The 72,089-nt window shown below is 44.5% G+C and overlaps 1 protein-coding gene across 1 annotated transcript; it reads right to left on the bottom strand.

Moving 5' to 3' along the window:
- Nucleotides 1-24,413: 24,413 nt before the first annotated feature.
- Nucleotides 24,414-47,199, bottom strand: OLFM4 (olfactomedin 4). The gene is made up of 5 exons (XM_066380810.1): nt 46,860-47,199; nt 41,458-41,610; nt 34,651-34,863; nt 33,537-33,696; nt 24,414-26,274 (listed from the first exon to the last, which is right to left on the bottom strand). Exons 1-5 carry the CDS (start codon nt 47,145-47,147, stop codon nt 25,472-25,474), a joined length of 1,617 nt encoding a protein of 538 aa, XP_066236907.1. The 5' UTR covers nt 47,148-47,199; the 3' UTR covers nt 24,414-25,471.
- Nucleotides 47,200-72,089: the final 24,890 nt, after the last annotated feature.

Genomic DNA, 72,089 nt, shown 5'->3' on the forward strand with positions numbered 1-72,089 from the left:
AAGGAGGGGGGGTGGAGAAGCAAATGGGCGCTTCTCCTATGTGCCCTGGCCGGGAATCGAACCGGGGTCCCCCGCACACCAGGCCAATGCTCTACCGCTGAGCCAACCGGCCAGGACCCAGTTTGTTATTATTTAGTCCCCATTTTACAGTGAAGAAAACTAAGACACAGAGATACTAAGAAATTTACCAGGGTCACACAGCTAATAAGTAGAAAAACTGGGCTTTGAACCAAGGCATTTTGATTCCACAACCCATGTTTTGAACCTTTAAACTAGTCTACCATTTAATAAATCCCCTCATTTCTTAGGGAACAGTAGAGCAGAATGAGTGTTAAGTTTGGGCCCTTATAACTGCCTTTTGATCCTGCCTGCACACTTCTTGTGTCTATTTGTAGACACAGTGGGTCCCAGGCACCCAGAAGATGGGAAGAATGAAGGACACCCAGGATTTTGATTGAACAGACATTCGGCTCAAAAAGATTTGGAAACCCCTGGGGGTGAAGCAATCGCATAGGTGTCAGGTTCCTTAATTGCTAAGCCCTCCTCACGGTGACTTACACAGCCCTGTACTCCCTGGAGAGGAAAGACAGGAGGAAGTAGACCAGAACACATGCTGGAATCTGCCTGCCAGTCCCGGCTCAGTGACTGTCAACTGTCGTTGCCTCGAGCAGGGAGCGCGCTCTTAAGGGATACAGACACATTACGAAGGACCATGACTTTATCTTTTGTCCATGTAGGCAAGCCTAAGAAATGTTTAAGGCTACATAGAAACAGATGAATCTGTGACAGCCCGCCAGCTTGCACACAGTATAGGAAATCCATTGTGTTTCTTGCCTTTCAAATTCCTTAATTCAGTTACACAGTGTCTGCTTGTGATCCTTATACTACATATTTCTCACCTGCTTGTCTGAGCCTTGTCTAAACACACAACTGTGTGTGTGTGTGTGTGTGTGTGTGTGTGTGTGTGTGTGTGTGTGTGTGCGTGCACATACACACATGTGCATGTAGAGGACTTCAGCCAGGGCAGCTCCAGGCACCCTGTTGGATGCTGTTGGGTGATATACCCTGGGTACATTTCTCAGCAGGGTTTCAGTAGATCAGAGAACAAATGTTCTGTTCCCACTTTGCATCCTGACTCATAACATAAATCATATTCACACAACCTCACATTCCCAGGCTCCAGAGAGGCCACACAGCAGTGGTCAGTGTAAGCTGGAGCCAGACTGCTTGGACTCAGATACCAGTTCTGTCACTCACAAGCTTTGGGTCTACAAAAGAATTCGTAACCCAACCTCTCTGTCCTGGTTTTATCATCTAAAGAATGGGAGTAACCATAGTGCCTGTTGGCAGAATTATTGTTCTGGCATAAAGTACTTAGAACAGCGCCTGGCACATGGCAAGAGTTCAATAAGCATTAGCTATGTACGGCTATAGAAGTGCCTACCAGCCCCTCTGGCCCTGCTATGTCAGCCCAGTCCTAATTCCACTCAGGCTCCAGTAAGAATTCCCGGCTGCTATTGCTACAGAATGCAGATGGCCATAGTTAAGCAGAAAGATTAGCAGTCATCCTTGTTGGAGACAATCAGAAGTTACATGGTTTCTGGGGGAGGCTGACAGTTCATTAGGCTTTCTTCCTGGCACAACTGAAAATGCTGCCTGAAGCATTTGTGATCAGAACAAATATTCTTCACTCATTCACCACATATTTATTGAGTGTATTTTAAAATTAATAGCCAACTATGTATAAGCACTCCCTGAATCAATGCTGTGTTAAGACATGTGCTTTCCACTCATTCACAACAACGCTGTAAGGGAGGTACTGTTACTCTTTCCATTTTGCATATGAGGCTCAGAGAGGTAAGGTAACTTGCCACAGGTCACACAGTAAATGGCAGAGCTAAAATCCCACCAGAGCCAAAGCCCAGCTTTTGACCCTCTGCTGCTTCTCTCGTGTTTGTAAACCCACTCAGACAGGCAGAGTGGCCCATACTTTATCTATCCCCTTTTCTCTTATTTGTGAAATGGGAGAAGCATCACTACTTAGCCACACAGAACCCAGGTTTCAGTTTAAACTTTGCAAACCAAACCCCTCTGATCTCTCTGCCACCACGTTCAGACAGATGGTGTGAAGGTACATTTCCTTGTTTGCAAGTTATACAGATATAATTGTGATTAAACAAAAATTGTTTTGGGTGTGCCTGTCCCAGCCATTTAAAAAAAAATCTGGGTAGGTATTTTGGGCTTCTTCAAGCAAAGAGAAACTATAGAATCCCTTTTTTAAAGAAATGAAGCCCTTTGTTCATTATAATTAGCAAGGAGTAGTTTTATCAACTGAACAATAACAATAGCCTCAAAGTACAGATAATGTAATTATAGAGTATTCATAAGGTCTCTAAAAGTATTCATAGTGACGTCAGTCAAATCATGTCTACTTCTACCCCACCCGCCCACCACACAGTGCCACACCACACACACACACATGCACACGGGCACACACGCGCTTGCACATACACACAGAAAGAAAGGACACCTTGCTCCATGATTTAGTTACACAGACTCATTCAAACTCTGTGAAAGTCACACAGCTAACACCCCGTGCAGTACTTTGAAAATTTTTATTAATAAAAATTCGTAGAGCAAATCATGTGGTTAAGAGTATGATTAAGAGTATTGTTAACACAGAGGTCCAGACAGGAGGCCCAGAGCCTTAACAGAGGCCCTTAACACAATGTCGTTCAAGCCCTAAGTCTCCTATGGAGTCAACAGTCTGACAGACGTTGCAGGCACCTCAGTTCAAGGAGGCCCCAGCTGGCGGGGAAACTGATCCCTTTCCTACCTTGAAGAGCACAGGGCATCCCAGCCCTGTCCTGCCTGCCCAGATGCCCAGCTTCCCCGAGGCGGGATTTTCTGGCTTCTCCCTGGGCTGCAGCCCCTGCCCTTATTCAGCCCTCCTGGGTCCCACACTCCTCAGGTGGCTCCAATAGGAACGCAACTCCAAGACCCTCGGGAGGAGGAGCTTGGTGGGGCAAGAAGCATGCGCACTAGGAACTGAGACATCCGGGTTTGGGAGCATGGCCCTGCCTTTGGCTGGGTTGGAGATTTAGGACCAGTTTCTGGACCTCTCTGAACCTCAGCTATAATTCAGCTCACCTGTGGAGGGGAAACCCACATGTGAGGAGAGAGGCCTGGGCCCTGAGGTGAGCCGTGGGTCTCAGGGCACTTTCCATTGCCAGTCCCACTGTGCTCGCCGGCCTGGACTTTGTGCACCAGCCTAGGCGTGTAGCCTCCACCTCTTGACAAATCAGAGACCCAACTACATTTTTTGGATGATTACACCAATGGCTAAGGGATCAAAAAATATAATTCAACAAAAAAATAACAAGTAATTAGATCATATTTACACATGTAGTTTATCCAACTTTAGTACATGACCCCTATGAGAGGCCTCCCTGCCTGCCTGTCCTGTGCCTCCATGTGTTGGAGGTCACATTTAGCCCCACCGACCTAAAAGGTTGGTGACTTTCTGCACCAGAGATGGCCAGTTCATCGCCTACAGGCTGCAGGTTTTCCCTAGCCTGCCTCTAGCAGACATCACCAGTCCACTTCTGGCAGACATCACCACCTGCCTCTGGCAGACATCACCAATCAACCTAGCACTCTCCCTCACTGAGAGTGGAGTTGGACTCAGTACTCTAGGTACCAACTACCAGTCAGTCCAAGTTAAACCTGCTATGCAAAGTCCATATCAAAGAGTCCAGAATCTCAAGGAAGCTAGAGAATTCCTTTTCCTGCCCGACTAAGGCCCACCTTCTAAGTTTTGGTTTCTTGTCGGAAGACCACCTTGTCTCCAAGGGCATGAGCCACCAGGAATGACTTGCCATATTTCCCCACGTATAAGATGCATCTTTAATTTTCGAAAAATTTGGAGTCTAAAAACTGGGTGCGTCTTATACAGTGGTTGTAGTTTTTTTTTACTTGCATTTCCTTCTTTTTTGCGCTGTTTTTACGCTCATTGTTGAAGACAGTGATTCATCATCAGACATCAGATGAGGACAAGCTAATGGATGGGAGTTTTGACAGTGATGAGGAGTTGTATGAATTTTATGATGAATAAAACTTGAGTTCAATAACTTTATGTAATACATTTTTTTTTCAAATTTCGGGCCCCAAATTTAAGGTGTGTCTTATACATGGGGAAATATGGTACATCAGAGGAGCCCACACCTGCCCGCAGAGAGAGGCACCCTTCTCAGCACTCACTCAAAACCACACATTCATCTGAGTCAACAGGAGAAGAGTCTTTGCAGAAGTCTCCTCTTGTCCAGAATCCAAACACCAGATGCCACAGTATTGGCTGAAGATGGACATCTTCATCACGTCATCATTAGTCACTCTGTGATTATCCTCACCGGGGACAGAGAAAAGTGCAACCCACTTGCTGGTTAAAAAGATTATTTTGCACCCCATATTATAACTCCTCAGGTATAATGTGACACAAAGGACAAGTGGCCAGTTCCATTTGGTTTTAGAGCAGAGACCACTCTCGAGCCGGGCTCTGATGGCAGGTGAGAGTAGTGCAGGGAGCCTGTGCAAAGGCACCATTGTCATGTCCAGAGGACAGCAAGTGGTCTAAGGGCTGGTTATACAGAGTACAGAGGAGCACAGGTGGAAAATGACGTTGGACAGGGAGCCTTGAGCATAGAGCATGGAACTTCCACATCAAGCTAAGGAGTTTAAATGTGACCCTGAAGGCGTAGGTCTGAAGCAGAAGCATGACCCAACTATGTGTTTTAGAAAGATTATTCCGACAGCAGCCTGTGGGGTGGATTAAGAGGAAAGCACAGCAGAATCAGGGGCTCGGGAGAGCACACTGTGGTAGTAATCCAGCCCTGAAGTCACAGAGAGAATCAGAGGAGAGGCCTGGGCATTGGGAGAGCTATTAAGTCCCTGAAGTCTAAGAGAGTTGAAAGTTGGGTGATGGGTTGATACCATTTTCCTAAAAAGGGCACACAGGAGGAAGAGTGGGTTTAGGAAGAAATACACCCAGTTCCTTTAGGAACACGTGAGTCCTCTCCTGAAGAAGTGTAGGCCGTGTGGGCAGCGTTCTGGTTCTCACGTGGATGGAGGAGTGCGACTCTTTGGCCAAGTCGCTGTGTTATCCACGCTCATCTCCCCTGAGGCAGGAGGAGAACATGTCGTGATTGCTTTTTTCCTTACGGGGGTGTAGCAAGGTTTTGCTTAACTATTTCCAGAGCTGTGCCGCATCCAGATGGAAGGAGCTTTGTCAGTGAGGAGGAGCAGGAGGAGACCAAGCACAAAGAAATGCTTCAGAGGTGCCTGAAGGGTGGGGGACAGGCTTGCAGGGGGCTCGTTCAGGCTCCATAATGAGATTTCAAGATCCAGAGATGAAACACAGAAGATACAGGCAGCAGAAGACATGGATTCATTCTCTCTCCATTTGGATGAACATTTGAATTTTTTTTTTCCAGATGTAAATGCCAGAATTAAAAACCCATGCTTCTCTCGCTAGTAGCGGTCAGCAAACTCATTAGTCAACAGAGCCAAATATCAACAGTACAACGATTGAAATTTCTTTTGAGAGCCAAATTTTTTAAACTTAAACTATATAGGTAGGTACATTATTATTATAACCTGTGCGCTCACATGTGGTATTTTGTGGAAGAGCCACACTCAAGGGGCCAAAGAGCCATGGTTTCCGGACCACTGCAGGGGACAGGCACATGAAGGCAGTCGAGACCCAGGGGTCTCCTAAAGAGACAGCTGTCTCCCTACTCATCAGTTTACCATGGGGACCACTCCCTTCAGAGGGGCACAGGCTAAGACCAGTCAGGTTTCAGGCATGGACGCAGCCCCTTACCAGCCCAGGGAGCAATGGGTCCCTCCACCTTGCATTGCAGGCGGATGGCACACCAGACACCAGAGCCTAGAGGCCTGGAGAAAATAAAAGGAAGTTTGCTTCATACTAGGCACCAGATGGCTCCCTTTCATGTAAGATATAAAGTGTCCACAGCGTCCTTTCTTCTCGGCTCGCCCGCGAGGCAGGCCCTCAGACTGCACCTGCCTCTTCCAGCCGCTCCTCCCCAGGGCCTCTGTGAAAATAGGTCAGACTTTGTGAGTTCTGGAAAAACAACTTCTACAGCTTGCAAGTTCCTGGAAGAAATGGCATCTTCTAGAGCCTTGGCCGGTTGGCTCAGCGGTAGAGCATCGGCCTGGCGTGCAGGGGACCCGGGTTCGATTCCCAGCCAGGGCACATAGGAGAAGCGCCCATTTGCTTCTCCACCCCCCCCCCTTCCTCTCTGTCTCTCTCTTCCCCTCCCGCAGCCAAGGCTCCATTGGAGCAAAGATGGCCCGGGCACTGGGGATGGCTCCTTGGCCTCTGCCCCAGGCGCTAGAGTGGCTCTGGTCGCGGCAGAGCGACGCCCCGGAGGGGCAGAGCATCTGTTGCCCCTGGTGGGCATGCCGGGTGGATCCCGGTCGGGCACATGCGGGAGTCTGTCTGACTGTCTCTCCCCGTTTCCAGCTTCAGAAAAAATACAAATGGCACCTTCTTCTTTCTGCCTGCATGACGTGGCTCCTTCACATGCACCCTTTCCCTCCACTCCCCTCGCTCACTCTGGTCTAGCACATGAGACTTACCCATCCTTCCAGGCCCTGACAAGTTACAGTCCCCCAGAACCTTCCTGGAGTCCCTGGTAGAAGCGTCTCTCTCTCTTTCTTCTCCTCTTACCCTTTATTTGCTCTAACCCCAAGTTAGGTCTGCTTGCATTACAGCAGCTAAAGTTCTAAGCTTCTCTCACACTCTTGATGTTCAACCCTTGCAGAGCGGAGCTGTGCTGGGCTCAGCCTACAGCGTCCCGGGCCTGCCACATTGAAACTATTCAATCAACGTTTGTGTTGAATTCATTAGAACAGGTGAATAAAAGCTGCAAGTCTTAGAGCTGTTGTGAGGAGAGGCAGGTGTTCCCAAAATGAGCCTGTTTCTGCTAGAGTTGCCTGGATTTCACAACCTGGCATTATTGCAGGGGGGTTGGGGATGTCTGGCAGGAGCCATAGTTATAGGTCTGGAAGCATCCACAGGCCAGGCCTACTGGCATTTGGGAGGGGCAGCTTCATGTCCCTGGGAAGAGTCCTGGCTCAGACAGTGAGTTGAATCCTGGCTCCCTCTACCAATTCTGAGTCCTGGAATAAAACGAAAGTCTATTCTCCTCTTCCAATCCTCAATTTCTTCACCGGTAAAGTAATGATAGTCATTCTTACCTTTGCAGATAATTATAGGAAGATAATTGTGGGTACATAGTGCCTGGCACCAGATAGGTGTGCAATAATTTCTCTGAATAATTCATTCATTGATGGAGAATATTAACTAAGAAAAGGCGCAGCCTGGAGGTGGTGTATCCACAGCTTGTAAACTAGAATGATTGTTTTGATGCAGGTTAGTGAAAATGTCCATGCTCCAGTGCATCTATAATCTGGGTTACCTGAATCTTGAGATCTGCCTGAATTCTGTCTTAGTAACTCTGGTATCCTCAGAGTTTGCCAAATGACTTTTCTGAACTTTGACTACACTGTCTCCAACCTGTGGTTTTCACTACCTCTATGGTTATCGTGACTAATAAACCACCAAGAGCCTGTTGAGTCCTTTATGAAATGCAAATATATTATGCAGGCCTGCACCCAGCCCTTACTATGGAATCCATGAATAAGCATTAGCTTTTATGATGATCTTTCTTCCCTCTAGACTCTAAGCAAAATTGAGTCAGGAACTGTGTGTGTTTGGCTTCTCACTCTATACTCAGATTCTTCTTAACACAGAATCTGACAGATAGAGGGGTCTCAATGACTATTTATTGAAGAAATTAACTAAGACATGTCTGGCATTTTTAAAGCTCTAAAGCATGGAAGCCATGATGATCTGTAATGTTTATTTCCTTCTACATAATTCAATGGCTTCTAGTTGAATGTGTAATTGCATTATATCATGAATAAAAATAAATCAACATTTTTATTTTCTTTCTCAATCTTGTTGTTATTTTTCTGCAATAATTGGAAATTGGGAGAAATTTTATGTTCCTTCTTTTTAATGTTGACCAACAAAGTAGTGAATTTGAATGCATGGTAATAAGGAGCATTGATGAATTTGATTTACAAGCTTAGACATATAACTTTATGCTGGGAATTTTGCAAATTTTCTTGACCACAGCCATGGATAGCCAGAGAACAATCTGAATACATGACCACTGTGAATTTCATCTAGACCAGGGGTCTCAAACTCAACTCAGCATGTGGGCCACAGAGCAAGATCACAGCCGTTTGGCGGGCCGCACTAGGTCTACAAAAGGCAACTGTTACGCAACACTTTTCTCACTGCAGTTGAAAACAAAAAAAAATCAGTACAACAAGCACAATCGTACATGCAGTTTACTCAGTGTCACAAAACGACCAGAAACTGTAGTTCGCATCACAACTGCTGTTAACTAAGCTAATATCTAGCTAGGATGCTAGAGAAATGAAAAATACAAGTAGGCCCCTAGGCTTACTTAATTTTATCCAAAATATTTTGAACTTCGTGGATTAGTCTGCGGGCCACACAAAATTGTTCGGTGGGCCGCATGCGGCCCGTGGGCCGTGAGTTTGAGACCCCTGATCTAGACCAAAGACCCACAGTTCTGACCCTGTCCAGATCTCTCCAGGAGTGGTAAGAGAGAAGCTTCGATTTTTCATATGCCAGGCCTTGTGCAAAGACTTTGCATTTGGGTAGAAGTCATTCATGCTGCCCACCAAATAAATATTTCTATTTCTTCTGGGCATACTTCCCTTTTCCTCAAAGTTAGGTTTTTTTAACCATGCGACTTGCTTTGAACAATGCACATGTCACTTCTGGGATAAAGTTTTAGGAGCCAGCATGCTATTTTGCACACTCACTTTCCCTCTGCCACAGCAATGTGATACATAATAAAACCTCTCTCAGCCTAGGACCAAGAGTGAAAATAACTTAGAACAGGGTTCCCAGTCAATTCACTTTGAGTGAGTAGCATTAGCAAGAAATAATGTCTTTGGAAGTTTCAGGCACAGAACTTTGGGAGGTCATTTGTTACTGCAGCATAACTTGAATTATCCTGACTAATATGGTATGTTCCATCATTTAATCTTCTTTTAAAAAGATCCTCAAGATTTTGATGGAAGACAATTCTTCATAGGTCTCATGCATTTCTGCATGTATTACAAGTGAAGCAATAGCAATTGAGAACAGAATATCTTCTCAAGACGCTAGCATACAGCCTGAAAAGGTAGAGATGATATCACCCTTCAGTGAAAAAGACAGGCATGCTTATTGTCCTTTATAAATTCAGGACCTTAAGCCTGTGGTTCTTCTCCTATAACAAAATTAGCTGTGTTTACTGTCATTCATCTGATCCATTGCAGGGGGAAATTGTAAAAATATGGTGATGTTCATGTTTTCCTGTTTCATCAATAATAAAGTCCATGTCTTCTCCCAGCATCTTTGAAACTGTGGTAGGCTAATAAGTAAGCTGGAAATAAGGTAAAATTTTAGACTTTCACAGTTCTTGACAGCAAGTATGAGCAACACCATTTTATACATAACAAAACTGAGCCTCAGAATAAGTTACCCAGAGTCATACTGCTAATAATTGAAAGATATCATTTCCCCTATTGCTTGCAAAAACAAAACAAAACAAAACAAAACAAATAACCCTTAACTTTAAATACCATTCATTCATCCCTGTATTACTGAATTCATTCATTTACTTATCCAATTACTATCTATTAAATAAGTACTTTATTTTGAGCATCAAGCTAAGATGCTGGTTTCTAGTGTTCTTTACAAGTTAGCATTGAATTATCCCAACATACCCAGTCTTGATGCTTACAGTAAGACATTTGAGATTGTCTTGATTTTGGTACATATTACATCAATTTTTAACTGCTTTTCCTTGAGCAAGCAGATAACCAGGAGAGTATAGCAAGGAGTCAGCTTTCTCATAATTTAATGTCAAGGGGACATTTGGACCATCAATGCAGTGATGAGTCTAGAAGCTCTGGAGAGCTTTAGAAGAAGCCCCAAGTATGTATATAGTCAAAGACCTTTGGGGACCTATACATTACGTGCTGCTCACCAGGAGCATTCATTCAGACCCATGCAAGAGCTTCTGTCGACTTCCCTGTCCTCGCTGAGACAGGATGAAGAGAAACCAGGGACCTAGCATAATTAAGCTGCACTAGACATATGCACTTCCCCTACTATAAAGCCTCCCAGTGTTAGATCCTAGAAAAAATGAGCCAGAAGCTGACATCCACCCCATCCTTACACCATCCTTTTCTAGTAGGGCATACTAAAAATGATTTCAACCAATAGATCTGGGTTCAGTTCTTGACTTCAACTTGAATCTACTACCTGAGTGATTTTTGGTATATTTTTAACTTCTCTGAGCTTCAGTTTTCTCATTCATAAAGTAGGATAACAATATCTAATTTAACAGATTTTTATGACAGTTAATAAGTGAGATCCATACGTAAAGCACAGTGTCTAGTACATAGTAGGCTTTCAATAAGTAGCAGCAGTTCTCATTACCATCACTATTTTTCTTTGACTGAGTAGAGATAACATCCCTTTAAACAAACAAACAAAAAAAAATAGAGACTAGGTATAGAGCCACTGGCTGGAAGTCAAAGGGGGAAGATAAAGCGTTATAATTGCCTCTCTTGGGAAAAGCAGTAAATCCAGCATCTGTGCGCTCCCACTGTGTGGCAGCGTGAGAGGGAGCTGTGTCAGAGAACTGCTGTCTCAGAACACGAGTGCCCACCGCACACAAAGCAGTCTGGGCTGATGTAAGGGGTGCAGCTGGAAGGCAAGCTCTGTCCTGCCTTCCAGGAGTTTATTATCTACAGTCATTGGGACAAAGATGAGAAAATACGAGATGGGTGATAAAGGCAGGTGATCTTTATGGTCTACCAAGAATGAGGCAAAGGGAAATTAGAAATCACTGTCTTAGGAGGGAAACTGAGGAAAGGAAAGTGGTGTGTTTTATGTTAATGGTGGGTGAGCTTTCATCCTGGTGAAGGGGCGTTAAGATAGGCTTCATATATGGGTATTTGGGATGGGCTCTGATGAAATTTCAAGAGATCCATGGAGGGAGAAAGAAGACAAATAAGGCAAAGGGGAATAATGACTGTGACAAGGACTGGGTCCCTTCCGGAAACAGCGAGTAACACAGTTTGGCTGAAAAGTGTTCTGGGTAACCAGAAACTAGATGGCCTTGAGAATGTGCAATCTGGTCATCAGTGAGGAGCGGCAGCCCCAAGACTATGTTTAAGGGACATTAATCTGGTCACCGTGTGTAGAGTGGGTTGCGGGAGGAAGAAGAGATTGGCAGCAGAGAGACCAATTAGGTGAGTATGCAGCACCTGAGGCAGGAAGAACTCAGGAGCCCTGACCTGGGGGGGCGGGGGGTGGGTGGTGAGAATAGAAAGGGTGGTTCCAGAGAAGCTAAAGATCCTGGATCTAATGAAGAGAAGCTTGAGATGTTTAACAACATCTAAGCCACGTAGCAAACATGTCCTGTGCTGAGCCCAGAGAGGTACTGACAAAGCACCCCTGTGATGTGGTTGCCACCACACACAGACTAGTGAAGATGTGCACCTGTGCACCTGGAGAGCACTGCAGAGCAAGAGCAAATTGCTCAAGGACTTGGGGGTAAGCAGAACTTTCTAGCAAATGAGGGGCATTCTTCATAAAGAAATACATTAAGGAAAAAACCCATGGTCTCAAATGTTCTGAAAACGTTTAAAGATGGTATGATGAAGGATGCCATTCCACTAATCAGAAGACTGAATTAGAAAAAAGAAGAAGAAAGTGGGAGATATCACACTTCCTGATATCAAGTTATACTACAAAGCCACTGTACTCAAAACAGCCTGGTACTGGCATAAGAACAGGCATATAGATCAATGGAACAGAACAGAGAACCCAGAAATAAACCCACATCTTTATGGACAATTGATATTTGACAAAGGAGGTAAGAGTACACAGTGGAGTGAAGACAATCTCTTTAACAAATGGTGTTGGGAAAACTGGACAGCTACCTGCAAAATAATGAAACTAGACCACCAACTTACACCATTCACAAAAATAAACTCAAAATGGATAGAGGACTTAAATGTAAATCATGAAACCATAAGCATCCTAGAAGAAAACATAGGCAGTAAGCTCACCGACATCTATTGCAGCAATATACTTGCTGATTTATCTCCACAGGCCAATGAAATAAAAGACAAGATAAACAAATGGGACTATATCAAACTAAAAAGCTTTTGCACAGCTAAAGACAATATGAACAGAATAAAAAAACAAACCACACAATGGGACAACATATTTGACAATACTTCTGATAAGGGGTTAATAACCAAAATTTATAAAGAACTTGTAAAACTCAACACCAGGAAGACAAACAATCCAATCAAAAAATGGGCACAAGAAATGAATAGACACTTCTCCAAAGAGGACATACAGAGGGCCAATAGACAGATGAAAAAATGTTCAACATTACAAATCATTAGAGAAATGCAAATTAAAACCACAATGAGATATCACCTCACACCAGGCAGAATGGTGCTCATCAACAAAACAACACACGATAGGTGCTGGCAAAGATGTGGAGAAAGGAGAACCCTCCTGCACTTCTGTTGGGAATGCAGACTGGTGCAGCCACTGTGCAAAACAGTATGGAGATTCCCCCCAAAATTAGAAATGGAACTGCCCTTTGACCCAGCCATCCCACTTATAGGAATATATCCCAAGAACACCATATCACTGACTCAAAAAAAATGCATCCCCATGTTTATGGCAGCATTGTTTACAATAGCAAAGATCTGAAAACAGCCCAAGTGTCCGTCAGTGGATGAGTGGATTAAAAAATTGGTACATATATACAATGGAATACTATGGGGTCATGAAAAAGAAGGAAATCTTACCTTTTGCAACAATATGGAGGGACCTAGAAACTATTATGTTGAGTGAAATAAGCCAGGCAGAGAAAGAAAAATATTATTGACCTCACTCATTTGAGGAATCCAATGAACAATGTGAACTGAGGAATGGAATTGAGACAGAGGAGGGATCAAAGGGACCAGAAAAAGAGGACAGAGAGAAAGGGGATGATAGGATGGGATAAAGCTGAAGGGAAGGAGGGAGGGAGCTGCAGGGAGGGGGGCAAGGAAGATGTATGGGGGATGCATTCAGGGTGACCCTAGAATCTATATAAACATAATTAATTAAATAAAAAAATAAAAAGAATATGCTGTGTGAAATAAAAAAGAAGAAGAAGAAGAAGATGAAGACTGAATTAGATAAGCTAAGGTCATGAGGGCAGCTCAGGTCTGGATAACTCTCCAACCAAGGGCACATGAGGCTTTCCTGGGAGGAGACTCTAAAGGACTCTAAAGGACATTTTAAATATTAGGGATATTTCCAAGGCAGCCCAGGAGTAGAAGGAGTAGACAATCTACTCTTGATTGAACGAGAATGTTAGTTAAGTATTTCTTCACTCTTTTCATAAAAATAAAAAACAGCCTATTGAGAAATGTTGATGCGTGCAGCTTTGGAGAATGAGCTTTACAAAGTAGAGCACTGCTTCTTTTTGCAAAACAAGTTGCCAGTTTTTTTGTTTGTTTTTAATTTGTTGATTTAGAAGAAGGGGAAGGAAGAGAGAGACAGTGAGGAAGAGAAACATCTATTTGTTGTTCCACTTACTTATGCATTTGTTGTTTGATTTTTGTGTGTGTCCTGCCCAGGGATCCAACCCACAACCTTGGCGTATCAGGATGACACTCTTACCAACTGAGCTACCCAGCCAAGGAAGGCTACTTGCTAGTTTGAATCAAGATTATGACATATATTTATAGTTTGACCCAATAATTTTGCCTCTAGAAATCTATCCTAAGAAAATTATGAAAAGTGCCAACAAAGATTTATATGCCATGATTTTGTAAAATAATAATAATAATTTTAAAAATAGAAAAACTAAAATACAACAGTTGGGAAATAGTTAAATAAATTATGGTATGTCTGTTTGTAGAATATTTTGTAGACATTAAAAATCATGTGTTTGAAGAAGAAGGGACGATGCTAATGAAAGAATGCTAAGTCAATAAAACCAGCCTACTAAAATATACATCTGCTTTGATGATGGTATGATGATTCCACATGGGAAGAGTAACAAACTCTGAAGAATGGAATTGAGGCAGCTCTCCTTCTCATAATTTTACAAACTTTCACGTTTTTCCATGATAAGTATTTATTAACAATAATAGTAATAACATTAATCAAAGACTTTATGTTCCAGATATGTTATTAGAAAATTAACATGTATATCAATCTACTTAATTCTCACAACAACTCTACAAAACAGCTGAGAAAACAGAGGTTTAGAGGCAGATTCTTTGCTCAAAATCATCCAAGACTTGAGGTCAGGCCCCTGCAGCTCCAACCTCTTCCGTGTTAACTCTCCACTGCACTCAGGGAATATATAGGTGTGTGTGATGTTTTCAATTCCAGAATATCTTTTTCCTTCTACATTTTACTTTGTAAGGGAGATTAGGGTATTTAGCAGAGAAAGGCATGACCTTCAGGGATTGGACTCTGGTTTTCTGCCAAGTGATTCACTTTTCATGCCATTGTCACCAAAACACTGATATTGGGACTTCTTTTCTGTGGAAGGAACATGGATTATAAAAGGTCAAACTACTTTTCGTTGTTAGGAATTAGCTGGTTAAGTAAATTATGTTAAGTACTTAACACTAGAACTAGTCATTAGAGTTTCCAAGTAGGGTAAGAACAAATAGGACTGTGTTTTTCACTCTGGAATAAAATGAAATGGGAAAATCTGCCCATTTCCACCCCTGGAAACCCTAAGTCTGTTTCATTGATAGGTGACGCAGTGACGCGGTAGCCCAGTCATACTCACCTGTATAAGGACCTCGGGCAAGTCACTTAATCTTCTCTGGGTCTCAATTTCCTTGTCTCTGGGACAAAGGAGTCAGTCTGACTGTTTTGATCCATTTCTTGCTGTCAATGCATCTATGACAAAATCTTACAAAGGGCAAACCCATTTCTGAAAAGCCTGGCGGACCAGCAGACATAGGAATTCAACATTTTGGGTGACCTTTCTTCTCTAGAAAGTGGAGCCTCTCTTCTTCTCCCCAGCCCGGCAGCCCCAACCGAGATCACAAGGCTTCATCAAAGCTTTTTGTGATGAAGCAGCCGAAGTGGGTGTGATGCTGAGTAGAAAACGCATCAGGGAGAGAGGAGAACTCGGGGCGCCCTCAGGACGGTCAGGTCTCGCTCCTATCCGTGCTTGCTCTTTGGAGCTGCCGAGAGAGCTGCGTTCTGATTCCTTTGTTGTTGTTGGTTTTGCCTTTTCCTTTTAAAGCACTATCTATGGGAATACGAGTTCATAATCCCAGGGATCCTGAGCTAATTTATAAAATGAGAAGAGGAAGCTATTTTCTGTGCATGTAGCACGGTTTCCCCCCTGACAACGCACACGCTGGGCTGGCGGCCCTGGCTCGCTCCTTCCCCACCGCAATTGATATTCTGCTCACAGCACAGAACACAGGAGAGTCAAGGCCGGGCACAGACGATGCACAACAGAAACGGGCCAAGAGCAGGCCATTTTCTGGAGGACAGATCTTGTTACTCTCTTGTTGTTTGGGGACAGCTGGAAACAGAAACAAGTGCAGGCCCTCAGCAGTGTCGTAGAGAGACAAACCCTTATTCTAAATCTTCACAGGATCTGCCTATAGAAACCTCACAGAGCCAAAACATCACCCCAGCTCTGACCCCTGGTATACCCAACACTCTCCCCGCTCCCTACCCAACTTCTTTCCTTCTTTCAGAGGCAGAAACAATAATTACACCTTTAGTAAGACAAAGGCCAGGCATATGCTGGCCCCTATCGTGTATATAAAGTGAGGGGAGGCGGGTCAGACCTGGGAGCTGCCAGTAAGAAATATAAAACCTAGAACTAAATAACAGTCAGAGGAGAGTACATTTTTCTCTCCTACCAGCTCCCTCTGCTCAGCTTAAAGGATATTAAAACTAGAGAGGGGGTAAGAATGAGGAAAAACTGGTGACTGCTATTCATGGACTTATTGGAAGGGTCATACCTGGAGCTCAGGTCTGGGAGATATTTTCTCCATTCGTCTTCACAACAACCGTAATTCATAGTTGTTGAGACTGAGACTCAGAAAGAGGAAGAAACTTGACCAAGGTAACACAGCTGGTAAATCATGGAGCTGGGAGGCTTTGAAACGAAGTTGGATTGCCCTCCAAACTAGAGCTGTTCCATCATGCCACATCAACAGCTCCATCTCTATGTTTACATGGTGGACACCTACTATACATAAATACTATGGATGGAAGAGTGTGCGTGTGTGCGCGCTCGCGCACTCAGTCCAGCAGAGCAAACCTCCTGAGCTCATCTTCAACCCATCTATTCTAGTTCCAAGACTCCTTTTCCCCAGTTAAGGCAGCCAGGTTGAGTTGCCAGCCTTTACTTCACTGATGGAGCTGGTAGTAGATGTGACTGTGACCTTGACTTCCCCCTGTGAGTCCCTCTGTCCCATGCTACTCCCACCACATAGCCACATCATTAGCATAACGTACCCTCCCCAAAACTTCCATCTAGCTCACTGGGTCATCAAGAGCCCAGCCCACCACACCAGCTTCCAAAATGCCGCCACAGCTTGGGTTCCAATCAGCGACTCAAGTGAGCACTAGGGGCCTGGGGAGGAACCAGGGACGTGTGTTCCACTGCAGTCTGCACTTTGTGCAACCTGATTCCTTCTAGGCGAGCCTTGGTTTTTTTCCCAATCAGCTTACGTTTTACCTTGTCACTGAGTCGCTGTGTAAAAGTAGAAGCATGTGTCTCCTTGATGTTCTCTCAAAACAAGAAAGAAAATGAAGATATTAAACTGGAGGGACAAAACACAAGACATTTTCCTATGAGGTGTCTACAAATAGGGTGACTATACAATCCCTAGTTCAAACTGGACCCTTCTGAGAGTGAAAGGGGTCACTATTAATAATGACACCAGGACAAGCATAACCCAGACTGGCCCAGACAAACAAGATGTGTAGGCTCAATGCGTCTCAGCCAAGAGGGTCCCTGTCACCACTCTGTGTGGGTCAGCATGTAGCATACTAAGAGGTAATGGGCCTGACCAGGCGGTGGTGCAGTGGATAGAGCATCGGACTGGGAAGCCAAAGACCCAGGTTCGAGACCCTGAGGTCACCAGCTTGAGCGCAGGCTCATCTGGTTTGAGCAAAGCTCACCAGCTTGGACCCAAGGTCGCTGGCTCGAGCAAGGGGTTACTCAGTCTGCTGAAGGCCCACGGTCAAGGCACATATGAGAAAGCAATCAATGAACAACTAAGGTGTTGCAACAAAAAACTGATGATTGATGCTTCTCATCTCTCTCTGTTCCTGTCTGTCCGTCCCTATCTATCCCTCTCTCTGACTCTCTCCTGTCTCTGTAAAAAAAAAAAAAAAAAAGAGGTAATGGTAGTGATGGTGGTTGTTTTAATACCTAAGAAGACAAGAATTAGAAAAGCAAGAGCTTTGCCAGGAAAGGCAGGTAAACAGGTCTTCCGGCCATTGTCTTCCCTCTTCCTGTCCTATAAACTATCAAGATGTCCCTCTTCTACCCTTAGCCACACCTTCCTCAAAATCTCTAAGCTCTCCATTATTCAAACTTCTCAGGCAAGATTTTAAAAACAATCATTCTGAATAAATTCTCTTGGCCAAAGATCTTTGCATTTAAACGATGAACAAACCCCTAAGGCAGAGGAGTGGCGCTCAGCAGCCGGCCTCGGGAGTACTGCAGAGGTGACAAGGCTGGCAGAAGCCAGCTCGGCTTTCCAGGCAGGTGAGGCTTCAGGAGGGATGACACTCCCCCCTCCTACACTCTGCCAGAAGTTTAAAGGGAGTAAGCTGGCACTTGAGAACATTGAATCGCTCAGATGAACGGGCTCTAGGTGTTGTCGATTCAGTGTTAATGAGAGCCAGACACTGGAAACACATGGCATGCAAGGCTGGCCTCCTCGACCACGCAGGAGAGGGCCCAGGTACATACCAGCTCTGAGAAGTATCGCCTCTAGGATGCCCCGCTGGTATGGGACCCACTTTAGAACCTCCTCTCCCCTGTTAATGAAATGAAGTTTCTCCCCCTGCAAGCCAAGCTCTGCCGCTGGCCTGGTCTGCAGCCAAAGAGGAGCGGAGAGGCACCAAGAGAGCTTTCAGGGCACTTCTGACTCGGGTGAACAGAATCCGGAGTCTACTAATGGGCACTAAATACCAGCTCCATTAGCTGCACAGCTGTAGAACTACCTACCAGATGTGTAACAACCATGTTTACTGGTCTGTTTGCAGCTGAGTATACCTTCTCTGGGCTCATGCCCCATTCGCTCAAATGGCTGTGTCCCCATCTGCTTCAATGAAAGAACTCCAGTACAGCCCTGGAACATGGTGTCCCACGTGTACCCACAGGATGCCCAGGACAGGATCAGGAGGGACAGCTGTGTAGAGGTCAAATGACTGCAATCATCTAATTTTTATTAAACACAACATTAAAAAAAAACAACAATCATTCTATTACCACCAGCATATTTTATCTTTCTCCTGGGAGAAGGAAAGCTCTCCAAATATTTTATTCAGCAGGAACTAGAACACTGTTATTTTAAACTTTCTTTCCCAAACTAATTCCCTGAGCTTATGCTGCCAGAATTCCTCCTCTCCGGAGCAGTTCTGCCTTCATTCAGTGACTTCTGAGATTTTGCTGGAAAATCTGTCATTGGGCTCCAGTAAGTAGCAGACGGTCTCAGTGGGGCCATGCAGTGCAGCCCTGCCCAGGATAGTTCTGAGAAAACCAACAAGCTGTGTGGAATCACTGGAGAGGAACCTCGTGCTACCACACAAACAGGGATTCCTCACTAGCAGATCAAAGCCTGTGGAAGGCCCTGTGGTGGGCTCCATCTGCACTATCTCCTCAAGAGTGCTGGATAAAACATCACCCCTCAAAGGCAGCCAGTCGGCCAGAAGACCGCCTAGGACTGCTGGGGGGAAATATCAGTGCGTATTTCAGGGATGATGAACAGAAGAAAAATGAGAAGCATGGCATTACCCTAAATTTGGAAGTTTCTGGATCATACCACAAATAGAAGAGATGCTATTCTTATCCTCAAAAAGGAATTGAGGAGCCCAAGCCTCTCCTAAGGCACTGGTGGATCCCTGAGATGGATTCACCACCAGGATACCATTCCAACATCTCTGCTGGAGCCTGGCAGATGACCTATAAAGTTGTAAAATCCAGCTCCTCTTCAAAAGTTCATTCAGAGTGGCCGCTGTTGGAGGAGAAATTCTCTCCCACTATGGTGGCGTTGGCAAAGCCACAGTGAGTATGGGCATGAAAACAGTGACGAATCACCGGAGGATGAAAGAGGTGCTAAAAGAAGCAGCTGTCAGACACAAGATGAAGCAGCAGTAACAGTGAAAGCCCTGGTCACCCCGTGGAGCAGGGAAGATTCAAACTACATTTTTTCAGCCTCCTGGATAGATACAGTTCTTGGCTTATTTTAGGTTCAGTCAACGAGCCTCACTTGATGACATAACCTCCAGGAGGTGAAAGGTTTTCCAGGTGTGCAAGTGGATAAGTGGGCACCAGCAAGGGTGAGTGTGGGCAGCAGGTGGACTCCATGTTCCAGTGTCTCCGTATCGGGTTGGTGAGCATGGGGATAATACCAGTGGTCATGGCAGATGTAGTTTCTGGATTTCTGGGTTGACAACAGTGGTGTGACTTCAAAGATAGTTATCAAATGGTAGCCTCTGATTGCCATTCCTCCAGCCTTGCCAGTATTTTGTGAGCAACTAATTCTCCATATTAAATTCTTTCTCCTTGCAATTCCTAGAGTGATGAGGCAGACTGGCTGGAATTCATTCAAAGGGAATAGCCCTTGGCATCAAGGTTCATGGTGGAGACAGATGGCTTCCCCCGTTTTCTTTACTCCTATGTTTCCCAGCCTCTTCTGCAGTTCGGTGTGACCCTATGTGACTGGATGGTGAGGAGAGTGTTGAACCCCTCCTTCAGATATGAGCTAAACAACCTCTGCCTGAGAGCCTCCCCGCTCCTCTTCCTCTGCTTGTCTGATGCAGACAAGTACAGTGACCTTGGGAGTTATGTGAGGCAATGGTGGGGCCACACAATCGGATAGAATGAGCATGGGTCCCTGAATCACTGGAAGAAGAGTCACCTTGGAAGAGAAGCCCTCTCTCATCATGGTGGCGCCAGAAAAAACCACAACTGGCATGTGAGGAATGATGAGGAAGATACTCTAAAAGCAACAACCAAGGACAAAATGGTGAAGGCAGTGGTCATAGAAATGAAGGGGAAACCCTGGTATTTACTAAGTCACGGTGACTGTGAGGTTTAGCTAATATGGCAGGTAGCAACACCCCAGTTGTAAAAGGTTGTCTGTTCCTGCACTGAACTCTGACTGATGACAGCCCCCATGGTGAAAGTCATAAGTCACTGGTAATACTGATAAAGCAAAATGGAGGCCACAACCAGAAAGAACACAAGAGCTGATAGACGCTAACTAAGAAAAGAGAAGACTGGAGAGCCTTGGGGGTCAGTACACATTCCCTGTGTGGAGGCTCAAAGACCAAATTCCTCCGATGTCTTATGAACCCTGGCCCCTATTTGCCATTCTATCCTCATCTCTCACATATACTGAACTCCAGAAATACCACTTAGAAGTCCCCAAACACACCAAAGGCCTTTTTTTTTTTTTTACTTCCAATATTCAGGTCTAGGAAACCATGCTCACAGGTTCCAAGTTGACTGGGGGTGGCATGCAAGGAGAAACCTGCCCTTTGGATAGATTAAAAGCCATCTGTCTGCACCATGGACTTTGATGCCAAGGGCTGTTCCCTTTGAATGAATTCCAGGAACAGATGCAGGTCTCAGAGACAAGTGGGCGCATCCTGAGGTACAGATGTGAGGCCTGGCTACTAAACTGACAACTCAAATAGCATCTCTCCTCCATGAGCCAGGCCAGCTGGTCTGTTCCACTGGCTGGGAGCGTGCCTGACAAATGTGCCTGCCTTTTATATTTTGATGTGTCACGATTCACTCTTTTGTTGTTCCGGAACATTCTAGAGCACAGGAGGCTAATTATTCTTAATGGTGTGACATCTGTTTGAGATGACTGGGGGCTCACTCCCAGAACCTTCCAACGTCATCCTGAAGATGGCCACATTGTCACCCTCTGTCCATCCATTCATTTCTCTTTCCGTGGCTCACGAATCAAGAAGAGAAGAGAAATAGTCTTATAGCTGTCAGTGCAAACGACCCTTACAAGATAAATATATATATTATAAAACAGAGTACAGAAGAAATACCCACACCTGTTCAGAGAAGAGCGATATTCCCTTGACCACAGCAGAGCGAGTAGGAGAATGTGCACATGTGTTTTGCTCCCCCCATGGGGCTGGATGAAAGCTGGCCTTAATTTAGGTTTCAGTGGCTCAAAAGAAAGGGAAAGTAGCCAGGGTTTCTGCTGCTTATGATGCACTGTCTCTTTGAGTCACAACATGAAAAACATAAGCTGTGAGGATTGATCGTAGCGTTGAAGACAGAGGGCGTTCCAGTCTTTGGAACCCTTTCATACCAGAATGGCACCTGCTTGAAGAGTCACTGGTTGCAATAAGTCTTAGAGGGAAGAAATGTCAACTCTGATCCCAATTAGTTTTGTATCTCGTCAGCCCAATGACTAGTCTGAACCTAAAGTTCAAAATAAGACACAGAGATAAGAACTCCTTGTTGAAAGCAGAGCATGCGTCAAAGACTGCACTAAACGCTTTATACTTAATATTATTTAATTCATCCAACAGGACTCTGAGTCAATGGTTTTCCCCCTTTGTACAGAAAATGACACTGAGTATCAGAAAAAGTAAAAGTAAAGTAAAGAACCTGCCCAGCATCATGTCACTTGTAAGCAGCTGAACCAAGAGTCAAATCCAGTTTGGCTTGACTCTAAATCAGGGGTCCCCAAACTTTTTACACAGGGGGCCAGTTCACTGTCCCTCAGACCGTTGGAGGCTGGACTATAAAAAAAAACTGTGAACAAATCCCTATGCACAATGCACATATCTTATTTTAAAGTGAAAAAACAAAACGGGAACAAATACAACATTTAAAATAAAGAACAAGTAAATTTAAATCAACAAACTGACCAGTATTTCAATGGGAACTATGGGCCTGCTTTTGGCTAATGAGATAGTCAGTGTGCTCCTCTCAATGACCACCAATGAAAGAGGTGCCCCTTCTGGAAGTGCGGTGGGGGCCAGATAAATGGCCTCAGGGGGCTGCATGCAGCCCGCAGGCCGTAGTTTGGGGACCCCTGCTCTAAATCCTCCAATCTTAACTTCTGTGCGTTGTTAATTAGTATCAGGACTCAGCTAAGTAGAGATGCTGGCGGCACTGGGGTAATGACTGGAGAACAAACGTTGAATAAAGCTGGTGGCAGGGAAACTTTCGAGGTTTGGAAAGTCCTGCTAGGTGAGTTTGATTGATACCCACAGCTAGACAACCCTAATCCCCTCATTCTCCACTCCCCCCACCTCAGTCCCCGCCAATTCCAGGCCACTAGGAAACACTTATAAAGGCAAACAGTTCACCACAGCTCTTCAAAATTTCCCCAACTGCCCCCAAATAACAAAACTACAGGAAACCCGAGAGCCACTGGTAATACTCCATCACCCTCTGGGGTAACTGGAGCCCACAATTCCTCTTATTCAAGAGAGAACTTGCAGAAGCCAGGTTCAAAGGCTTCGTGTTTGTGATCCATAGAGACAGAACACAGCTCAGTGGTTGCCAGGGGCTAGGAAATGAGGGTAGGTGTTGACTACAAAAGGGCACAAGAAAACTTTTTGAAAGACGATGAAAGTATTTTACATGCGACTTACAGTAGCCTTGACACAACTGTAAACATTTGTCAAAACTCATTTGATTATACATTGAAAATTAGCTGATTTAAATCTATGTACACAATTATTTTTTCCCAAAGGAAAGCTAGCTGATGAATCTTGAGCTAAAATTTTTTTGTGTAACTTTTTGCAGTAAACCCCGGAACCTGACTCTTTCAGTTGCTCAACCTTCCCAGCAAGGAGATTTCCCCACAGGGGGTCCCTCCCGGCTGGTCCACCACATCCAGTGGGAAAAAGGTTCTGAGGGGAATTGTCAGGCAAACACAGCGGTATAAGCGAGAAGCTGATTGCTAGAGTGACCTTGGCTCCCTGCCTCCTTTCCCAAATTTTCAGAGGTCAGACTGTGCATCCCGAAACATTCATCTAGAAAATCGCTTAGAGCCAGGTTAAATATAACATCACTGTTTTTAACTTATATCTCACATGACATACCTGTCTTTATCTTCATATCTTGTTGCAGTTTGAAGGCTATGCTTGTCTCTGTGCTCAGCTTTGAAAGACAGGAAAAAATCTTTCTAATTGTAGCAACCAGCTGCCTCCAAAAGCTTGGCATGGATTAAAAATTAGCATTTCAGTAAGACTAACTACAGCCGCCTCATCTATCTGTCCCTCCAGCTCTAGGTCACTGTCCCCTACACATTCTCTGTGGTAAAAATACTCTCTCTCCAGGGTGGACAGTCAGTCCCTTTGCTTTCTGTGCAAGACCTCCTGTTTGAGAAAGATCTGGAGGCTTCTGACCCATGATAATAGCTCATTTGGAAAAGGAACATAAGCCGTACAAATATAGTCTAATGTTGGAAATAATCAGATCAGTCATGCAAACTAATAAGTATATAAGGTCATATCCCCAAAGAAAATAGTGCAGTCTCATACACAAAAGCTGCCAGAAAGAATGGATTTTAAAGGGATGGAAAAGCCCAGTCTGACTTTGGACTCTTTTAGAAGCTATTAATGTTCTCTGCCGTTATGTATGTGGGCTCCTGGGCATTGTTGTTTGGAAGGTAGCCATTTTCTGTTCCTCACAGCAAGGTATGAGCTATCCCAGTAAGAGTTGTTTGGGGTTATTTTTCCTAATTTAAAAAAAAAGGAGTAAATTTTTAAAAAAGACAATTTTTTCAAAGCATATTTTAATCATTTATTAAAAGGGGAAGAATACAGCATTGAAGGAGCCACTTCCATAGACCAGAACTCATGAGCATTAAAGGCAAACAGACCAAGAACAGATGATAAAGCCCCCAAAAGCACAGACACACATAACCTGCAAGGTTTTCAAACTGCATTGATCTACGACGGACTTGCAGCAGGTTTTCTACATTTCTTTTACAAATATATATATATATATATATTTTTTTTTCCTTATAAGTTTCAGTCTTAAACACAGACAAAAATGGCATAAAACAATTGACAGGACTTCCCGCAAGCCGCGCCTGTGCCGCAAGGGCTTTGTGACATAACCGGAGATGTTGTCATTTGCTGCTATCTGATTTTCTCACAGTCTTAGAGTCATGTAAGTAAAAGCTCATAATAAGGGAAAAAAAGTAATTTTATCTAATATTTGTTCCATTAAAAAAATTAAAAGAAAGAAAATTTATTCATTTTTTATAAAAAGCAGGAGGTAAGAAGAAGGTGGGGGACTTGGTTGGTAACTCTGTTTCCAATCTTCCAAGCTGCCTTGGAATGAAGTAGTTAGGCAGGAGGGTTCTGCTGACTCGTCTATAGGTAGACTGGCGGGGGGGGGGGGGGGGGGGGGGGATAATCCAACGCCTCATCTGTAGATCCGTCTGGGCTTGATTAACAGTGTACAATTTAAGGTAGAAAAGGGCCTTTCTCCAGAAAACTCTGAGCATTTCATAGATAAAATATAAGCACACTAAATGTATGTATCTGTGACATACAAGATGCCATTTCAGGTGCTAGCAAGAAAAACAAAGAGATTTTTCTTCAAGGAGCTTCAGGTATTAATCTGCCCAATTTGGCCCCAGGGTTTTTTCAGGTCTGGAAGAATTAGGCTCCATGGAGAAGTCTGGTCAATGTGCCTTGCTACTACAAGGGACTTCCTGAAGCCATATGGAGTTCTCTGTAAGCTTCCTAATTTCCAGATGCACCTCACTGAAGGCTTTCTTAGATCCATAATGTCCCTTAGATGCCTGAGACTCTTACCATGGAAGGACCTTATTTCAGTAGAAAATGTATCCCAAGAGGCAGATGGCTTCCAAGAGAACGCATCAAATCAAGGCAAATATCTTAAGTCTCAAGTGTGATAGAACTAGGCTCCCAAATAGTACTAAGCAAACATACTCCTAATCTCCATGCAAATATCTAAATAAGTGGAAAATACCATTTATTTTCAAGTCACATTTTGTTTCTTTCTTACCCTAACATGTAAACAGGTTAGTGGGGCTTCTGCTCAAAGATCAGATCATAATTCACAAGGTAACCATCATTATAGACAAAAAGTTTCTGGTCAAAAGGGTGATAATTAATGCTCTGCACGGTTTCCTGCATCTTCTGCATTATAATGCTTAGTTTGCCCTCTTTCTTTGTGTTTGTGTCATAGTAGTAGAAAATCTCTTCTGTTCTGGTGTTCAAAGTACGGGTGGCATACAGAACCCCGCATACCATGAAGGCGTTAGAAACAGATGGTTTGTACTGCCTGGTTTGCCAAGTGTTTAGCACCGCAAGTGTGGTGTCATTGAGTTTACTGATTACCATGTTACCAGTGCTGGCTTCAGTTGAATAAATCACCCACAATCCATTCTCATCAATGGCCAAGTCAATATCTTGCCAACCCACATTAGCATATGAAAAGCGGTTATTATACACAGCAGCAGGGAGAGTTTGAGTCACAGCAACCGTGTTGGTAGTCAGGTTAACTTTAGCAATGTTACCAGTGTTATACCAGTTGACATACATGTTGTTATTGTAAACTACTGTACCACCACCTTGACCATACTTAAGCCGATACTCTCGGGCATTTATATACAATAGCAGATCATCCAGTGTGTTATAAAGTCTGTAATATTCCAAGACTCTCCCATCTGTATTTAAAGGTGCCACCCAATACAGCCCTTGGTCTGGATTCTGGGGAGAGTAATCCCGACCCCAGGCACCATATTTGTAGCCAAACCCTCTCCAGTTGAGCTGAACGATCGAGGGTCTGCTGATGTTCACCACACCACCATGAGCACAGCTTCCTAAATACAAATAAGAAAACAAAAAGTTATTCTTAGAGAAAATGAATGGCAAGAATTAAACAGTTTAATATCCTAAGAACTAAAAGAAACCATAAATATTTTTCTTGTAAAGGCTCAATGACAACAGTGGCTCTGAGGGGGAAAAGCCCAAACCTTCCCGCGGTTTCCGTTTCAGTGCAAGCCTGCTGTCAGCTCTGGAGAGAACCACCTTTTATTTCCATGGATTGGCTCTCAATCGAGAACTTGGGAAAATGAAACTGCCATGGTTAGAGGGTCTGCACAAAGGCAGAAAAGGGAGATTTGGTGAATTTAATATGTTTTCTTCTATCAGGAAGCATTTCACAAATAATATGTTATTTCATTTTTCTTGTAAAGAAATCAGAAAAACAAGTTCGTCCCAGAATCTTACCCTGTTTCCATAGAGGCAGAAGGTCCCACTCATCACTGTCAGGGAAAATTGTGATGAAGGAGAAAACTGCCCTGGGCAACTTGCCTTTCCCTTCACCCTTCTGGGACCCCACGTGCATATCCATACCAAGGTACCAGTGCTGCCAGCAGCTAATCTTATTAGTGGAAGTTTTAAATATGGTATTTTAAAGATATAGGAAGTTGGTCCTATAATGGTGGGATTTCAGCTTTAAGAAGCCACAGGAGTTATTTTAGGGCAAAATTGCCTGCTCTGTGCCCAAAGCATAGTCCATCACATAGATCACTTGGTGATGATCTTGCTGCAGTTATCAGGCACGTCTTGTTGTGCTTTACCTGTATGCTACTGCATCACAGAGTGGCAGGCTAGTACCTCATCAGTCCCACACACTGTTGTCACAATGTGTACAGTCAAGTTTGACCAGACCCACGGTTCCACTGAATCTGCATGCCCTGTCACACTTGGGTGAATGCGTCAAGCTGAGCAACTAGCCCTTCATGTAGCCTCTCCTCTAAAGTGCCCACGAACCCGAACCATTTATGAACTATCAAAGATAAAATTCCTTTGTATTTTTATAGTTATTCAGAGAATTGAACATACATTTTCTAGGATCTTAATAATACCCTTAAGAGACTTGAGATTTTGTTATTGGATAACAAAAAACAAACAAACAAAAAACCGAACAACTTCAAGTATATTTGAAGCCATTTTCCCTCATCTTGCTGCCTGGAGCAGAACGGGTAAGGGAAGCAGGGAACAGATCCTGAGGTGCTGGCTCTGGCTTTAAATGCTACCAGGTGAGCTATGCTTCTGGAGAATTGCCTGCGGTTAGCATTGTGGGGGACATGCGGGGTGCAAAATTATTTCCTCCGAGTCTCTGCTTCTGACTCATTCCCTTCATTGCTAAATGTCTCCCCTTCTCCCCACCTCATTCAAAGGACTGCTCAGAAGTGAAACCACTACTGGAAATTCTGCTTTTATTTTTCCAATCTGCTGGTGCTTTTGGGTCCCAGAATTAAATACGTGCTCCTTAAATGCTGTCATAAATCTGCAGTTGGTGGGAAAGCCAGCCAACCATACAACAGGTAGAGAAATGAAACCACTCTGCACCCAACCTCAAATAATTTTGCATACCATTAAGCAGAACACAACTGTGGGTTTATTTTAATAATGTATGCACCATTTCATAAATAAAAAAGCAACATGTGTTCAGTCAAGAGACTGCTCCTACTAAAGAAATAATAAATAAAATTATAAATTATTATTTCTTCTCCTAAAAGTGATCTCTCAGATGAATGCTTGTTTGCTTTTGTTTATGAAACAATGCATGAATTATTAAAATAAAGTTAGCGGTGTGTTCAGTTTCATGATAACAAAAACTGTTCAAGTTTCCACATGCTACAAACTGAATTTTCTAGTTAAAATATCTCCCCAAGAATTTATTTATTCAAGTACATTTCACTCTGAGGAAATGAAAGAAAGGCACTTTCTTTCTTGCAGGTTAGAAGACGTAAGAATTGTTCGCTTAATTGAATCTTGCCTCCCTGGCAAGAAAATATCCCAAGTCAATAGCAGCAAAATATTTAAAGAAAACTTATGATGCATATAACTAACTCAAGCATTATCATGGGGTTAAAGATAATAAACTACTCTGTCTGGATGTGGAAAGCCTTAGATATGAAGAAACCAAAATAATCTCTTTAAAATCAGTATGACTACTACTAGCACTAATAAAAGTAATGAGTCATCATTTCACATGTTGACCAGGACATTAAAATTATATCTGGTAAAAATACAAAAAACTGTGTGAACTTAAAACTCTCTCACATCTCAACCATTCCTAAGTACTCTCCTGTTTTGTTTTGTTGTTGTTCCTTTTTGTTTGTTTTGTTATCTTCACTTTATCCTCTATCTACTTTGGGCCATTTTTAGGTCGCTGGCTATGGTCAGAAAGAAGAGGATAGAGGGAAGAAAACTAAGCATCATTGCCAACACTACAGATGTGGCTATAGCACTGAAAAGCTATGGCGGACTTCCCTGTTCCGTGGCAGCAAATGGTCTTGGAAACAATGCTGACACTGACAGCCGGTACCCACTGCTCATCTAGCCCAGCCAGAGTCCCCATGCCCTCACCTACCCATCTACCCTAAGCGTCTCTCCACCTCCCTCATCTCACAGCCCTTCCCGATTCCTTTCTTCATTTCAAGAGTATGTTAAATATACTTTATTCCCTTCCTTAGCCATCCCATCCCAACGTTACCCTGCCACTGGCAAAACAACTCATTGCCCAGCCACAATCCAAGAATTGTGAAAAGACCAATGAATCGTTTTGAATTTTCCGGTGGAAGAGAACATTGCATAGAACTGAAAGCAAAATAATTTGGTATTAATCAGGTTTTTGAGTTGTTGGAACTTTCTGGTCACTGCAGGACTCACAGGTGTACCTCTCTCAATTAGAGCATCTATGGGAGGCAGCCTGGCACAATGAAAATATTACCAGGCAGATTCCAATTCAGTCTTCACTCCAATAATTGCTAGACTGTATCCTTCAGCCTCAGTTTCCTCACGTTAATAGAAAAATAATAATATCTGTTCTGCAAGACTATTAGGAAAAATATACAGAAGGTAGGTACATGTATCTCTATAAATGTAACTATCCTGGCATACCCACATCATGTTACCTCTGACGGTCTACAGGACTGTCTACCTTCCTGGATGGTAGTTTAGAGCAGTGGTCCCCAACCCATGGGCCATGGTCCAGTACCAGTCCGTGGGCCATTTGGTACTGGTCCACAGAGAAAGAATAAATAACTTACATTATTTCCATTTTATTTATATTTAAGTCTGAATGATGTTTTATTTTTAAAAAATGACCAGATTCCCTCTGTTACATCCATCTAAGACTCACCCAGGGGTTGTCAAACTTTTTATAAAAACTGCCCACTTTTTCAGTGCTGGTCAATCTGGTCCCTACCGTGCAACCAAACAGCGCCGCGATTGGCCCATCATGAAAGCTGGAACGCCCACTAGTGGGTGGTAGGGACCAGGTCTATCAGCACTGCAAAAGTGCACGGTTTTTATAAAAAGTTTGACGACCCCTGCTTGACGCTTGTCTCAGTCACGTGATACATTTATCCGTCCCATCCTAGAGGCCGGTCAGTGAAAATATTTTCTGACATTAAACCAGTCCATGGCCCAAAAAAGGTTGGGGACCACTGGTTTAGAGTACTTTTGCACCCATTCTGGTAATGTACTCAGAACAGGGCCAGCCATACAAGTGTTTGTGGAATAAAGGAATGAAAGACTAATCAAATCTCTCCCACCCGGCTTACCTACCCTGATTTATAAAATACCTGCCCTCTATCTTGCTATCTATCTGAATTGTTTAAGACCCTGGTATTTACTTCACAGAACATAATACAAGGAACCTTTAACACAATGGTACCTTTGATCGGCAATCTCTCCACCATGACATTCATTAGCTATTGCCATGGTATTCTGAAAATATCCTGGGAGGCCACATGATGAGACTTTAAATACTGTAACTTGCCTTTTTTAAAGCATCATGTTTAGCATTTTTCTGTAAAGCCAAAGATGACAAGCCTGCAGAAGAAATTTAATCTGAGATCTATCAATATGCTCTCTCTCCTAGGCAAGTAAACTCTGAGCCAAGGAGAATGTCTTGTGAGAATTAGGCAACTAAAATGGTAATCATTACAAAACAATTAAGACTAAATTGATTCTGAATGATTGAATATATGCTATCCAATACTCTGCTCTTCCTTAGGCTTGGGATTTTGGTAGGTCACCCCAAATCTTTCATACTTTAGTCAGTCACCTAGCATTTACCAAGTACCTACGCATGTCAGCACAGAGCCTAGCATTTCTGAGTGCAGTGGTCATCAAACCCTGAATATTCCATCACATTCTGCCTATGCAGTCATTTAGATTCAGGGGAAAAACAGAGAGAGACAGAGTCAGTTGTTTTCAGGGGAAAAGCTAATGAGCAAAAGGTCAATTATTTTAGATTAGAAAGTTCTATGAATTGAAGCATAAAAAAAGATGCCATTTGCAGCACAAACCATAATGTAAAGTGTACTTTCTTGAGCCCTCACTACATGCTCTGGTTCTAAGATCAAGCTGACCACAGGGATGGCAGACCACAGCTGCAAGGGAGGGGCCAGGAGAGTGAGAATTACTTCATAGCTGAGAGTCCTTTCAGGTCTGTGCAACTCTGCAGTCCAAAAAGCAGAGGCCAGATTTTCAAGTCCCAGAGCAGTGAGAAGCTTTAATTAAAGTCTCCACAGGCTCACAACTTGGTGGTGCCTGGGGATTTTTCAATTCTGCCTTATCAGCCAATCCAAACAGAAAGAGAGCGAGTGACAGAAATTGATTTAAAAAACATGACAAAAGAGTCCGTTTAATATAAACATCATAAATATAATATGAACAAAGCTGGAGGAGGGCCAAGTGGCTTGGCCAGGATCCAGGTGCAGCCAAGGTTGTAGGAAAGTGAGAAGAAATCTGGGTCTAATTTGCTTCAACAACACAGCTGGGCTGGGCTGGGCTGGCTGCTGAAGTCTGCTGACAAAAGTCTAAGTAAGTGAGAGGACCAAGGGGAGAGTTCTGGAGAAAAAAATTCTAACGGATGTAATCCAACAGACACACCTGTTTTCCTCCTTAGATACTAAGCAGTGTGCCTTCCCCGGTCCTTGAGTTATTGACACCTGGCACTCTTGTGTCCTCAGGAAAAGCAACCTCCTCCCCATCGAAGTCCCCTCCTCTGAGAAATGATGGGCCTGGGCTAGAGGACCTTGAATGTCCATTCCTACTCTAAAACGTCCTCATTGCAAGGGGTGCAGAGAAAACTGAGCCAGAAAAATCTATTCCATGAGGAAGTTTTGTTAAGGTTAAAAAAAGAAAGAAAGAAAAGAAAAGAAAAAGGAAGAAAGAAAATCTTGCTCAGGTATTATCAGAGGTTGACACTGCCTCGACACCTGCCCTCAGGGAGCCCTTGGTGGCCCAGCACAAGAGCCTTCATTTACAACTCTCAGTGACACCTCTGATCCCAGACCCAATTTAGCCTCACTCTTTCACAGAGGCCAGAGCGTGGCCGTTGTCCTCAACCTCCTCTGCGTGTCACACTATGACAGGTCCCCAACTGCAGAAGGTGGGGAAGAGTCCCCTGAACAGGACCGAGAGGCTATAACTAAGGCAAGATCTAATTAAAGCTTCAAAAGAAGCCAGCTACACTGACAAGGATCCCAAAACGCAAAGCCTGAAAGGAAACAGGTTGTGACAATAGGAATTAATGAAAATAACAAGAGCTGACCATCTGATGAAAAGATACAGCCCTCATTCAGGCTGAGATGCTCACCGCCGGTGACAATTGTTTCCCAGTGACAAAGTGTCCCCAAGGAACGAGGAACGGGGCTGAATGCTGCAGCCACACCACTGGCTTCAGCACACCTGCAGGGATGAGCCGTGGAGCACAAAGACCTGGCACTGCCTTTGTTTGCAGCGAGGTTTCCACTTCAATTATCCTTGTTAGTAATAATAACAACTGCCGGTGTATAAGTGCCAATCGCAGAACTCTGAGTCCCCCAAGCCTGTTTCATTAACCCTCACAGCAACCCTGCAAGGCGGGTGCTATTATTCTTCCCACTTTATAAGTGAGGAGATTAAGGATGTTTTCACTGTGGCCACATAGCCAGGAAGCTCAGGCTGTTGGAGTCCCAGAGCCATGTTCCTGACCCCTACACTCCACTGCCTTCATTCACACTCACGGGGTACTTAACGGAGCACACACCTCTGTGCTATAGGTGACCCCATGGTCATGTCATTGAGCGTGAGATGCCCGCCGTGCCCTCCAGGGACTCAGTCCCAGAAGGACAGCAGGAGACACCGACAAGTGCAGGCCATCCATAAAATCCTCACTGAATCCTGGGACCCACTGCACAGCAGGTGCTCAGACATGTAAGAAAAGCACAGAGGGAAAATAAAGAGGCAGAATGAGGGAGGGGGAGAGAGGAGGAGGAAAGGAAGATTCAAGCTTATCAGACAAATGAGCCAATCAGCCCTTCCAATCCTCAGCCGCAGAGGACACACAGGTTCCAGAGCCCCGCCCCCCCCCCCCCCCGCCGACCCCCAGAGCCCTCCCCCCCGCCGGCCCCCTGACAGCCACTCCATCACCAGAGGACATTAGTCCTGCTAGTAAATGCAAGGGGGATATGTGTAACGTGTGGCTTTGTTTTAAATCAACGCATTGTTCGTACTTTTTCTCTGTGAGCTCTAGGATGTGATGGTTTGTGAAGCTCCCGGGGAAGATTTAAAAGATGGAAGGGTGGCCTGACCAGGCAGTGGCACAGCAAATAGAGCACTGGCCTGGGACACAAAGGACTCAGGTTCAAAACTCTGAGGTGGCCAGCTTGAGCGTGGGGTCGCTGGTTTGAGTGTGGGATCATAGACATGACCTCGTGGTCGCTGGCTTGAGCCCAAGGTCGCTGGCTCTAGCAAGGAGTCATTCAGTCTGCTGTAGCCACACACACACCCTCCTACCCCCGTCATGGCACATATAAAAAAGCAATCAGTGAACAACTAAGGTGTCGCAACAAAGAATTGATGCTTTTCATCTCTCTCCCTTCCTGTCTGTCGCAATCTGTCCCTTTCTCTGTCTCTCTCTCTCTCTAAAAAAAAAAAAAAAAAAGATGGAAGAGTAAACTCCGAACTGCGAAAAGCCTGTCCTGGCTTCAGGGTTACAGTCCCAGACCCCTTCTCCACCCCGCTCGAGGCTCCTGGGGGCCTGGCTCAGGTGGTAGGAATATGGCCAGCTTACCTGGGGCAGGCGGAGGGGGCACAACAGGGACGTTTTGGTCCTTAGAGGCTTCACATTCCTTTAGCTTGTTCTTCAGAAGCGCGATTTCTCGGCGAATGCTGAGGACATTGTTTTTGTCTAGCGTCTCGAGCTTCTCTACCAGGAGTGTCATATTCCTTATCTAAGGAAATAAAAATTCAGAGTTACTTTATATTATTGTGCAATTTCTTTCATAAACATTCCAGGGCTGAATTTGTCACTTAGTGAAACACCACTGAAGAATATACCCGAGATTCTTCTGAATGGTTTCATTTGGAAGAATATATTTCATGGTTTAGCATGAATGCTTGTCAGATCCCAGGCAGATGTGTGTGACGAGAGGAAAATGGCAAGATTTTAATGGCTTTAATAAGCACAGGCTCAGTCTAAGCATCCATAAATGTTCGTTAAAGTTCATTTCTAATAACCTGCTCCTATAAACTCGTGTTTACTCCTGTTGTATCATAATTAAGTTTCTAATGAATGGTGAGGGGCAGAGAAAACTGAAATCCTAAAATATGTAACTAGAATTCTCAATTATAGCCCATGGCATGACTGTGCTAGTAAATTCTCATTGATATAAATTCGCCAACTATGGTCTTTAGCCATGGAATTTAAAAGGCTTCACTAAAACATATTCAGAAGGAACTCATTTGAAAAGGGTTGCCAGTGTGTAGAGAGAAATTCCAAGAAAGATCAAGGAGTATATGATCATTCAAAGGAGAAACAGACCTAGTAAATCCAAAATCAGGTATATGTGGTTTTCTAGCCCCATGAGGATAAATTCAGAACAGAGAAGACATTTGATCTACCTTGGCCACAGAGTTGTTTATATCATCTCCTTTCTAGAGATATTAATTAAAAGGCAGGACCTTGATCATTAGTTGATACCTGTTCTTCAGTCAATATATTCCCATTATGCTCCATTTATTATTCAAAGACCAGCATCCATCTACAGCAGAGCACCAAGATATGCCACGTAGTCATGAGAGAGTACAGAATTAGAAGTCAGAAGAGAGATTTGTATATTGTGCCCTTGCACTGATAACTGAAGACAGTGAGTATTAATACACTGACAAGTGAGTTCACCTCTTACCTCTACTTCCAGCTGGTCAACAATTACTGAGCTCCCAACAAAACTGTCCTTCATCTGGATGATCAGTTTCTCCATTTCCTTCACTTCTATCTTAATCAGTTCAAAGTCCAGTTCAGTGTAAGAAATGCTATTTTCTTCCATGATCTCTATTCGAACAGTTAGGTTTGAGAGTTTCTTTTCATAGATGGTGATTAATTGGGCATATTCCTTCACCTGAAAGGGAGTCAAAGAGCTCAAGTCAGTTCCCAGAGTAATATCATACAGTCTTCCTCCACTACTACGCCCTTGGGGCAATTGGATTGCTGTCAATCATTTTTTTTTTCAAGAAATGAATCAAAAATATATTTCATGACATATTTTTTAATATAGCCAAATACAAACTAAAAAGAACTTATTATTATCATTGAGGGGGTGGATTTTTCACTTGCATAGACTAAAAATAATTTTGCTTCAGAATCATCATTTGCAAGAACATTTTCATCTCTAACTTCATATTTGAAGATATTAGCTCACCAGATTAACTGGTTTGCCTTCCCCTCTCCCTTCAAAGCACATGCTCTAAGTCAAGGTTTCCCAATCTCAGCACTGTTGACATTTGGGGCTAAATCATTCTTTGTTGTGGGAGGTTTGCTTGTGTGTTATAGGATGTTTAGCAGCATCTGTGGCTTCCAGATGCCAAAAAGCACCTGCCTGTCCCCCAGGTATGACAACCAAAAATGTCCCAGAGGTTGCTAAATGTTCTCCGGGGGCAAAATTACCATCACCACCACCACCACCACCACGACCAACCTCCCTCCATTTACAACCGCTGCTGTATGTATCTTCTAAAAGGAGAAATGCACTGAGAATTCTTCCCTTGATCACCACCTGGAATGAGTTTTGAGCTCCTCTGCCTTTTACAAAACAGCAGAAAGAGCCAACTTACCACACAACATGTGAGTGTATGTGCGACTGCAAAGTGCACACTTCATTAAGTGCACCCACATTTATTCCAAGAACTGATTATGGCAATCAGACCTTTAAATTACATATTTGTTGCATATATTTGAATGTCTGATCATTAAGTTAAAATACTTCCAAAAATTCCCTTGGTGGTTTAGTGTATAATTGGAATCTCCAAATGGATATTTCAATAAACACAGTTGGTAGTTCTTTCTGTGTCTGATGATCTCTAAAAGAAGCGCCATGGCTTTTTTTGTTTGTAAGGACCTGCTCATTAAAGTTTGTTTGGTTTCTATTCTTTTTAAAATTGTGAATGTAAGTGTATACTTTTTCCCAAACTATGATAATGTCAAGTAGCTGAACCAGGGTGCCTGATGAATGTAGAGGCAGAGGTTGGCTTCTAATCCTTGTAATCCTAAAGGCAGCTCTACCTTCTGTCATTTCTGCCCTTCCACTTAACCCTGCTGTGCAAATTAGTGTGGACTCACAGGCCATAGACCTAAAGAGCTAGGGCTTCAGGCAAAGAGGATGTTAATGAAAGTTGAAAATGCAGCCCTTGGCACTGCTCATGTATCTCCTGGGGCAACTGATGCTCACTGCCATCTGATGTGCCATCACTGAGAAGACGGTGACACTTTGGCAGAGAAGGAGGTTAAAATATATATATATGTATATATATATATGTATATATATATGTATATGCATATATATGTATAAAACCTAACAAGCTCCCCTCAAAAGTATAAACAGATATAAGATAACCAGTTTCAATTTCTAAAATTAAAAAAAAAATGTCAGGCATAAAACCTTGTATATGATATAATAATAATAACAACAACAACAATAATAATAATGTGCCATTCCATTGCAGAAATGAAAGTTTGTCAAATGATTACTTGTGTTGGCATGTGGCCTTGCCAGCTAGCTCTTGGAACAAATGAAACGCCCTCTGTTTTTCTGGAACATTTTTGTGGCACATGGCAGCTGTTGTTCTCCAAAGATGAGTGATTCAACTGTCATCTCTGCAAAATAAAATGTGGCTCACACTGAAAACCAAGGCAGCACTCAGAGTCTGTTTCCTGTGAGAATGGGCGGGGTGCCTGCAATGGTTCAGCCAAGAAATGAAAGGTCTTTGAAGATCTGTTTGGAAAAAGCGCAGGTCCTTTCAGAGGACATGTAAAGGAAAGCTCACTGGTGTTTAGGAAAACTGGAATCATCCACGAAGGTATGGAAAGAAGGGGATAATTTGAGAATGAGCCAGAAAACCCCACAGTGTAAGCTTTACTAATGTAAGTAGATTGTTAGTATGGTATCAGGCTTATTGTAAAGACTCAAGATTATATATATATACACACACTATATATATATATATATATATATACACATACACACAGTGTGTCTGTAAAGTCATGGTGCACTTTTGACCAGTTGTAAAGACTCAAGATTATATATATACACACACACAAAATACATATATATATATATACAGTGTGTCTGTAAAGTCATGGTGCACTTTTGACCGGTCACAGGAAAGCAACAAAAAATGATAGAAATGTGAAATCTGCACCAAATAAAAGGAAAACCCTCCCAGTTTCTGTAGGATGATGTGGCAGCATGTGCGCAAGGGCAGATGATGACGTAACACCGTGTACACAGCAGAACAGCCCACAGCCATGCCAGTCGAGATGTGGACGGTACAGAGGAAAGTTCAGTGTGTTCTGTGGCTCGCTAAATTTGAATCCATGACCAAAGTGCAACGTGAATATCAGCATGTTTATAACGAAGCACCACCACATAGGAATAACATACTTGGTGGGATAAGCAGTTGAAGAAAATCGGCAGTTTGGTGGAGAAACCCCGTTCTGGAAGGCCATCAGTCAGTGACGAGTCTGTAGAGGCTATACGGGATAGCTACCTAAGGAGCCCTAAAAAATCTGTGCATGAGCCCACATCAAACTGCACTGAATAGGTATGAAACTGGGAGAGTTTTCCTTTTATTTGGTGCAGATTTCACATTTCTATCGTCTTTTGTCGCTTTCCTGTGACCGGTCAAAAGTGCACCATGACTTTACGGACACCCTGTGTGTGTGTGTGTGTGTGTGTGTGTGTGTGTGTGTAGTATTTTTATGAAGTAAGAAACTGGGAGGCAGAGAGACAGACTTCTGCATGTGCACACTGAGATCCACCTGGCATGCCCACCAGGGGGCGATGCTCTGCCCATCTGGGCGGTTGCTCCATTGCAACTGGAGCCCTTCTATTGTAGCACCTGAGGCAGAGGTCATGGGGCCATACTTAGCACCCGGGCCAACTCTGCTCCAAAAGAGCCTTGGCTGCAGGAGAAGAAGAGACAGACAGAAAAGAAAGGGGGAAGGGTGGAGAAGCAGATGGGCACCTCTCCTGTGTGCTGTGGCCAGATATCGAACCCGGGACCACCACACACCGGGCCAACACTCTACCACTGAGCCAACCGGCCAGGGCTCGAGATAATATATATTAAGCAGCTCTCATAACAGATACCTTATAAATTACAGCGATTATTAGAGAAACAGTAATTTCAGTTTGTTTTTTTCAATCTGACCTTTTAATTTATTATTTTTCACATTTCAATGCACAAAACATTGCTCAATCAGTGTTGTTTGTTTATGGGTTGGCTAAATGTCTCACAGGCTGCCTCAACCTTCTCATGCATGAGGATCTTTTAGCAAATGCTTGATATTAAATAACTTGCCCCAAAGACCTAACCTTCCAAAGAAATAAAATCCTGCGCTGCCTTTTGTGTCATTCCCTTCTTGAGTATAGTCATAAGAGAACATATCATACACAACAGGAAAGTATAAAATGCTTTCAGCATCTTAGACAGAGACATAAGTCTTTGTGTACTGGCAGATAAAGAATCAATGTAAGGCAGTGCAAACCGTTTTGTACGGGCCTGCCCAAATGGGCATTCACCCTGACCTCTAGATAAACAATGATTTCCAAGGCAATCTAGGGACAGCTATAATAATTTACCTGAAAATTCAAAAGCCTTCAGTTGAAGAGATAACTTTGTATTTGAATTCATTAGTGACCTGCTGCCTCTCTTATTAGGTCTGAGCTAGAGGATGGTAATAGTATGGCTGAGAGAAAAGAGATATGGGATTAATTCTGAAGACCCAAATTTCTATCCTGGTTTAACCAGCCCAAAGAGGACAGTTATGTCTCTTTACCTTTATGAACCTCAGTTTTTTCCATCTCTAAAATGGGAAGGAGAACCTGGGCCTATCTGCCTTGAGAGTAGAATAAAAATGGAAGCAATTAGAAAAGCACAAACGTAACATGTTACTATTGTAGTTGTTATCACCTGTCACATGGCTCTATTGTACAAATCTCAACAGGCAGGACTGTTCCTTCCTTAGGCTCAATTATAGTGTTGTTTTTAAGACTAACTACTGACGTTTTCAAAACTAAAAGTTTTCCCACCTACTCGGCACTTCCTCCCTGCCAATTATTATAAGCAAAGCAGATGCCACCTGCCCCCTCACAGAACTGGAATTAAATGTCCCACATCACAAACCTGGCAGGCTGCATGCTCTCCCCGGAGCAGCATGGGCTTTCACACTGTCCTTCACACTCCTGCCAGTGAGGAGACATGCAAATCAGTAGCTTGCACTATTTCAAAGCAAATGACTAACTGAGAAGATCTTTACCTAGAATTTTCCTGCGCTTGTTATGTTTTTATGCATAACTTCTTATCTGTACTTGATTATGCTGGAATAAGGCTATGAATATTAATGGTTGGAATTTATAATTTAGTGCTGTGCCTCTTCTGCTGATTAATTCAAGGACATTTTATTTCTTAAAAAGCTAGGTTCCTGGAATAGTCAAAGACATTTTCCTGGACATTCATTTAAATTTAGACTATTTATCTACCAATTTAGGTTGAAAGCAGGTGTCAGCCTCACCATAATTTTCATCTTAAAGGATAACTATGTGGGCTGTTTTGGTGGCTAACCTGAAATATCTCGGGAAAACTTATTTTGAATCTTGCAGGAAGGCCAGTGCTCCTTGTAAATTAAAGGAGTTGCATTTAATAATATATAATGCGACTATTGCTTAGCATGAACTTCACCTGTGCAGAAAATGGGACCCTTTCTCATTGATTGCTAACTTGGCTAAAAAGGCAGAAAGAGTCAGAACTGAAATGCCAAGTCCCATTGCCAGTTCAGAGAAAGGCAAGCCTTGCAAAAACTTCCCCCACCCAGAGAAAGCACTGGTCAGCGGCTTCCAGTCAAGGTCTTTACCAAGGGTGAGGAACCTATTAGTCTTCATTCAATTTCCCAGGGAAGCCTCCAGTTTTGATATAATGCCAGACACATCTAATATGATGTTCCTACTGAGACCACAGACGATAACCACAAGAGAGAGTGATAGGGAGAGAAAAAAAAGAAAGATAATGGGAAAGAGGAAATCAGAGGGAGAGAAAGAAAAAGAGAGAGGAAGGAAGGGGGCTAAGAGGCAAAAAGACCTGGGGAGAGAGGGAGGAGAAGGAAGAGGAAGAGGAAGAGGAAGAGGAAGAGGAAGAGGAAGAGAAGGGGCCTTCCAAAAGTCAGAGAAAGCAAAAAGGAGTTATAAAAATTTTAGAAAGAGGCCCTGGCCGGTTGGCTCAGTGGTAGAGCGTCGGCCTGGCGTGCAGGAGTCCCGGGTTCGATTCCTGGCCAGGGCACACAGGAGAGGCGCCCATCTGCTTCTCCACCCCTCCCCCTCTCCTTCCTCTCTGTCTCTCTCTTCCCCTCCCACAGCGAGGCTCCATTGAAGCAAGGATGGCCCGGGCGCTCTGGATGGCTCTGTGGCCTCTGCTTCAGGCGCTAGAATGGCTCTGGACGCAGCAGAGTGATGCCCCAGAGGGGCAGGGCATCGCCCCCTGGTGGGCATGCCGGGTGGATCCCGGTCGGGCGCATGCGGGAGTCTGTCTGACTGCCTCCCCGTTTCCAGCTTCGGAAAAATGGAAAAAAAAAAATTTTAGAAAGAAAGATTAGCAGGGATGGACACGGTAAAAAAAAAAACTGAGACAAGGGGAGAAATAAAAAAAAAAAGGAAGGAGTAAAGGAATAGGAATAAGAAGAAAAAAAAAGAAAGAGAAGGAAGAGAAAGTAAAACATGAAGTGGTTAGAGGAGAAGAAAGAAAAGAAAGCAAAGCTGGAGGGAAGACCAAGAAGAAGACTGAATGGAAGAAAAAAATAACAAAACAAAAACAATTGTAGAGTTGGAGTTTGCAGGAAGAGCGTAGGGCCTCTTTCCAGCTCCCTGCGCACCGCGGTGTTGACGTGGGTTTATCCATGGCATAAATGAGCTCCATCCCATTTTCTTCCACGCCCTCATTTTTCCTGCTATACAGCACTCCACATGCGGACTATAAACACCTGCTCCCAAAAATTAGGGGATATTTTATAGTTTCATATTCATTTTTAAATATCCCTTAATTTTTGTGAGCAGTATAAATGCTAAACTTCCATAGGATGCAAATATGCTGTCTTAGATACAGTGAAGAACAGCTGCTTAGAAAGTCCTGAATAAAAAGTGTTTGTGAACTAATGAAACAAAAGCAAACTCAGAGAGACAGACAACAGAATGGTAGTTCCTAGGGATGAAGGGGGAGAGTGGGTGGTGGGAGGACGATGTGGGGAAAGGGGCTCAAATATATGGTAACAGAAAGAAACTAGCCTCCAGGTAGCGAGAACGCAGTGGACCCCACAGATGTTGAATTATAACATGCACCTGAAAATTACAGTGTTTTTAAGCAACAGTGTTCCAATAAATTTAATTTTCAAAGTGTTCTGTTTTGTTTGTTCTTATTAAGATATTGTTGGAAGGGCGGGGAATGCTTACTTTAGAAAGCTCTTTCTCGAACTTCTGGGAGAGCGTGTGCGCTGTGATTTCCAAGCGCTCCACTGTGTCCGCGGGAAAAGTGGAATCTGGCAGCGCCACCGAGCATAGGCAGGTCCCGTGGTCATCCTTGGAGCCGGTGAAATTCGAAAACAACTATAAATAAAAAGAAGTTCGACATCAGTAAGAAGCTGAGGTAAAAAGTTACCAGCTTTCTGGTAAGTAGAGTAATAGGAACTGGCTTGTCAACAGAGTGTTGAGAGGCCAGTGAGTGGAGTCCAATGCATGAATGACTGGTATCTTAGAAACGAGCTAATGCTGCCATGTTTCAGGCGCAGTAACTACTCAGCATTTTAGCCACATCTTCAGCTGTTGTGCTAAATGGCTATGTTAGCCAGCTTTATCTAAAAGAAGATTCTCCTTTCTTGAGGAAGCTTAAGGAAAATTATTACTGTCCCTATGTGAGGAAAGGGAAATAAAGTATGGATGACAGTTTAAATTCCAATTCTACCACTTGCTGGACATGAACCCTCTAAGTCTTGGTTTCCTCATCTGTAAACCAGAAATAACCTATGTCACAGGGTTGCCCTCTAAATGAACTGTGTAGCGTAAACCAAGTCCCTAGCACATGGTAGGTGATCAGTACACTCACTTTGCTTTCTTTACCTTCTACTTACTCATTTTCTTTTCCTCACTTTTACCCAAACCCCAACCCAATTCCTCCAGGTAGGAATGAGGAAAACATCAAGAATAGGGGTTACAAAGGAAATATACAAGGCAAATCACATCCTCTCTTCACCTGAGAAATTGTAGAATTAACATCCTTCAAAATGGAAACAAACCAGCCATTTGTTAAAAGCTGAACAATGTATAAGTTTGAAGGTTTTGTGCAAATTTTTCTAAGTTTTCCAGCTTACCACTTTCAGAAAAGACATTTTAAAATATTTAATGTTTCTTTAAAATATTCAGGCTCACACTTCAGTGCCGCTGCATATTTTAAAATGACAGATTTTAAAGATCCTGTTTTTCTTTTGTCCCCTTTGAACTTTCCCAAGGGGATCCCGCCACAATTAACATTTTTTATTACTACTATTGCTTTACTGAATAGCTCTTGGCAGCCGACTGACTGTGCCTTTCATCTGAAGGCCAGCCCAAAGCTCACCTGTGGACCGTCAACCTGAAGTGTCTCTTTCTCAAACTACCAGGAGAGCAGTGGTTTGTAGACTCTGAAAGCGATCCTGGCTACACCTCTTCAAGTTTAGAAGGTCAGCTGGCTGCAGCTAAGGTTGATACTCTGTGTATTTAATGTGTGCCAACCTCCATGATTCCCAAGCAAGCGGGACCTAGATGCTTTGTATAATCAAGATTTATTCCATCAGTGTTCTCTGGCTTTTGCAACTAAGTTGCTTGTTAATTTAACCTAATCTTCTTTAAGATGAGCATATATATATATATATATATATATATATATATATATATATGCATACCCCCAACAAATCCTGACAAAGGCCTCAATTTTTATTTTATTTTTTGCCAATCATACCCACACCTGCAGGAACTGAGGAGTGAGGAGGAGGGACAAACAGTTTTATGCTAAACACCAGGACTAGAAAGGGGGTAAGGAAAAGGTCTTTGCCAAGAGTGAATAAGGATTGGACAAGTCACCCCGGGAACCTGTCACAGAGGCCAGCTTCCCGTGGAACCAGCTTTATCATTCCCTCTGAAGATAGACTCCAGCTCAAGCATGCCAAGGCTTTTACAGAAGGACAAATATATCATGGACTTTTGAAGAAATAGCTTATTATAATAACTGTCTGCCAAAAAAAAAAAAAGCCTTGCACTGCACTTCGACAAGGGAAGGTTAATTAGCTGCACAAGACAGGGTTGGACCATTCTTCGAGCTTTTTGAAAAGTTCTGTCAACTCAAAAAACACTGGGGATCATCAAGCAGTCTCAGACAATCAACTAGAAACCACTAGCTAACAACTTTTAATACTGAAGTTCACCTGAAAGGCAGGCACATAATTAGGCTCCGCTGACAGTGCTCCCAGCGGCTTCTCTTGAACATCTCTGTCCCGGCGCTGTGGACTCCCCCGCTGCCATCCTGCTTATCGTCAGCCCCGGGTGCTCAGCTGACATCAAAATGGTCCATAAGTTTGATTGGTGTCTCCCATTAGAGATATTTCTGCTCCTCACATTCAAAGACAATGAAGCTAATGGTGATGGGTCTCTCTGTGGTGAATGTTTAAACTCCATGTGCATGTAACATGGGGAACAGAAGACAAAGACAACGGCTTGTCCCTTTGGTTATTGGGAGGGTATTGATATCCTTGAGGAGGGCAAATAGGACCCTATGTGCCCCACAAGGCCCCTTACACAGGTAACTTCTCACTCGCTCAGCATGTGTTGAATTGACATTCACTGGTGTCTACAACGTGCCAGGCTTTGGTGTTAGGAAGAAAGACAAGAGCTGATTCTTGGCTAGTGAATCAGGCCCGTTTTCATGATGAAAGCCTTAGTTGTCTGTTTTTGTTTTTTTTTCAACAAGTCCCGTACCCTGCTGACAAAAAAACACATGACTCATTCTGGTTCGACTCTGCAGCTTCCATGCCAAGCAGAGCATGGGGCCTTTTCTCACCTAAGAAACGAGGGCCCTGACAGTGGCCCCTGCACGGAGGGCGGCATCCGACATGCAGCGTGCTCTGAGCACTGCCACGGAAGGTGTGACTCACATCTGTGATCTGAGGTTGCAATGGCCTCTAATTAGCAGCCAAGCCTAAGTGCCTGTGAAGATTCAGGCATAAAATAATGGTCCTCAACATTTTCAAAGTACGGAAAATGATGCATTGGGAGCTTGCTCAGTGTCGGTTATAAAGGGGTGTGCCGCCACTTTCCAAAGACCTCATCAAGCTGACAGCCAGCCCTGGGAAACTGGGCTTACAGCGGAAGTGTGTGACACCCTGGAGTCTGCTGTGAAAAGAAGTTGGAGTTGTGACACTGACTCACCAGAGGAGGTGAGTAAACCAGGAAAGGAATTCAAACCACTAACTACAATTTAACTGCCATTTCTTATCCACTTTTAACCCTTTGAGCAGTAAGTTTTTTCCACACTCGCTGACCCCCAGGAGTTTTTCTTGTTTTGTTTTGTTTTTCAAAAAAATAAAATTCATTCCAGTTACAGTTTTATTAACTTAAAATCATGTTTGTTTGGTAACCAACTTATAGAAACAAAAAGAACATACATTTGTCTTTTTTTAATGTTGCCTTACACATGTACAGTTGTACTCAGGATGGTCAGGAGGCACGAGGACGTGCATGAACATTCATGCTACTCAAAGGGTTAAAGACTTATCTCCTTCTCAGACAACAGGCATTTTGGATTTCTCTGTTGCCTGACCTATATTTTATTTTCTATTATCTTCACTGATCATCTTTACTCAAATGCTGATTTCTGATATGCAATGAAGTTACAAAATAAATTATTATCGTTACCTCATTTTTAAAAAAATGTTAACAAGTTCTCATTGTTTCCATGAAAATCATTTATTTTTCTGAAATAAAATGGTGCGTCTGATTCCTGACTACAAAGAATCTCTGTCCATGTTCACGGTTTGCAATGCACTCTCCTCTTTTAAAATAAGCAGTTTTCATCTATATGACTTAGAAATACAGAATGCTGCACAGAGGAGCTGGTGAAGAGCAGGGCAGACAGTGTGAGCTATAGAACGTGCTAGCTCAGTGACCTTAAGCCGAGGACTTCACCTCTCCAAGTCTCAGTTTTCTCATCTCTGTAAAGGAATCATTAATTTTACCTACCTCTTAGGGTTAAATAAGATAATATATGTTATATACTTAACATAGTCCTGGCATTTATTAGGCACCCAATGTACACCATTGCTGTCATTTCTGTCTGTGTCCTATCAAAACCATTTTTAATTAACAAAGCTTTATTGCATATATAGTCCTAATGGTGAAAACAAAAACAAACAATAGCTTTTTCTTCACCCTTTTTCCATTGGCCCTTCCATTCAGATGTGATTATGTTAAGACCTGACCTGTGAGTGAAGATCATAAAAATGCAGGAAGGTAGGCTCTGACAGATTTAAGACTCCCCCACCCCAAGTCACGCCTTAGCATAGGAAGTCTAGATTTTGCAGAGCAAAGCTCCTACTGAAAGGCCCAGAGTTGACGTGGGCAGAGAAGAAGTGAGGAACTGCCTCTCACCTCTCCATGCCACTTTCTATTTTCTTTTCTTTTTTTTTTTAAACTAAGTGAAAGCAGGGGAGGCAGAGAGACAGACTCCCCACAACCCCCCTATGGGGGACAGTGCTCTGCCCATCTGGAGTGCTGCTCTGTTGCTCAGCAACCAAGCTATTTTTAGCACCTGAGGGAGAGGCCACTGAGCCGCCTTCAGGGCCAATGGCTAACTCACTCAAACCAATCAAACCATGGCTATGGAAGAGGAAGAGAGAGAGAGAAAGAGAGAGAGAGAGAGAGAGAGAGAGAGAAGGAGGAGGGGTACAGAAGCAGATGGTCGCTTCTACTGTGTACACTGACTAGAAATCAAACCCAGGACATCTATGCACTGGGCTAACGCTCTACCACTGAACCAACTGGCCAAGGCCTCCTATTTTTTTTAAAGGAAGTCCATAGGACTCATCCTCCAAAGAACTGGGCTCATGACACAGTCTAGTAATGTAGCCTCTGGCTGGACCAGTCCCTTTTTAATGCATGATTTTCTTTGTTTGTTTGTTGTTACTTCTGTTGTTGTTTAGAGTTAGAAATTGCTCTAAAATTTCTTATAAAAAAAGATTGAAAGAGAACTGTTATACCTCTGGGGAAATATCTATGTAATAGCTCTTTCCTAGAGAGTGATGTCTCCTTCCCCTATTTCTGTCCTCCATCTCCTTTACAAACCAGGCTCTAAGAAACTGTCAGGGCTCCAACCAGAGCACAGTGGCTCTCACTGCCTCCAGTCCACCCTTCACCATCCTCGGGGGCCTGGTGGGCAGTCAGTCAATGAGACAAGCTCTTCTGGAGCTGTTACAGGCAGGGGCCCTTCCCTACCAGGTCTCACCCAGGACAGAACCTGGGCATCTCTACCTGTAGAGCTCCCCTCCCCTCCCTTCCTCCACTCTAAAGTGCAGCCAGGTGAGAGACCCTCTCTAAAGCTTAAACTGTTTCCTGAGAGTCATCTGCTGGAAAAACTGAGATGTCATCTCTCTTGCTAACAATTTAATTATTTCACCCAGGTTTTAATTCATTTCCATGGCACCTACAGTTAACAAAAGGAGTCGTAAATCTTTTAGAGTGCTCAGGTCTGGCTGTCCATGAAATTATATCCAGGTCCCCAAAAAGCAAGGGGAAGGAATGACTGCAGCTCTCAGACTCTGGGGCCTCCTCACCTGGGACACGGAGCCAGAACTGGGTCTGCTGCTGTTGCGGCTGCCACCCCTGGAGCCGGAGCTGCTGAAGCTAAACCCGGAGCCGGAGCTGCTGAAGCCGACCCCGGACCTGGACCTGTAGGAGCCGGAGCCACCGGCAGAGCCAGAGATGAAGTTAGAGCTGAAGGCAGGGAGGGTTATGGAGCTGGGGCTCGGGTCAGGGGCCAGGGACCGCTCTTCCTCTGAAAACACTGCCGCTGGGCCGAGAAAGAGCAGCAGGGCTTGTAGGAGGGGGAGACTGGGCCGCATCGTGTGCTGTTGGCTGGAGCAGCTGGCTTCTCGAGGGACTCCAGGAGTTTCTTATAGTGCCCTGCGGGGATTTCCCCACGCCCGCTTGTGGGGAAAGAGGAAGCCACCATGGAGCACGTGACGGCCCTGGGAGGGTCAGGACACCCAGGAACCTGAGTCACCTCCACACCTTGTCCCTGAGCCCCACTCTGTCAGCTGCCCCTTTGATCTGGTTATCTCCTGCCAAATATTAATTCAAAAGAGCTTTATCAAGCCTCATATCTCATTCCCAAAGTGCTACTTCCTTGAAAGAGACTGGATCAAAGTCGTCTTTGTGGATGAGCCGAAGCTTGGTCCCGGGAGGGAAAGGCGACCCTCAGTCTCATACTTAGAAGCCACTTCCAGAGGCCTTTCACCCACGGCTGCTCTCCAAAGAAAAGCAGGGAGACTCGTTTAGAAACTCTGAATGTCCTCAGGATGGGATTCCCCCTCCAGTTGCCCTGCCCAGGTCCTCTGACCTCTCCCTTACAGCGTCTGCTTCTGGACGAAGTTCTCTAAACGGCCCACACTGAAGGAGGCACAGGAACGTTCTGCTCCTGTTAATTCCATTAGAGGTCTGCACACCCAGCCCTCGCCGCTGTGGGCTCCACGGAGAGCAAAGAACCCAAGCGGGATGCTGCCTGAGTTCCCAAACCCAGGCAGGCAGGCTCCCGTTGAGCAGTTTCTCTCCGCAGAGGACTCTGCCTGAGCTCCGTGGTCAGGCGGTCAAGAGCTCAAGGCTTATTCAACATGGAGCTGAGAGATGGGGATGGTCTAGGCTCCACCTGCCCCTCTCCAACATTTCACACACCTCATGCCCTCTGCCTCCCTCCCTGCAGAGTGAGAAACGTGCTGGCCTGAATATTAAACACCAGCTCAGTCACCTGGTGGCCTTTGCCAGTCCTGCAGCCCTTCTAGTGTTGTAACAATTTCTAAATTGCTAGAATTAAATAAAATATTATCTGAGAAGTTGCTCATAAACTTTGAGGTGTTAGACAAATGTCATATTTTCGTGGTCTTTTGCATTGTGTTGTTTTTCATTTCCTAGAGCCTGGCTCAACGTGTAAGGTTGTTGAGTTCAAGACAGAGAAAAAAGTTCCCTGTCTCACTTCATCCACACCCACCCCTGGAGAATTTAGAAGTCCTGGTCCGAAGGGTTCTTTCTCCTCATGGGCCCCACAGACTCTCAGAATAAACACCGCTCATGTGAGAAACAATCTTCACTCCTTGTTAAACTATTCAGATTCTCAGGGGAGCGAATAGACAAGAAAAGAAGAGTAAATGAGAGAGTGAGAGAAGAAGAGACAGAGAAGAAAAGGTGGAGGTAAAAGACAAGTCTCCCCTTTTGGAGTACCCAAGGTGCACTGGGTACATCCCTGGTCAAGGGGCCCATTCTGCCTCCTGTCCTGGGCACCCCACCGAGATCAGTCTCCCCAACTTTAATGCCTGCATTCTCCCAACCATCCAGGCTGTCACTGCCATCTCCACATTGAAACATACCTTCAGGCCATGCAAGGGGTCTGTCTTCCCCAGCCAGTCTTACACCCATTTTCAGGTGAGCGTGGTCATTAGAGGGGGTTAGAGTAAACCCAGGAAGGACAGCAGCATTCTCCCAGAAGCTCTCTGGAAGCAACAACAGGAGCCTACATATCTGCTCTAAAGCTAATCTGTGGTGAAGACTGAAGTCAAGGACAGGTGATCTAGGCTAGCTCTTACAGGGTAGGAGGAGCAGTCTGAAGCCCCCATGTCTCATATTCTGCCCTATGTAGGGTTATCAGATTTAGCAAATAAAAAATACAGGATATCCAGTCCAATGTGAATTTCAGATAAGTTACAAATCACCTTTTCAGTATATGTCCCATGCAATATTCGGAATATAGTTGCTCACTTAAGCAGAGCCTCCTGGGTCAAGATATGAGCTATGAAATTCACTGTTCCCTGTGGGAAAAGATTCAGCTTTGGCCTCTTTGGTTAAATGTTCTAGCTACGTAGACAGCCAGTCTAAGACAGAAAAAGCATGTGTGAGAACGAAATATGAGTACACTGCACCCATCATCCTGCAATTGAATGTTATGAATATGGATGTAGGGAGGACAGCTTTTCTCTCCCTCTCATCACAGTTCCTCCTCTTCCTCCAGATATCCAGCAAAGCAAAAGGCAAAATCTCACCTCATTTGTTAGTAGCCTCTGTCTGTGTCTCTAATAAGCTTTCCTTGTTCATTTTTTCAGGAACATGTCAGTTCACTTGTCAGAAAAAAAAAAAAAAAAAAAAAAAAAATATATATATATATATATATATATATCATTAACAATGGTAGCCCACAGTCACGACTACCTTTAGGAGATCCCTTCCGGAGGGGTTGCATTCCTGCAGGAACGAGGCAGCAATTCTCCCAAACACAAGTGTGGAAAGAACACAGTGAGGTAGGAACAAGCCTCCATGCCCTGCTCGTGGCTTCTTTGTTCCTGCACGCTTCCATCATTTTCAGAGTAAAACTTCTTCTATCGGTAGCCTCAAATGCACAAAAGCATTGGTGATGCCTCAGTAATGAGATTATTATTAATAATAATTTGATCAGTTCCTCTGCAAATACCTGTGTCTTATGAAACAATAAGCCTCCTGATTATTTGACAGCCTCAAAGACAGGAGATGATCTATGTGGCAAAGCAAACTGTATTATTTATAAAAAGCTGTTCCTACACTGGGCTCCCTCTAGAGTATAGGGTTCACTGAAATTCACTTGAGTAGCAGCATTCCTCACGGACTGCTTGAAGGAAAGTTACTGTTTATGCACTTCATTAGGGGAATTCCCTAACACTCTCTTCCTTGAACAGTTATAACACAGAGAAGAGATAACTATATAGATAGAGCCTTCATTTAATCACCTTGACACTAGAAACCAATGCCAACATACTGTGGTACTTTCAGAAGAGAGTGTCCTAAGGTATCTAGTGTGTAAGAGAACAATAGAGGTTGTGTGTAGTCTATGAGAGGCTGTGTTGTGATGACCTTTTCGTGTCTTTTGAGTCCTTTTCCAAAATGCCTCCAATTCCTATGATCAATGCTTGTAATCATGTTTAAAAGTAATAATCAACTGACATCATTCATGCACACAAAAAAGAAAGTTAGTAATGTGTATTGGGCCCCACTCTCTACAAAGTATCAGTCTCTACAAAGAGTTGGAAGAAAGGAAGGAAAAAGGAAATAAGGAAGGAAGGAAGAAAGGGAAGGAGGGAGAGAGAGAGGGAGGGGGGAGGAAGGGAGGGAGGGGGGAGGAAGGAAGGAAAGAGAGAGAGAGAAAGAAAGAAAGAAAGAAAGAAAGAAAGAAAGAAAGAAAGAAAGAAAGAAAGAAAGAAAGAAAGAAAGAAAGAAAGAAAGAAAGAAAGGGAGAGAGAAAAATTTTTGCAAATACAAAACTCTAGTCACTCAGGGGAGGCAGGCCACTTCAGAGAATACACTAGGGATAAAAACAACAAATTGAACACAAACCAATTACTTGAATATTGAAGAGTTGACTGGCTAGACTGTGGTGGCCCAATTTGGGTGGGTTGGTGTGAGAAAGAGTTCAGCAGGTAGTGAGCTTCTTAAGGAGGGAGAAGAAGACTTTTCTAGCTGTCAGTCTCCAGCACCTAGCTCAGTGCTTGGCACTTGCTGCCAAATAAACATTTACACACGAAAGGAATATATTCAATAAATGTATGAATGAATGAATGAATGAATGAGTTGATTTCATAAGACTTGTGAAAGAAATTCTTAAGCTAGTATTGGAGAAAATGCTAATTTTTAAAATTAGCATTGGATGAAAGGGAGTAAGTTCCAAGCAAGAGAAATTACATGAGTCAAAGCCCTCAAGCACCTCTCTCCAGGGTCAGGGTGATGCCCATGCCCCCGCAGTATCATGTAGCCAACACTAGCAACTCATCCTCTAATCAGAGGTCCTACAGTTGTTCCTCGGCCTGACCCAACCCTCAGATCAACATTCCCATTGTCTGAGCATATCTAGGCCCAGCGCTACCTAGATCTAGCCATCCCATTATGGTTTAGAAAACTCAAAGCCCAAAATACAGAATTTGCAACCAAACACTTATGTTTTCAACCTGTAGCAAAATTATCGACACTGATGAGATGCAAAACCAAGCTAGTGAAAAGCACAATTGATGGAAACCAGTGCAAAGTTCTGAGCAAATGTCGAAAGGAAACAACAATGACAAAAACTATTGAAAGGTAATATATCCCGACTGTTTAGAAAAAAAAGGAGAGAGAGAGAAACTTTACATATTCTAAGGTAGTATTTGGACTAATGAGACACAAGAGGGCTCAGAGTATTTCCCTTAGGGATGTCATTGTGTAGTCAGGAGACACTGCCACCTCCAGGGACAGAGGGATGCAGGAGACACCAAATCTCAGGCTGATCTCTGGACCCCACCAGAGAGAGTGTCTGCCCAGAGACCTGAGACCACAGGCTGCCCACTAAATTCCTCTTTCCGTCTCCTGACCACATTGAGGCACACCCTTACTGTGTCCCCACAGCAACACTTGAGTTTCCAACACCTATTGAATTGTGTAAGTTACCCAGTCGTCCCTCAAAGCCCAGTTGAGTTGGTTCCCTCAACCAGAGGTGAAGATGTTTCTTCCTCTTCCTTATCTGCCCCACTGCAGAAGCTCTCCTTGCCTCACACTCAAACCACCTGAGTTCGAATGTCAGCGTTCTCAGCTGGGCCTGTTTCTTCCATAGTTACTTGCACATGTCTAGACTCAGACATCTCTCACTGAGCCGCCTTTTCTGCATCTAGGCAAAGTTGTCACTTGGAAATTCTAAATGTGACCACTGCAACTATTGTACCATTTTCAGATTTATTCACAGCTTTTATTTTTCTGTTTCTATTACTTCTCTGCATGAATCTTCTCCAAACTTCCAAATGCCAAGTTCAGGCTAGATGTCAGAATTCTGCACTTAGGGACAACTCAGTATAATGAGAAGGGCAAAGAGGTAAAAATATTGGGCAAAATATTCAGCAAAACTACCAAATTCCTAGTATGTGACACTGGGCTCATTAGCATAGCAGAACACAAGAAATCTGAACTTTCCAATAGTATACCCACTACCATATGTGTTTATTGAGCAGTTGAAGTGTGACTTTGATTTGTCCAAACCAAAATGTGTTTGTTATAGGCATAAAATACCTACTGGATTTCAATGACTTAGTAGGAAAGAAAACTATTTAAAATATTTTATTAGTAATTTTTATATTGATCACATGTTGAAATAGTCATATTTTAGATATATTGAATTAAATAGAATATTTTACTAGAATTAATTTCATCTGTCTTTATTATTTTATTGTGGCTTCTAGAAAAATTTTAATCACAGAGTGATGGTAAAGCATACAGCTTATTAGCAACGATGGAGAAGCTTCAGAGATTTCTGAAACATAGGAAATTGTACCAAATTGCTGTTTCCGCTGACAGGAGGTTAGCTAACCAGCTGGGTTACTGTCATAGATTTCAAACTTAACATTTCTTCATAAATGTTAATGGTAAATGTTACTGGAATTCTCTCTAAAGAGCCTTAAACATAAATTATAGATAATTTTTCTTTATATTAAAAAGCTTATCATATAAGAGAAAAAACTATTTCAGAAATATATGAAACAAAGTGAAGGAATCATGTTAAAAATTCTCTCTACAAGAATGGTCACATGGTGTTTTATTTGAGCCTACAGTTTTTAAATTCTTTTTTTCTTTTTTTACATTGCTTTGAGAGAGATAGAGGAAGGGAGAGACTGGGGGAAGGAGAGAGAGAGAGAGACAGAGAAGCATCAACTCACTGTTTCACTTAGTTGTTCCATTTAGTTGTGCACTCATTGATTGTCTCCCCTACGTGCCCTGAGCAGGGGTTGACCCATGACCTCTGCTGCACTATGTTGACACTTTATACCGTGAGCCACCCAGCCAGAACTTGAGCCTACATTTGAAAAAATCTAGAGATTTCAAATAAATTCCTGGTTTGGAGTTCCTCTGGGGACAAAAGAAAGGTCTGGTACCCACATCTACACTTACGTATCTGTGAGCTGGAGCTGGGAAGCAGCTGCCCCTTTAAACTGCACACCTATTCCCTATAATTCACACTCGGTCTCTTTCCTTTATGTATGTGATCTGTCTAGCCTTTATAGGCCTTTTGGATATACAATCACTGTTCTAAAGATTTCAAATTTGAACAGACAGCTTTTCAGAAGCAAGGAATATTTTCTTTAAAAAAAAAAAAGTATGTGCTAATTTGGATCTTGCATTTCCCCTGTTTCATCAGAAGAACCGCACAGTGTTAAAATGTATTACCAAGAATTACATGCCATATCACTAAACCCAGATTTATGAGTTTTGGGAAACAATCAGAACACAGTGAAACAAATATTGAAACTGCTATTTAAGTAGAACAAAATTTAATGAATCATAAAATGAAGCAATAGCCAAACAATGCAGGAAAATTATGCAAATATGATCACAGAAGTATCAAATAACTCAACCTTATCTATGATTAGTTAAATATAATTGATCCAAGATGGCGGCAGAGGTGGATGTTACATTCATCTTCTTCTGGGACAAAACATAAATTAGGATTAAAAGATAGAGCTAGAAACCTGAATAACCAGTTGAAGAAAACCTGAAGAGAAGTCTTATAACCAAGGATTTACAGAAGAAGCCACACTGAGACTGGTAGGAAGGATAGAGACTCAAAAAGGGCTGTCCCTACTTGCACAGGCAGCAGCTGAGATTCCAGAGGGATATCTCAGCTGCAGGGGCATTTCCCCTGAGAAGTGTGGGGTTTCGACCCCACTCTGGGCTCCCCAGCCCAGAGCACCAGAGCTGGGAAAAGGCAGCCACATAGCATCAGGCTATAAAAATCAGCTGGGATTCTGTCCTCTGGGAGAGAAGTCTGCTAGAGACACAGATGTCCTCTTAAAGGGTCACAAAATCTCATGTGCAACCAGTCACCTTGGGTTCCAGTGGAGGGAAGGCAGAGCCAACCAGAGTCATATGAGGAGAGACTGAGGTTTGTGGTTCTGGGAAGAGAGCTAAAGAAATAGCCTCCAGGATCCCTGTGCTCAGTCACTCTCCCATAACACAGAAGCCATCTTTCATAGGTGGAGCTCTCCCTTCCTTTGGCATCAGCCTGAAAGAAAGCAACAGCACCATCCTCTGAACTTGCTCTCGCCACACTCTGTGGAGCTTGCACCCTGCTAAGGAGTCAACTGCCTGAGCTGGGGTATAGAGGTCTGACTCAGGGGGTGTCAGTGACTGAGTTATGTGGTTTGGGGATGGGAACCATTCCCCACTTTTCAGTGAAGCTGACTGGCACTTCTCCCTCATAGGAGATCCACTAGTTCCACTGTCTGGTCTCCCGGGGCTTCAGCCTCCCAGCTCCTAGTGTCTCCACCCTGCCAAGGCCTGGGAACATTCCAGGACAGACTGAGTTGTGTGGTTTGAGACAGGAGCTCTTCAGCCCACCTTCCCCCACGCCTGACTGGCACCACCCCCTCATGGGAGACCCACTAGCCCCAAACTACTGACTTCAGAAGCTCCGCCTTGCTGAGATTGGGCTCCTGGCAGAACTGGGTCAGACTGAGTTGTGTGGCTTTAGAACAGGGGTCATTTTGCCTATGCATGCCTGACAAGTGCAAAATTCTCACTTTACACAGCCAAAGATTGGATGTGTTTGGGCATGTTAAACTCTGTTGTCTTCATTCTGATGGCTCTTTGAGACCATATCCCACTAGCAAGGATCTAATGGGTGTCAGCTAGATTTGGTATACCCTGAGACATTTGATGAATGACCACAAACCCAGCACTGACACCAAGTTTGAAACTGTATCAGTCTGGTGAACACCCCTCACTCCTACCTAGTAACTCACTGAGAATCAACCTCATTCAAAGTGATGAAAAGCAAGGACCTACAACCAGGACTATTTTTCCCAGCCTGACCAGGTGGTAGCACAGTGGATAGAGCATCACCCTGGGATTCTGAGGACCCAGGTTCAAAACCCTGAGGTTGCCAGCTTGAGTGTGGGCACATCCAGCTTGAGCACGGGCTCACTAGCTTGAGCATGGGATTATAGACATGACTCTATGGTCATTGGCCTGAGCCCAAAGGTCATTAGCTTGAAACCCAAGGGCACTGGCTTGAGCCCAAGGTCGCTGGCTTGAGCAAGGGTTCTCTGGCTCAGCTAGAAGTTAGAAATGAAAATTCTTGCTATAGGCTGTAAAAAAAACAAGAGTGGTCAAGACTTGTTCTAAGATTTCTGGTCTTAGCAAATGGAAAGATGAAACTGGCTTAAGTGAAATGGAGGACACCACAGAAGAAACACATTTGGAGGAAAGATTCAGGGACTCAGTTTCAAAATGTAAAATTAGAGATGTTGTTTAACCACCCAAGTTATGACGTTGTGTAGGTTGTTGAATATATGAGCCTGGAATGGAATTAAAAAGAGAAGTCCAGCTTGGCCTGTGGTTGTACAGTGGGTAAAGTGTCAACCTGGGATGCTAAGGTCGCCAGTTTGAAACCCCAGGTTTGCCCAGTCAAGGTACATACCAGAAGCAATTATGATGCTTCCTGCTCCTCCCCATGTCATTCTTTCTCTCTCCCCTCTCTCTAAATTCAATGAATAAAATTTTAAAAAGAAAAAAAATGCAGGCTTATAATAAGTATTTAGAATTATTAGCAGATTAGAGATATTCAAAACCGCGAGATACAATGAATAACTATGTAGTATGTTACATGAACCATATTTCATGGTTTTAACTGTCATCAATATAGATAATAGATTTAAAAAAAAAGAGAGAGAGAAGGAGAGAAAGAGAGGAGATGTCTGAGATCTAAGATCTGGAAGGTTCCAAGGTTAAAATTCCAGCAGGTAAGGAGGTAAGAACCAAGAAAATGGAGGAGCAGTCTGTGAAGTCAGAAGAAAGCCAAACAATGCAACATACTACTTAACCGCAAATCAAGGAAGAATTTCAAAAGAGAAAGAGCTCTCAGCTGTGTTAAACGGTCAAATGGGCCAGGTGAAATGAGAAGTCCGAGAATTGACAACTGGTTTAGCATCATGTGGGTCAGGGTGACCCTTTCTGGGAGCCAGTTTCACCAGAGTGTTAGGCCTAAGACCTTTGCTGAGGAGGTTTAACAGAGAGTGAGAAGAAAGAAATTAAAGACAGCAAGTGCAGATAACTCTGTCACAGAATTTTGTGTAAAAGAGTACCAAATAAATATAAAGACCAAGTGAGATTACCATGTGTGAGTGCACTTTGGAAATTATAGAAGGACTATGTAAATGCAGGGTGTGATTTTATGAAGCTAAACCCATTGTGGTCTAAGAATATGGCTTTCGAAATGTTAACTGGACTCAAGAACTTCTGGGCCTGGCTAGAGCTTCTGCACCTCAGGCAACGGTGTTCCCACAACACCCAGGGCTGTTCTGAGCAAACAGTAAATCTTCAAGAAATTAAAGTTCAAAGACTCTAATCAGTGATAAGCATGGTCTACTAAACCCCCCTTCCTAACTTGGTTTTACAATCAGTCCATGTAATACAGGCTGGGGGGAAATGTCCAAGTTCTACACACAAAGGAAAGCCAGTTATTCATTAAGAAAAGGGTTCTTTGTTCTTCAGTGTTACAAAGCCTTGGAAAATTCCCAGGTCTATCAGTCCATCTTGCTTGTTTACCATATCAAGATACAATAACATGGGAAATTTCCAGTAAGAGAAGTGCCCTCATCCAGATTGCCCCAGCGGTATCAAAGAGTGTCACAGTAGTTCAAAATGAGCACCTATCTTGTTCCCAATCAGGATGTCAAGTTAATATTTTATTCCTGGAGATATAGAAAGGTACACAATGTGCCTGCAGGACCAGGTCCATGGGGGTAAGGCAGGGTGCTTGACACCAGTTTGCTGCATCCCTGGAGGACCCAGGCCCAAGGCCACTGACAGCCAGGCTACCCAGCTCAGAGTCTCATCATGAGAGGGCCATGAGGTCACACAGAGCAAAGCCAGCACTTAAAGCAACATTAGCTGAGGCTGAGGTGGGAAGCCAGTCATCCACCCTTTACGACAGATCCATCTACCAGCTCATGCCTTCAACAGAAGTGCCAGGCACTACATTCCCGCCCCACACAGTCCAACAGAAGTGTGATGTGAACAACAAATGCTACATTTTCCAGTAGCCACATGACAATGAGTAAAAGTAAACAGGTGAAATTAATATTACTAATATATTTTGTTTATTTCAGTATATCCTAAGATTTAACTTCAACAAGCAATCAATATAAGAGACTATATTGCATTTTTTGTACTGAATCCTTGAAATACAGTGTGTATTTGATACTTTCAACAAACCTCAACTCTAAGTAGCCACATTCCAAGTATTCGGTTGCCACCTCTAGCTAGTGGCTACCATTTTGGTCAGTACAGCTCCAGATACAGAAGGGTTCCACAGTGAACAAGTCACATGTGTTGCCTTCAAGATGCCTCTAGACTATTAGGGATAGATAGGACTCAGACAAGTAGAAGGCCCTTAGAATCATGCCAAAACAGAGGTAAAGCAGTGTCAGAGTGGCCTGTAAGAAAGTAGCACCTAACCAGACCTGAGGGGACAGGGTCAGAAAGATGACCTCAGAAAGTGAAGTCTTAGCTGAGACCCTTAAAGAAAGAATCAAGGGGAGAGAGAGAGGCAGAAAGGACACAGCAAATGTGGTGAAGACTGGGGAGCATCATCTACAAGGCCTGGGAACAAAAGAGACTATGGGATATCCTGGGAACTTCAAGTCACTCGTCACCACCAGAGTCTGAAGAGGAGAGTAAGAACAAAGGCCTCAACATAAAGAAGGGCCAGATCATGAAAGCTGTAATGGGGAGGTTGGGCTTCCTCCTGAGCATTACAGGAGTCCTTAAAGAACTCTGAGTGGGGGTTCTTGGTGGCCTCATTTTCTAGGTCCATCTACTTCAAGGCCTTCTTTTTCATTGAGAAATAAATAGCCCATAGAGGCAAGGAAAGCTGCTTAGAGTTCCCAGCTGGCTGGTGGCAGAACTGAGACCAGAACCCTAATTGTGATCCCAATCCCACTGCCCCACCTGACAGGATACAGGTATATCTGAGCAGAAAAGAAAATACTATTTCCCTATACAACAGATGAGGAAACACTACTGATCACACCACAGGTAGGGCAAGAGGGTCAAGAACTAACCCCAGGGGTAGAAAAGAGAGCAGTGTGATTGTTCAGAAGGCAAAGTGGTGACCAGCTCTGGTTCTGCTCACCTGAGCCCAGGGTTTGAGTAAAGAAGGGACTGTGCAAATGAGAGCAGCACCAACAGCCTTGGAACCTACTGGCTGAAACTCTAGGTCACTCAAGAAACAGGGATGCGGGTTGACCCAGCCCAGAAATTTAGCAAGTGACAGAGTGAGTCTAGAACAGGGTTGAGAACCTATGGCTCATGAGACAGATGTGGCTCTTTTGATGGCTGCAACTGGCTCGCAGACAAATCTTTAATAAAAAAAATTAACGTTAAAAATATAAAACAGGCCCTGGCCGGTTGGCTCAGCGGTAGAGCGTCGGCCTGGCGTGCAGAAGTCCCGGGTTCGATTCCCGGCCAGGGCACATAGGAGAAGCGCCCATTTGCTTCTCCACCCCCCCTCCTTCCTCTCTGTCTCTCTCTTCCCCTCCCGCAGCCGAGGCTCCATTGGAGCAAAGATGGCCCAGGCGCTGGGGATGGCTTCTTGGCCTCTGCCCCAGGCGCTAGAGTGGCTCTGTTCGCGGCAGAGCGATGCCCCGGAGGGGCAGAGCATCGCCCCCTGGTGGGCAGAGCATTGCCCCTGGTGGGCGTGCCAGGTGGATCCCGGTCAGGCGCATGTGGGAGTCTGTCTGACTATCTCTCCCGGTTTCCAGCTTCAGAAAAATACAAAAAACAACAATAACAACAACAACAACAAAAAATAAAAATAAAAATATATATATATATATATAAACATTCTCATGTATTACAATCCATTCATTTCCTACCGCTCATGTTCATGGTTGCAGGTGGCTGGAGCCAATCACAGCTGTCCTCCGGGACAACACCAAATTTTTATTGGATAATGCGTAGCATACATGGGTCGTTGTATAGCTCTCACGGAATTACATTTTAAAATATGTGGTGTTCATGGCTCTCTCAGTCAAAAAGTTTCCCAATCCCTGGTCTAGAATGTGTCCATTTTATTTTAGTATAGAAATAGCATTTTGAATAGACATTGAGTAGCTGAGCTTACCAAGCACCTAGACTGGGGTATCCTTACCCTTAGTGTGCCAGGAGTGTGACAAGCCACAGGATTAATGTGGCACATCTTCCAGTTAAATCTATTTTAAATAATATTTTTATATTAAACAAAATTTTTTTTTGGCTTCTGGAGGCTGCCTGCATTCCTTGGCTCCTGTCTACTTTCTCCATCTTTAAAACCAGTAACGTCTGGTCAAGTCTTTCCCATTCCACATTATTTAGACACTGACTCTTTTCTTCACCTCCCTCTTTCAATGTTAAGGACACTTGTGATTATATTGGATCTATGTGGATAATCCAAGATCATTTCCTCATCTCCAGGTCAGCTGATAGCAACCTGAATTCTCCTTTGCGTGAAGCATAAAATATTCATAGGTTTCAAGGGATTAGGGAGTGGATATCTTTGGTAGCGGTAAAAGCATCATTCTAACTACATGGAGGTTAAACACTCAGATATAAAATTAATTCTAACATAAGGCAAAAGCCATACAGAAAACTGTAAGTGCAACAAAGTTCAGGAAGGGAAAGATCACTTCCCGATGGAATAAAAAAGAAAGGCTTCTCAGGCCAATGGGCTGTCTGGTGTGCAGGAGACACCAGTATGACCCAGGAGATGAGGGGCCTGATTTCTGTGACTCCCCTCAACCATCCAGTACTAAAGCACTATGTCCCCCAGAAGCAACAGGAGTGGGACGGGCTGAACTGTGACTGAGGGCACCTGGGGAAATCAGGATCTTTGCTGAGATGAATTTCTGGGGACAGGTTATGGAAGACTGGGATGCCCAACCAAAGAGTGGAGCTTTGTTGCATAGGCACTGAGCTGCCATTGACGACTAAAACATGCATCTGATGACAATGCAGAGCGATGGGGATGAAGAGTGATGAGGCAGGAAAGGCAGCATTTCCAACAAGCCAGATGGAAGTAAAAAGGGCGAGTATAACGGTGGTGGCAAGGGAACTGGAAAAAAGCATAAGCACACGGGCTCCTTGTAGGCAGAATAAAGAGGACCCATGAGCTGTAGAGAGGTGGGATGGAAGAGTGGCACAGCGATGGTAGGGGAGGGTAAGAGGACATTTTTTTTTAAGTGAGAAGCAGGGAAGCAGAGAGACAGACTCCTGCATGCACCCCACCAGGATTCACCCGGCAAGCCCACCAGGGGGCTCTGCCATTGCTCCATTGCAACTGGAGCCATTCTAGTGCTTGAGGCAGTGGCCATGGAGCCGTCCTCAGCACCCAGGCCAGCTATGCTCCAATGGAGCTTTGGCTGCAGGATCGGAAGAGAGAGACAGAGAGAAAGGAGAGGGGGAAGGGTGGAGAAGCAGATGGGCGCTTCTCCTGTGTGCCCTGGCTGGGAATTGAACCTGGGACTTCCACATGCCAGGTGAATGCTCCACCACTGAGCCAAGCAGCCAGGGCAAAAGTGAACATTTTAAGAGCAGGAGTGGGAGGCCTGGGCAAGATCCCCCAGAGGAAATGATCCGGCTGGCAGAAGGAACGCAGGCTGAGGCCTGGGGAATACCAGGGGCACTTAGAGATGTGGAAGGAACTGACAGCTATGATCAAGAGCAATGCAGTAAAAAGAGGGGCATGAGGATACAACCTTGGGTAACATCCTATATATTTAAGGGTCTCTCAGAAGAAAGAAGCCATTGAAGGAGATGGAAGCAAATAAACACCATGGGTCGCCCTACTGAGCCACAGCTGTTCAGTGGCTTGTGGCATTATTAAGATACAAACACTTTCAGAGCAGTGATGCCATAAATTGTTATCAAGCACAGTGTTTATCAGCAACTAGTCTATCAAAAGATCACAGAGCCCGGTAAGGCACTGAGAGGCCGGAACAGGCGTGTCCGAGTAACGGAATGTCCCAGCCTGAGGCCCAGGAAGGAAAAGCTCGAGAGCATGTTTCCAGTGCCATTTCTCTGTGGAGCAAATCTGAAGTGCTGCCCTCATGGGGCCCGCTGGGAAGACAGACCAGGAATCCAGCCAGTTCTGAGATTGCTGGGGCAGGGCCCTTCCTGGTTTCCCCACAGAGCCTCCAGGTTGCTGTTCTGAAATACCTCTTGGGCAACCGTGTGTGTCAACAGTCTCTGGCACAATGTCCACTGTGTGGTAGACCAGCCATGTTTGTTGCTTATAAGGATAGAGGTGAGGAGAGGACAGAGCCACTCAGACTAGTTCCCATTGTGATATTTCTCCACACAAAACTATCACGAAAGAAGACTTACTTGCTACCCCTTTATATAGAACTCAAAATAAAGGCAAACTAAGTTGTGGTGCTAGAGGTCAGGAGAGAGGTAACACTTGGGGCTGGGGAGTAGTGGCAGGGGTGGTAACAAAAGAGAGGCTTGTTCCTTGCTCTCGGTTCTGTTACATGAGGTGGTTCACTTGGTGAAAATCCATCAAACTGTCCTCTTCGGATTTGTACATTTCTCTGTATGTATATGTTGGGCAGATAAAATATATTATGCTCACTTTACTAAAGATAGCACTGCCCATGTGGAAGCCTATTGCCCAGGTGATGGCATTGGTTGCCCTTCTTGCTTGGGATGGGTGTGATTATATTAATGTGTGTTGGGGGTGGGCTGTGGGCAGGCAGGATCCTTGTAGCTTGGGGCTTGGTTTTGGGACTAAGCCTTTCCCACCCTTTTTGATGTAGGGTTGTGCACTCTCATGAGGAATACTATTATGCCTCAGATAAGTGATTTTGTATCAGAGTCTTCCTTTTTGTATATTGTATTAAAGGTTTTGGTTTCTACACTATAAAGTGGGACAGACTGGGAACTTGCTCTCTCTCGGTTCCTGAGATTAGCATTAGAGAGGAGAGCAGAGAAAGGCCACATGGAGGAGGCCTGGAGAAGCAGCCAAGATGGCAGAGTGCTGAAAGAGAAGCCAGTTTATGCAGAGTTTGTGCAGAGAGAAGAAGATGGGGAACAGAGGTGAATAAGGCTGGTGAGGAAAATTCGGATAAGTCAGTGGCTTTGGGAGCACTGAATGGAAAGGGAAGTGTTTTCCCATTGTGTGTATTTCTTGTTCACCGGGTACAAGCTAGGATTAAAGCTAATGGCCCACCAGTTCTTGGCTCCGTTGTTTTATTACCGTCTGTCTAAATCAAATGAAAGCCTGCACTGGCCAGGCAGCTGTGATGGTGGCCATGGCTACTGGCCATACATTTGGCGTAGTCTGTGGCAGGATTCGGAGATTGGAATGGAGCCGCCACCCTTGAGGTGCACGGTAGAGGTCTGGCTGCTGTTATGGTTCCCCATGGCTGTCCTTTTGAGGACCGTAGGCTGGCTGACTTTAACAGACATGCATGAGGAAACCAAGAGCTCTGTCGAAGAGGCTGCCTGGGACCTGCAAACTGAGCAGTGGAAGGAGCTGGAGCAAATGTGGGAAAAAGAGATGCTGACCCTGGAGCTGAAGCAAGCACCGGAGGAGGCTGACCAGGTTCGTGAGATTCGCTTGGAAATGAAGCAGCCTCTGGAGAAGGAATCACAGATTCATGAGTTGCAGATTGCCCTGGACGTTGTGGAGAGCCAGCAGCAACAGAAGGCTAGGGCTGAGGCCAGACCTGGGGCTGCAAGACCCACAGAGCAGAAGATGGCAGCAGCCCAGGACTCGAGCCCAGCAGCAGGAGCTGATATTTTCAGTTCCACTTTGGAGGATGAGGAGAATCGGGCTGGAGTTGCAACCCGCAGTCACCAGAAGGTGAAAGCCCAGCAGCAAGGAGTACCTGCTATGCCCCTGGTAAGTCTGCAATTTTGAGACATAGGGGTTGTAAGGCCAGGAGCCGCCATTGTGGCCATTCACATGCAGGTTCCCATTGGATTTGGGCAGATGGTAAAGAAATGGCGGAGTCGGAGGATGGTGGGCCATTCTGTTTATTGCTGTCTCACCAAGACAGGCAAACCACAAGAGAAGACAAGGGAAAAGCAGAAAACCAGCTTTTCCCTTGAAGGGCAAGGGATCAGGGAGGACCCTGCAATGGTGATAGCAGGAACTGTGTGAGCAAGCTCCTGGTCTGCCCCACTTTATACTGTAGAAACCAAAAACCTTTAATCCAATATACAAACAAGGAAGTCTCTGATACAAAATCACTTATCTGAGGCATAATGGGATTCCTCATGAGAGTACACCACCCCACATCATGCAATAGTCAAGGGTGTGGGGAAAAGCTTAGTCTTAAAACTAAGCCTTAGGCTATAACCACCTTGCCTGCCTACAGCCTGTCCCCCAAAACAAATGCAAACTATAAGCGAGCAAACATATATATCATATTTACAAACTTATTTGACCTACATTCCACCCCTTTGCTCGCTTTACAATCTAAACCACAGGTATCTTCCATGATGGCCACTGTGCAAGGAGTGGGGTACATTGCATAACAGAGACAGTACCAACTACAGCAATAGGATTAACAGATCAAAAACTATGGGCGAAATCAGAGAGCTGTCAGCAGCACCAAGAGAGGCAAATCCTTTCCCTCTGGCAGAATACAGGCCAGAGTTTTGTCTGCAGACAGCACCGTAGCTGGCACCAGAGGCCACCCTGAGTGGGCATACCAAACCTTATTGGCCAATACATCAGCATCTGCTGGTTCTGTGTTTAGTAAAATAGGAGAACTCATTACTGGCCATAAAGAAATTACAAAGGTGCCCTTCATAATGCTGTCCCCCTGAGCACTGAAGGGATAATGCACTTCTAACTTAGGTAGCCAGGTGCTGCTTGCCCAAGGAGTTAACTGGAGGTCCACCTCTAGCCCCTTTCCCCATGGTGCCAACAAGGCCATCCATCTCAGATGGGGTCCTGTACAGTCCAGGGCCAAGTCCATTGAAGCCGTTGTCCTTTCAGGAGGGCTGTTGGGGCAGGCAAGAGCACGTTGCCCTGCTGTCCGAAACCTGGCTTCAGTAAAATGTCCTTGGTGCGTATCTGCAACTGAATGGGGGCAGCTGTCCGATGCAGGAGGGCCTCCACTGGAGCTGGGCTCCCCTGTTGAGGTCTCTCATTCAAAATCTGGATTACTGTCCATAAGTGGCGTGTCCATCCAGTAAGAGAGCCAGTGCCTCCCTCCTGTCACAGTCCCTGCTTTAAGAGTCCATTATACCGCTCAGTGATACCAGCACCTTGGGGGTGGTAGGGAACATGGTACTTCCAGTCCACCCCCAGCTCTTGAGCCCATTGCCTCACCATTGAACCAGTGAAATGGGTACCATTGTCACTTTCAAGGACCAGTGGTCACCTGTATACAGCACTCAGGCGGTCCAGAGCCTGTATGACTGCCTTCTGGTCAGTGTTACAAGCGGGGTAAGCAGCAAGCAGACCGGTGGCAGTATCTACACAAGTGACTATATACTGGTACCCTTCTGACTTTGGTAAGGGTCCCATGATGTCTATCTGCCATCGTGTCAGTGGAACATGACCCCTCTGGATCTCTCTGGATGACACCAATGGTCACTGAGGGGGCCCCTTGGAACATACTGCACATTGTTCACAGGCTGCAAGTACCTCTGCATAGGACACAGGCAAGTTCCAAGCCTTAACCGTAGCCCACATAGTTTTCTGTCCTGCATGGAGCAGGCGCCGGTGGAGCCACTGTGTCATGTCACCTGCAGGTGCAGTCTCCAACCATCGCACCCTTGCCAACGTATCTGCCTCATCATTCCCAGGATGGGCTAGAGGGGCATGCCCCATGACATGGTATACTGTCACCTGTTTCTGGTGTCCTATTTCTCATAAGTCCTGACACATGGCCTGACCCCATAGTGAATGGTGCATTACCATCCACTGGTTAATGTGCCAAGTAGCAATCCAAAGGGTCAGTCCACGATAGACAGCCCAGCTATCAATACAGATCACCAGAGGTGAAGGTTCATTATGGGAAACTAGCCAAAAAGCTCTTAATTCTGCCCATTGGCTGCTTTGGCCTGTACCTGTGTCCATCCAAATAGTCTCAGTGGCCGGATGGAAGGTGATAGCCATCCCTTTGGCAGGTTGGCCCCTGCTGGAACCATCAGTATACCAGGCATCCTCGGGGATGGGCACCCGCCCCTCCTGGTAGGGACTGACTTTAAGTTCTGCCTCCTGAGCCCCAGTTGCACCTGACTCTAAGGTCGCATAGGTGACTGGACCCAAGACTTCCCACAGTTCTGCCCTCAACGGGCTGGTGCTAAGAGCACAGCGTTGTTGCAGGTAGGCACCCCACTTGGCTAGGGTGGAGGTATGGGCCGTACCACCGTGAGGTTTGGTTGCCCAATTTCTTACCCATCCTGCAATAGGGTATGTTGTCTTGACTGTAACTGGTGTTGTGGTTGTAATACTCTCAGTGGCCAGGAGGGCAGCATACACAGCTGCCAGCTGCTTCTCCACTAATGAGTAACTTCAGCACCTTTTCACAATTGGGACAAAAACCCAATAGGTTGCCATAAGTGCTCTGTCCTTTGCCACAAGCCCCATCCAAACCCCTCCAAGGTTACATGAACATCCAGGTCACAGGGCCTGGCAGGATCAAACACATTCAAGGCCTGTGCCACCTTGACAGCTCTCTTAGCTGCTGCAAATGAACCTTCTGCCTGCTTATTCCAATCCCAATGAATCCCCTTCCGAATAAGGGGCATAGTAACTGAGCCAAATGGGGTATAAATGATCACCAATACCCCAACAAAGCTAAGAATTCCTGTAACTGTTTTATCGTAGTGGGCACGGGGTATGCTTGGATCTTATTTGTAACTGCGTCAGGGATAACTTTTGTCTTACCCGACCAGACAACTCCCAAGAACTTAACAGATAACCCAGGTCCTTGTAATTTGTTCTTGTTGACTGCCCAGCCACATGCTTTCAAATGGGATAGCAGGGTAGGGACTGCTTGCTCCAATTCTGGAAGAGAATCACTAGTTAGCATAATATCATCAATATAATGGTACATGTGAACTGCCTCTGGTTGTTTCCATTTAGCCAGGTCAGCAGCACCAGCCCATGGCACAAGGTAGGGCTATGCAAATAGCCCTGGGGTAACACTGTAAAGGTCCATTGTCTCCCTTCCCAACTGAAGGCAAATTGGTCTTGACTCTCTGCGGCTATATCAATAGAGAAAAAAGCATTGGCCAAGTCTGCCACAAAGACTCATGGCTTAGCTGATCCATCATGTTAGCTATTGAGGGAACAGCAGCGTGCAAAGGGGGAACAACTTTATTAAGTCTCTATAATCTACTGTCATTCTCCAGGTTCCATCTGATTTGCACACAGGCCATACTGGGGAGTTGTAAGGACTGTGTGCTGGCCGGATGATCCTCACCTTTTCTAGTTTGAGGACTGTCCCTGTGACTTCTTCATAACCACCTGGCAGGCAGTACTGCTTGGTGTTAGTCACACGCCAAGGGATGGGTAATTGCAAAGGGGAATGTGATGCGTGTCCCTGCAACACTGCCTTCACAACCCTGATCCACAGCCGGAACTCCCTGGCTGTAGTTTCCAACCACAGTCCTTGCAAGACATCTACCCCCAAAATATATTCAGGAATAGGAGATACATACACCTTAAATGGCTTAGGAGGCAGTCTCCCTATCCCCAATGGAATAGTTATTGGCTTCACTTGAACAGTTTGGCCCCCATAACCGTTAATAGCCACTGGGGTCCCAGCAAACCGCTCTGGGTTCCCATAGAGGAGGGAACATTCTGCACCTGTATCCACCAAGGCCAACACCCATTGTAAATTGGAAGGGTACCAGTGGATAGCCAGTTCCACATGTGGCCTCTGGTCCTGGCCCATCCCTGTTAGATGGGTCCCTCGGCCCTTTTCTTATTAAACTGGTACAATGGGTCTTGGGAGTTCTCCTCTCCCTCGGCCATCTCAACCATATAATCTTGTAACCGAGCTGCCTGTGCACCAAACGTTTTATTGGTAGCTTCTGGGGCCTTTCATCTCAGTGGCTGGAACTTCTGTTCTGGTTTAAGCTGCCAGCAAAGCTCCAAAAGAATTTTATTAGACTGGCTGTTCAATTTCCCCTTATCTGCTCCAGCCACAATCAAATCTACCCACATCTGTACTCAGGTAACCTTTATAGTCCCGTTTCCCTTGTTAGTTGTGGGGGCAACATAGGCAGCAGCCCTCACTGCTTTATGATCCTGAGTGGCCTCTAGCTCTCCCAAATCTGCTACCATTTGTGTAACTGCATTGATGGGCTGCCCCACATAGGGGCCCAAGATAGCCACAAGTGACCCAAAAAGGGCTGATGGGGCACTAGCAAGGACAAATTCCCTCATTTTTGCCATAAACACTTCCTCATCTGGCCCACGGGACCCAGGGTTGAAAACAGCATTCTTCATATCTAGTTCTCGAAGGACCTTTACTAACTCACTGTAGCACTGCCACCGACTCATTGCCCCCGGCAGTTCTCCAGCATTCTGCCAGACCATATGAATGGCTGCCATCACCCATTCTAATAGGGTATGGTCTCCTTGGTTGCCATGGCAGTTCTGAAGACGCTGCCTCAAGGAGAAGTGTGTGGTAATGGCAGTCAATTTCTCCATCTCTGTTCCGGAGAGCATGATGCCATCCACCCCTATATCCCATAATCGTAGTAACCAGGTTACCAGGGATTCAGTAGGTTTCTGCCTAAATTGTGCCCCCAACTCCATCAGCTCTGCCTGGGTATAGGGCCGGACCACAGAGTGTTCCATTACCTGGACAGAAGCTGTGGCTGCACCTGAGGCACTCTTTGTTGCTGGGTTTTTACCTTATTGGCGACCACTGGTCAGGCTCTCAGGGTGCGTATGGCAGCTTTAGCCTGAGCATTCTCATCCTCAGAAGAGGAGTTGCAAGCACCTGCTCCCACTGACTCAAAGCCAATCCACCAGCACGGATGCTGCTGCTCCTTTGGCAACTGTTTAGGCTCCTGTGGCTGCTGGCTTTGGCCAGAAGCTGAGACTCAAGCTCTTGAATCCCCTGGTGCAAACGTTCAGCTCCCAGGGAAAACTACAACTCGCGAACCCGTAATTCCTTCTCCAGTGCTTGCTCCAATTCCAGCCTTTTCTGCCATTCAATTTGCAATTCATACTAAAGCTTTTGACCTTGGGCAGCTTCTTGCACAGAACTCCTGGTATCCTCTTGAGTAAAAATCATGTAGCCCATGGCCCCTAAAAGGACAGCCATGGGGAGCCAGAGCAGCAACCAGTACTCTACCCCACCAGTCAAGGGTGGCAGCCCCATACTGATCTCCGAATCCTGCCGACTATACCAGTTGTAAGGCCTGGAGCTGCTGTTGTGGCCATTCAATGCAGGTTCCTATTGGATTCGGGCAGACGGTAGAGAAATGGCAGAGTTGGAGGATGGTGGGCCATTCTGTTTATTGGTGTCTCACAAAGACAGGCAAACCACAAGAGAAGACAAGGGAAAAGCAGAAAACCAGCTTTTCCCATGAAGGGCAAGGGATCAGGGAGGACCCTGCAATGGTGATAGCAGGAACCGAGAGAGAGCAAGCTCTCGGTCCGCCCCACTTTATAGTATAGAAATCAAAACCTTTAATCCAATATACAAACAAGGAAGTCTCTGATACAAAGTCACTTATCTGAGGCATAATGGGATTCCTCATGAGAGTGCACCCACCCACATCATGCAATCAGTCAAGGGTGTGGGGAAAAGCTTACTCTTAAAACTAAGCCTTAGGCTATAACCACCCTGCCTGCCTACAGCCTGTCCCCCCACACCTAATGCAAACAATAAACGAGCAAACATATATATCATATTTACAAACTTATTTGACCAACAGGGGTGAATGCCATCATGCTCTCCAGAGCAGAGATGGAAATGCTGACTATAATTGCCATGTGCTCCTCCTTGGGACAGTGTAAGACCTGCCAGGACAGCAGGGATGAGCGGGGTGGCTGAGGCCCCATATGCATGGACTGATTCCTGGACTATGACCAGAGTGGGCACTGGCTCCTTTGTTGGATAGACTTACGAATTTTGGACAATGTGAAATACTTGGTTGGGGTTGGGGGTGGCTTTGCTGGAGGCCCTTCCCCTGTCCTGGGAAGCTTTTTCCATGGCTAGAAAGAAGATGTAAAGCCAGTAGCCACAGCCACTATCACAGCAGCCTGACCCATGTAGGTTCGCATTGGATTTGGACAGTCGGTAAAGAAACAATGGGGGCCACTTAACTATGTTTTGCCTGAATAGTCAGGTTTTTTATTCTTCCCTCAAAGATCTCTGTTGTGGGTGTTGATAGTCCTATTTTCTGCTGCTTTGCTTAATATATAGTGTTTCCTTTATCCCTCCTACCTCAATGTCCCACTCATATTTCAGGCTGGGATCTACTCCTAATTAAGAGCTCTCTTTCCCCCTTTTGCCAACTTGTATTATGAATTTACCTTTGCCACCCAGCTTAGTGTATCCCAAGGTTCTCTTTACCATGCCATAGTCGCAGAGCTCCAGGGAAAAGCTACCTGGTCTCATCTCTCCAGGCAGAGGAGAACAGAAGCTCCATATCCACACATGCTACAAATGGCTTTTCCAGTCTACCTGAATTATTACCAGCTAGAAGCAGCTGTCATTGGGACTTGGACATGAGCTGCAAAGTATAGAATGGTGACAACAATTCCAGTGCCATGCGGACTTTTCCTGTGTGGACTTTTCCTGGACTCCTGCTCCCTGTGACAGCTCCTAACAGACTGAACTGTGGTTGGGTTGCATTTTTCAGGGATTTGGCATGGTGATGGAGCCAACTTGGACTGGGTGAACATGTTAAGGACACTACTCTTTTATGGGTTATTGCTGTATTGGCCAAGAGTTTGCTTAAAGGCTTTTAATCACTGTAAAAAAAATATAGAAGACTGGATAAAGAAAATGGGGCACATATACACCATGGTATACTATTCAGCTAGAAGAAATGATGACATCGGATCACTTACAGCAGAATGGTGGAATCTTGATAACATTATGCAGAGTGAAATAAGCGAATCAGAAAAAAACAAGAACTGCAGGATTCCATACATTGGTGGGACATAAAAGCGAGACTAAGAAACATGGACAGGAGTGTGGTGGTTACAGGGGGTGGGGGGAGGGAAGGAGGGAGAGGGGGATGGGGAGGGGGAGGGGTACAAAGAAAACTGGATAGAGGGTGACGGAAGACGATCTCTCTCTGGGTGATGGGTATGCAGCAGAACTGAATGACAAGATAACCTGGAAATGTTTTCTTTGAATATATGTACCCTGATTTATTGATGTCACCCCATTAAAATAAAAATTTATTTATAAAGAAAAAAAAAAAAAGAAAGAAACAATGGAGCCAAAAACTGATGGGCCATCATCTTTAATCCTAACTTGCACCCGGCAGGCAAGTAAAAACACACACTGGGCTCCAAATCCCACTCACATTCAGTGCTCACAAAGCTACTGACTTATCCGAGTTTCCTAGAATCAAAGGTTTCTAGCTCACCAGACTTTATTCACCTCTGTTCCCCATCTCCTTCCTTCTCCCTGCACAAACTCTGCACTAACTGGCTTCTCACTCAACACTCTGCCATTTTGGCTGCTTCTCCTGGCCTCCTCCACGTGGCCTTTCTCCGCTCTCCTCTCTGCTGTCTCCCCTAATGTTAATCTCAGGAACCAAGAGAGCAAGCTCCTGTTCTGCCCCCATTTTATAGTGTAGATTCATAACCTTTAATCCAATATACAAAATAGGGAAAGTCTCTAATACAAAGTCACTTTTCTGAGGCATGATGGGATTGCACCACCCCACAGCAAAAAGGGTGGGAAAGGCTTAATTCCAAAACCAAGCCTCAGGCTACAAGGATTCTGCCTGTCCACAGACCACCCCCAACACACATTAATATCACCTGGGCCACGGCCTCCACATGGGCAGTGCCATCTTTAACAAACTGAGCATAATATATTTTATCTGCCCAACAGAAGGCCAGGGACATTTTGCGCTTTTGGCAAAGCGCTCAGAGACTGGTGAAATGTACCTTTGTAATTGTTGAAATTGTATGATTTGTCATGTTGTTGTAATTTGTATAATGTGCCTAGTTTCGTTGTGCAGGAATACCTGTGCTTTAGATTGTAAGTGAGCAAAAGGGGTAGAATGTGGGTTAAATAAGTTTGCAAATATGATGTATATGTTTGCTCGCTTATAGTTTGCATTGGGTGTGGGGGACAGGCTGTAAGCAGGTGGGTCCTTCTGGCCTAAGGCTTAGATTTAAGACTAATCTTTTCCCCACACCCTTGACTGTTGCCTGGTGGGGTGGTGCACTCTCATGAGGAATTCTGTTGAGCAGATAAAATATATTATGTTCACTTTGTTAAAGATGGCGCTGCCCACGTAGAAGCCATCACCCAGGTGATGTTAATGGGTGTTGGGGTGGGCTGTGGGCAGGCAGGATCCTTGTAGCCTGGGGCTTGGTTTTGGGATTAAGCCTTTCCCACCCTTTTTGATGTGGGGTGGTACAATCCCATCATGCCTCAGAAAGTGACTTTGTATTAGAGACTTTCCCTATTTTGTATATTGGATTAAAGGTTATGAATCTACACTATAAAATGGGGGCAGAACGGGAGCTTGCTCTCTCGGTTCCTGGGATTATTAGCATTAGGAGAGAGCAGAGAGGAGAGGAGAGAAAGGTCACGTGGAGG

The sequence above is a fragment of the Saccopteryx leptura genome, chromosome 4 (genome assembly GCF_036850995.1).
Source record: "Saccopteryx leptura isolate mSacLep1 chromosome 4, mSacLep1_pri_phased_curated, whole genome shotgun sequence".
Lineage (NCBI taxonomy): Eukaryota > Metazoa > Chordata > Mammalia > Chiroptera > Emballonuridae > Saccopteryx > Saccopteryx leptura.

What these genes read in the sequence shown, in the direction of transcription:
- OLFM4 (XM_066380810.1), bottom strand. Translation starts at nt 47,147, where the DNA reads ATGCGGCCCAGTCTCCCCCTCCTACAAGCCCTGCTGCTCTTTCTCGGC. An exon ending in GTTCTGGCTCCGTGTCCCAG is followed by an intron (nt 41,611 to 46,859) that starts GTGAGGAGGCCC and finishes TTTTATTTATAG; the next exon opens with TTGTTTTCGAATTTCACCGG. An exon ending in TCGAGAAAGAGCTTTCTAAA is followed by an intron (nt 34,864 to 41,457) that starts GTAAGCATTCCC and finishes ACTCCCTTTCAG; the next exon opens with GTGAAGGAATATGCCCAATT.